Here is a 72,089-nt window from a genome sequence, read left to right as displayed (position 1 = left end):
TTCAAAACTTTCATAACACCTAAATATACTGATTCGATTGATCAACCTATATGACCAACTTTGTACAGAATTTGGGGTAGCCCTAACATTACTTTGGGAATACTGATGATAAATCAGTATCAGATCATGGGCACATTACCTTACTTGCCTATACATTCATCAAATGTATCTCTTGTTAGTCTTTTTATAATAGAAATTGGCTTATTTTTACTAATAGATTTATGATATCTGGCTCTATCATTTCAGTTACTGTCATTTAGGCATTAATTCATCAAGTAATCAATTCAAAACGTCATAGAAAATGATAATTGTAATGTATTTATGCTACACTGATCAGCCATTATATTACAATACAAAACATTATTTCCAGTATTGTGTAGGGTGAGGCAGCCAGTAGCATAGTGTTTAGCACCTTCAGGGTTGAGGGTTTAATTCCCGCCTCTAATCTATGTCCATGTAGTTTGCATGTTCTCCCTGTGCTTAGTGGGTTTCCTCTGGGAATTCTTGTTTCCTTTCAGAGTCCTAAGACATTAGAATAGGTTCACTGGTGTTTCCAAATTGTCTGTAGTGTGTATGTGTGCGTGTGTGTGTGTGTGTGTGCGCGCATGCGCACACTCAGTTTGATGGACTAGCACATCTCGTGCCCAGCAACCCTGTACACAGGATAAAGGGGTATAAAAAATGAATTAATGTACTGAGTACGTTTATCTTGTGCCTCCTGAGTAGCTATGGCCTCTTGGTGTCTGGCACCAGAAGTGAGTGCCATGCCTCTGTGTGCCTCCTTTGGGTGCTTGTTTGCATTGGGATCTGGGGAGTTTAATGGCTCTTTGCCTGCCGTGCCCTGTGTGTGGCAGGTTGTGTTTCACTAGGTGTTCTGGTGCCTTCCTATAGTGGCCAGCATTTAGTGTTTTTTGGCGATTTGTGTAGCATTGAATTTTCTGTGAGATCAGTCCAGATAGGCTGGCCATTGGTCCCTTGTAGGCATGGGTGAGCCTGTGAGTCTCATAATCCTGTCACCACTACTGGTATATAATTTGATAATCAGTGTTAATGTTATGGCTGATCATTGTATGTCTTGCATTGGTTGCATACAACATGTGGCATTTTTAAAATAGTGATTTGAAGGTTTGAATTTACTCATCTATATTTCTAAACATTTTTCACCAGCATTAGTTAATCTTAAAATTTCTTTGTAGTGAATTAATTTCAAAAGGTTCCTCTCAGTATATATTTATTTCATAATCATTATTGTTATAGAATAATAACAAATCTTATAGATTGCATATTCTCTCAACATTATTTATAGTATAATCTTATATTTAAGATTTAGATTAAACTCTTTTAATTAAGGTGACTAGTCTTGAACTGGTTAGTAAATAACTTAGTAAATATAATCATTTGTAACTAATGTAACTAAATTCACACATCATTCATCTTCTATACTTATGCTTATCCTGAAACAGGGTTGCGGGGGGCCTAGAGCCTTAAGGAGACTTAGGGTATAGGGCGAGGTACACCCTGTATGTTTTAAGTGTATTTTCTTTCGTAACTTTTATAAATGACTAAACACAAGGGGTGATAACACAATATATGATTAATGAGCTACTGGCACAACCCATTAAACCAGGACAGTCTGTGTGGTTCGCTTACCAGAGAGGGCAGCACATACTCACCAGTGTCCACAGTTCCTGGAAAACTGTGACTCATGTACATTGCCAGTTGTACTCATAATTCAGCTACTTGTGTTATGTTAGCAAAAAGATAAAAAGCCATTATATTAAACTGCGTCTGCTGGCATAACTATATGTTTCAGTTTTCTTTGATCACAACGGAGAAATGTGCATTTACAATCAGGGTTTGTTATTAGAGCCTGTTCAATAAGAAATAAAACGGGACAGAACATGCTGTTATAGGAAAACAATTAGTGATGGAGTTCTGTGATGTGGCCAGGCATGAAACATTGGTTCTTGGTCCCTCCCCGAAGTGTATTATTTTGCAAGTTCCTCATGTCCTGAAGTGTTTTATTTCGTGTTATACCACAAAAATTTGCCAAATACAATGCTTTGTTTATTAATAAATGCTTTTGCATGCTTTTCATCCTTACATAGTTGCTTTTAATATTGCAGAACATTCACAAGGCAAGTTAGTTCCTGTTTGAAGTTTTAGCACAAGCCTCTCATTTGTTCTTTTTTTTTTTTTTTTAATAAAAGAGGGTCATTTTGTCATTTTACTGAAAAACAGGAAAGAGCAAACTCCTCTCCTGAAACTCCTTTAGTGAAAAAGTCACTGATTCAGAAGTCACTTCTCAGTTACACCCGGGATTCCTTTGACAAATGTTCAATGTCTCCTTACAGAAAGCTTCACCACATTAATTATAGTTTTGCTTCTATACCTGCGAGTCAAAGCAGTCATTACTATTGTCAAACTTGTGGTGATAAACAAATTAGGCATCTTTTCACTCCGGCGAATGAAGAAGTCCACAGCTCTGTGGTATTTTCTTATGAAGTCCTCATATGTAAATATTAGAATTTTTTAAACCAATGAAAAACACCACACATGTTCTGTACAAATTGAAGTTTAATTGAAATGCTCTTGTATAAAAATAGGATTTCCACTGGGTTTCATACAACTTTTACTATAGAGAGAATATCTAACACAAGGCTGTGCAGCCAGTGATAGGTAAACCCCATCCCATCGCAATTTCGCCAAACACTTTCATCTGTTTTAGGGAGATTACACAGACCCAAAAAAACAACATTAATGGACTTTTGATTTAAAATGACAACAGCCAGGAGAAGTTAAATAACATTCATTGCTCTTTCAATTTAAGTAAACCTTGTTTTTATTCCTTTTTACATTGACAACAGCTTCAGTGCATCCACCATCTCTTGTCAAAATGTAAAAAATGACAACAGGAATGCAAACAAAAGGCCATAAAAAGATATGCAAATTTTGGGATTTTAAGCATGAAAATAAATAAAAAATAAATAGCCACAGAGTGTGGAATGTCTACACGTTACAAATAAATTAAATGCAAAGAAGAAAACTGTACAAAAAAACTGTACAAGTTTAACTTTTAAAAAAGAAGAGGGAAAAAAAGGATTTATGAATATTGCATTGATTGTGCATTTTCACACCCAGGTCCCCCAAAACCCAGGAGACAGACTAATGTAGTTTCAGCAGTGGGATGAGGAGCAGAAGAGTAAGCTGAGGGGAAGGAGCGTTCCAGCCCCTCAGAAGGTACAGCGGTTATACCAAATCTCTATACACATTCAGAGAAAGAAAAACAGTTTTTTTTTCTAGACAACCCATATAGGCTAAAATCTGACTGAGCAGCGTTAGAAAGAGACGCAGTGAGTGTGTGCGTTTCAAGTATTTCTATCGATCAACCCCTTGTCCCCACTGTCAAACCCTTCAGCTGGCTGAAGGTTTATGTGCAATGGTCTTTCACCAAACACCACGTAACCTGTGAACCAGCTCAAGGGAAACTTTCAAACAAAATAAAAGCAACAATGAAAGCCCCAAAACAGCAGCTTTCAAAAAGGCACTCCAAATCAAAAATTAAAACATTTAAATAAAAAGTTGTCCAAGCTCTATGAGAGCAGCCACATCTGTGTAGGAGGCTTGCCAGATGCATAAACCAGCTTTGTAACAATAAAATAATAATAATAATAATAATAATAATAATAATAATAATAAGTGCTGGTAAGTCCACCCAAACAGCAAATGTTCCCCTTTTAGGAAACAAAGTTTATGAATTGTAAAAAATAATAATAACAATAAAAAGGTTGAAAGGAAGAGCACACTGTAATAAATTATGATTCCCTACAAAAGAAAAAAAAATCTGCAAGCTTGACAATGTAAGGATGCAGATTAAGAGTCTGTTGAGTCCCAGCTCTTTTTTTTTTTTTTTTTTTAAAGCAACATGTATTTTATCTTTCAGAGGCTCTCTTTGCTGGAGCTCATGCTGGAATTGTCCGCACTGATGGTACGTAGCCGGATGTCACCCTCTTCCGTCTTTGATGCTTCAGCGTGACGCATCCATGGATGTTCAAAGATCTGCTCCAGAGTTGGTCTGTCTGAAGGCCTCAGGGACAAACACCACTTAATCAACTGCTGGCACTCTGTTGGAACACAATGCAAGTGATGAATTAGCATCTTGCTACCATCAGCTCAAAACTAGACGACCACACCCTATTTACTACATCGTGCACTATTGTGCCAAGTCATAAAAACTGAATAGACTCTCCAGGGTACTCCACTTACAATGTTCTCCAGCCTAGGGCACGCTAGGCATGCAATATGAACTTTGCATTTTATAAAAAAATAAAAAAATAAATAAAAAAAAAGAGTACAGCACTATATTGGACACACATTATGTGTGTGACCCATTATCATTAATAGTATTAATACACTAAATAAATACTGTACAGACCTGCTGAGATTCTCCGTCTGAAATAAAGCCGTCCTCTGAGGATCTCCTCGTCCTGCTCAAAGGGAATGTCTCCACACACCATGTCATACAGCAGCACCCCTAGTGACCAAATGGTGGCTGAGCGGCCGTGGTATCTATGGAAACGTATCCACTCCGGAGGGCTGTACACTCTCGTACCTGTGACACACATTGAGAAATAAATAACATGTTAGCTATAAAGACAACACACAAAAAACAAATACACATCGGTGGCTATGTTCACTCCTCCCTCCCTCAGACTATGTGTCAGCTTTGCTGTTGACTCAGTGCTCTATTGAGATTCTAGAGCGCCCTTGGAATAGAAAAGAGGTGGTTTAATAAAAAAAAAAATAATAAAAAAAAAAAAAAAGTGCTTGAGGGGGAGTATGAAGGCCACATCACTCATAACGTAGCTGTCTGGTGCTCCAAAGAGCCAACAGTCCCGCCCTCCCCCAAAGGGCAGGAGTGTCTTGGAGACAAAACGAAGACAGAAATAGCAACGTGAGCCGTCACGGGACCTGCACACTCAGGTTTCACAACACACATCTGTTACGTGGCAGCCGATCTGTTTACACTCAGAGATGAAGCAAAATGCTTCATCTAAAGCTTTAAAAATGTTGGCAATCTTCATTTAAGGATCAGATTTCATGTTTACTTAGAGAGCAGAGGAGAGACATGCCAAATCATTTCATAGCAACAGAAAACGTCATGAAATATAATGAGCTGAAACACTGATCTGTTTTTGTAACATAGCATGGGAAAACCCCACACTTCTTACAAATACAAAACAAATCAATGTAAAAAAAGAAATCCCCTAACAGTCATTCTTATGACCCCAAAAAAAAAAAAGCACAAAATACACAAATCAACTGCACAAATTTGTACGTACCATCAAAATCAGTGTACACCGTGTCCTTGAGGATGGCCCCAGAGCCAAAGTCGATCAGCTTGAGCTCTCCGGTGCGCAGGTCCACCAACAGGTTCTCATCTTTGATGTCTCTGTGCACGACGCCGCAGCTGTAGCAGTGCCGAACAGCCTCCAATACTTGCCGGAAAAAGCCCCGGGCCGTGCTCTCGTCCAAGGCACCCTTCTCTGTGATGAAATCAAACAAGTCTTTGACAAGCTCCGGTCTCTCCATGATGATCAGCCATCCGTCCGGTCTCTCGTACCAGTCCAGCAGCTTTATGACTCCTCTGAAGTTGGAGCCTACCTTTTTCAGCAGCACGATTTCCAGAGGCACCATCACACCATTCTGCAAGAACATAGTTTATTTATATATATTTCGTTCTTTCAGATAGCATGCTGATGCAAGAACAGCTTTATGGCTTAAAATAAAATAAACATATAAATATACTTACAATGGATCCCCATTCTGTAACTCTGTCCTTTGCAACATGTTTAACTGCGACCTGAAAAACGAGAGAAGTGTAAATATAAATACAGCTCACGTGTATTATAGCTCAAATTTGCAGCAAAGGTAAATTAGTGCAGTGTGTGTATGCGTGCATGAGTGCGTGCGTGCGTGCGCGCGCGCGCGCTCCCGTGCGTGCGTTGCTCACCGGTAAACTGTCAGAAATTCGACTGCCAGCGTAGACGGTCCCAAATCCCCCGCTTCCCAACACGGAGCCCACCTGATAGACCTTCTCAAACGGCTCTGGCTCCACTTTCACTGAAAGATATAAACATAAAACGCATATAATCAGTCATTTAAGTGAGAAACCCTGCAATGGAGAAAGAGGGAATGGACGTCGTGACTGTTAGCTATGCGTGTACTCCGCTTACAGTGAATGAAACTAGATTACCGTAACGTTACTATCTGCTGAGGCACTCATGATGCCAAGAACAAAAATAAACCAAAACAAAGCTACTATCTATACAAGAGTTAATGCAGTTATACTCATTGCACGTGAATTATAAGGTAGTAACGCGAGTTAAAAAAAAAAACAAAAAAAAAAAACACACACACATTTGGTTAGCACACCGAGCTAACTCACCTGGCTGAAGCTGAATTTTCACCGGTAAATGGTCCACACTGTTCGGGCTGCAGATGTGGGAAAAAGAACCAAACTTTGATAGCAGCATATTTTGAGGTTAAAACTGAAAAGGACTCCTGTGATTTTTATTTTCGCAAAAGAAGAACAAAACGCTGAGAGGAGACGGGTTGTGCTGCCAACCGAAGGCACACAGAGATGAGACGAAGCTTAACGGTAGTAGATCCGTTAAATCCGATGCAGCGCAGCGTCTCCAACAACAAAAAAATAAAATCAATCCAGGGTTTTAAATAAATACAATCCTCAGTTGGGTAAATCTTGGTTGACGCTCGTCCCCCTGATAAACATCAAGGAGAGACGAGTTGGCGTTACATTAACGCAAATACCGCTCAGTTTTGGTCGTATCTGACTCTGCATCTGCTCTCAGGAGCCACTCTCCGCTGCGTCTGAGCCGTGCCGCGGAATAATCCTACTCCTATAACGGCAATATTTTGGTGTGCGTGCCGACTAATATCCCTCCGCCGTCCCGGATCATTCTTTATCCTTACCAAACAGTCTTTTTTATCCTGATTATTTTAGGCCAGACGTTTATATAAAAATGCGACAAGCGACATATACTTTAATTTAAACACGATATGCGTTTATTTTAGATTTGAAATGATGCACTCGCAGGACCTACTTCGACGCTCAAGGATCACACTGTCTGGATGGTGCGTGATGCGGCTCATTTGCATCCCCAGAGTTCCTCAGCTAATGAAATTGCGTATATTAATACAGTTTTCTGGAGAAATACACACAAACAGAAATTGTTTTCACATACACACACAAACTATTGTAGTTATTTCCTAAACGAGCCACGGCATCTAATTTATAATAATAATAATAATAATAATAATAATAATAATAATTATTATTATTATTATTATAGCCAATAATTACTGAAGGAAAAAACACTCAAAGGATGAAAACATAAATGAAATGAAATGTTTATCTCAAATTCAGATAATTATAATATGACTTCTACTATGACTACCAATAATAATTAACTTATTTATTCATCTTCTGTAAAGGGTTGCAGGGGCCTGAAGCCTATCCTAGGAGACTTAGGGTACACCCTGGACAAGGTGCCAATCCATCGCGCGTGCGCACGCACGCACACACACGCGCGCGCGCGCACACACACAGACACACACACACACACACACACAAAACAGCATTTTGGGAACACCAATTAATCTAGTCTGCATGTTTTGGGACTGTGAGAGAAAATCCACCCAGCATGTGGAGAACCACTACCAACTACTACTACTACTACTACTACTACTACTAATAATAATAATAATAAAAAAATCCAAAAAGACTACAGCCTCAGAAGTGAAGATAAATGTAATATTAAAGTACATTGTATAACATATGCTTAATGGAATACATAAGGGGAATGATTGAGCTACATCTTAAAGTCTTTAGAGGGGGCTAATTTGACAGAGTGCAAGTACTGCCAGCTGAGACACAGGACTAATATCAACAATGTAATTAAGTAAAGTCTGGTTAGTCTGTTTTTACCTGTTGTCTTTATTTTACCTGTTGTTTTCTTTTCCATATTTGTACAGCTAAGTTTTCTTATATTTTTCTTATAATCCTAGCTAAATTTATTTTCATCTTATTTATATTTACTTCCTATTCATAATCTTTTATTTTTAAGGTCTTTTATTTTTTATTGGCTGTCGTACTGCATATCGTATTGTGTATGTGACAAATACATTTTGAATTTAAATTTTTGCCTTAATAAGCATAAAGAAACTTTTATGTTTCTTCATGGCTTGTCCATAATTTTCATTTTAAATAAAAAAATCACATTTGTTTACTAGGTACCATGATTGTATAGTGAATAGCACCATGGCCTTGCACCTCCAGGGTCAAGTTGGGTCTGTGCACATCTGGAGTTTGCGTGTTCTTCCTGTACTTGGTGGGTCCCCCGGATATGTCGACGGTCCAAAGACAAGTTGTCTAAATGGTACTTACAAATTGCCTTAGTGTGTGAAGTAGTGTGTGTGTGTGTATGTGTGTGTGTGTGTGTGTGTGTGTGTGTGTGTGTGTGTGTGTGTGTGTGTGTGCCCTATGATGGATTGGCACACTGTCCAGGATGTATCCTGCCTTGTGCATGAAGTCTCATGGGATAGTCTCTAGGCTTCTGGTAGCCCTGTGCAGAATAAGCAGTATAATGAATGAATGAACATTTACCAAGTCAAGCCATGTATAAATAAACTTGTAGTTTATTATCATGCATACAGTAGAGTTGGAAGACTGTGTTGACGTGGGTGCAGTATGCTACAAGGATCATCAAATTACAACTTGAATTATGGATGATAAATATTGCTTGACATCTTACTCATGCAACTCAGGTTAAAACAAAAACATTTTTTAATGAGTTTGAAAGAACCAAAGACAAAAATCATTTAACTTGTCCAAAATGTTTAAGCAGAATATGTTTGGTTGCAGTGACCTTGTGTTGTACTTGTAAAGTGTGCACATGGCCTCACTTTTATCATCCATTTTACGATAAGCAGTGTATACAGTGAAGGGCAAAGGAACACAGAGAACAAGATCAGAGGCTGTGTGTGAGCCTTATCTTCCCATTCAGTAGAATTATGTAAATGTTAAACAAGCTCTTGAGTACACCTAACTCTTGATGTTTTGGCTTTAAAGACCCAACTAATAAATAGATATGGACTAATATGCCTTCTTATTTCAGATGTCATGTGGGAAACACTTTGTTTCTTGTTTAACCAAAGCAGGGAGTTAAAAAAATATTTTTTTTAACTTTATTATTATTATTATTATTATTATTATTATTATTATTAATAAACATGTCTTCTTTTTTTATTTATTTTTTATTTATTTTAGATATTAAAACCAGCAAAACTCATCTGGAATGTATGCTTAAAATCTGTAGCATATACAGCTGGTCCAGCTCGACATTTGGACATGAATAATGTGGGTTGTTCACTCATGGCACTGGTCAATTTTTTTATTTATATAGCCAAGGCTCTTGATCCGGTTTAAGAAAAGTTTGCGGGAAGCTCCTAGCTGTCCACCATCTATTCTTTAGGATTCTTGGGATGCTTGATATTTTCTTTTCGCTCTAATTACTGCTTTATGAAATGGCCCAATTGAGCTGAAATGGTTTGATAAGGGTCTAGCAGCACATTACCTCTGTAATTACTTGTACCCTTTTTATGGGTAAGTTCAAAAACCATGAAACCACACAAATCGAGCACTGTGGCCACATCAAAGTCAGTGTATGCAGCTCTCTTTTTAGCCTTCACAGCCACATCATTTGGGTGAGTACAGGACCTCCTCCAAGTTCGTCCTCCAGGAACCAATGAACCAGTTTCTGCTAGGAATTGCTCTCAAGTGGCTTTTAGGATAGAAAACACTGAGTCATCTTTTAAGATGGCATTGTAATATAATGCTACTCATGCATACACTTAGCATGTCCTGACAGCTGAGCAAGTTCAAATAACATAAATTTAACATACATTGTAAAATATATTTAAAAGAAAATTCACGGTTTAAAAGATTCAGCAATGTTCTTGTTACAATATGCATTACTAGGTTTATCTGTACCTGGCTATGTGTATAAGAGGGTCAGGTCCAGGTCAAACTTAAACCCTTTGGATTATAGTTGGAACCTAATGTCACATGGTGCTGTCAGGTCTGCTCACGGATAATCCAGACATGTTTCGTAACTGTTCATTAGAACATTTCCTCCCTTTTTAAAAGCACATGTCCTTTGGCTACATGCATGTAATTTTTTAAAAAAGACATTGTAAATATTGACCATCTGATAAATATACAGGAAATGCATAATGCCTTTGCTGAGGTCACTACTATCATACCTGGATCTTGACATTAGTATCTTCAGTAATACTGAATACTAATTCATCAAAAACATTCCATATTTACAATACCAAATTTAACTCTGGGCTGTTAAAGCTTGCCATATTATTTTATTTATATGGAATATTTGTGCTGGTTCACCACCTACAACTATGTTCCTTTGCTCTTTTTCCAACAGTATATTATCAGCACTGCTTAACACTTCAGGGGTGCTAAGCTATGTACTCATCCCTATTAACATGGCTTAAGGTTATCGGAAAGTTGCCCCCAGTAATTGTTCTTACAAACAGAATTTTGCTAAAGCTCATCGGCCAACTCAGCACACTAACTGCCACGTATGACCTGACAGAGCCCCTGTAGTGTTATAGGACACCCGTCGATTCAGCTGCAGTGTTGCACATTTCACATGACACCCTCCTCTTGGATTCCTTTCATCTTCCTTGCTGAGAAGCAAACTTTCCACTAACTCCATTTTACAGGGCTTCCACTTCTAAATGAAAACAGTTGGGCCAACCCTGCACATTTGCTAGATTGTCCTTTGCTCCGTCTGCTTTAGATCAGTGTTGCAGGAAGGGACAGAACATGCAAGTAGAGCTTGTGTTACAAAATGAATACACTTAAAACAAAGAAAATCCAATTGTACTTAGTTAAGCCACTCTCTGCTTCTGTTACTTCGATAGAGTGCATGGTAAGCCAGTCTGATATAGAACATAACAGTACTCATCAGGAACATTTTAAAGCATACCTGCTAGTAGGGGGAGTAAGCTGGATGTCTATTAGTTAGCTTACCTTACATCTGTTACAGTTTATTTTGTGTTGTTTAAAATTAGAATAACAGTGTGTCTTGATAGGAAAGAACAAGCCCTCACTCAAATTTTTCCAAAACGATACAACAGGTATTGCTGTATTGTTACACAATCAGCATACAACAGCCTATACCTCTTTAGACTGTGAGGGAAACTGGAGTATTCTGAGAAAACCCATCAAGCACAACAGTGTGAACATGCAAACTCTATGCATAGACTGTGGAGGTGCAAGTGTCAGTGTGACATTGACAGTGAGAACTGCTGAGTCATTGTGTCGCCGACATTGAAAAGAAACCAATTTTAATATAATGGAAATATACACCCTAATGGCCACTTACGATCCCTTTGGGTCATTTCATTAATTATTAACATTAAGGCAATTCAATATGAAATTCTTGTTTTATTGGTATTTTACTGTATTTTTCTCACACTTCTGTGGTAAAAGAATATATGCCCTTTTCATGTTCCAAAGTTACGATTCTAATATTTAAAATAGTGAGTAGGCACTAAGTCTAAAAGATAAGTGTGAAAGTTTCTAACTTTATAAATATGCAAACCTGACAGTTGTTAGTAAGGCTTTAACACAACAAACACAACAAAAGACAAGTCTCGTGTCATCAGAAATTGTAATGTAACTGAGTCATTTGTACTAAGGTCCAAGTCCAGTACCAACTCATTAATGATTAAATCCAAGCTTGAGTCATTTATAATCTGGTCTGAGTCATCAACGGCAAGAAGAGAGTTTTAGCCATAGCCATCCAGTAATAGCAGAAATAATTTTAAGCTCTAAGAAGAAAACAAAGCTACATTTTCCCTTATGCAATCAACACATGGATTTTTTACCCCAGTGTAAGATGTTGCCTGTCCTTAACCATTATACTGGTCTCATCACACAGTAGCTACTTTTGACATCTAGCAGCCATCACATTTTTATGAGCTTCCAAAAACACAAGGTCAAAATTCAGTATAAGAGACAATAAATATGTAACATGTAATGCCAACAAATTAGTGCTGTAATACAGTGCCACAATCTGATATGTATATGTTTTTAAACACAGACATTTTATTGAAATTAAATAAATAATTAAATAAATAAATAAACGAATAAAGAGGTGAAAAAGGCAGCACTGTCCGCATGGTCTATACAGTTATAATTTTTTTGTACCTGCCCACCATATTTGAACATTTGGTCAACATATTTTCTTAAGTGTTTAATAAACTAAACTACTTACTTACTCACTCATTTTCTATACCACTTTATCCTGTATTCAGGGTCGTGGGGGGCCTGGAGCCTATCCCAGGAGACTTAGGGCCCAAGGCAGGGTACACCCTGGACAGGGTGCCAATCCATCGCAGAGCACACACACATACACACACTCACACACTCGTTCACACACTATGGGTAATTTGGGAACGTCAATTAACTGCATGGGTCATACGTCAATGTCTTTGGGACAATGTGGAAGGAAACCAGAGTACCCAGAGGAAACCCACCAACCATGGGGAAAACATGCAAACTCCATGCACACAGAGACAGGAATCAAGCTTGGCCGGGTATCAAACCCAGACCCTGGGGGTGCAAGGCGACAGTGCTAACCACTACACCACCGTGCCGCCTAAACTAAACTAAACTAAGTTAAAAAAAATTTTTCATTCTGAATAATTTGCATTCAGTTATATCCCTGCATACTCTACACACAAACTATACATAATATATATAGTTGGTATACATACATAGTATGTGTTATTTATAAAGAAGCTAACCAACCTAGATTTTATATTTTTAAACTAATTTGGGGTCATCATCATCATCATCATCATCATCATCATTATCAAATATTTCATCATTAAATCCCTTCTCATTTTTTATTATAAATTTAAAATGTGTACATGCTTTTAACTGCATTTGTCAGTCACTAACACTGTGAGCTCTAGTTGAACATGGTCAGCACGGCCATCTGGAAAGGTATTGATCTCTGCATGATTATTGAATCTCAGGTGTCACTCACTGGGAAAATCCAAATTGCTATTGATTCAGTTCGGCTCTGTTGGCTTACCTTAAATTTCACACAAATTGATGATCCATTATATTATGGCAAATGAGTTATAGTTCACCTGCAATAAGATATACCTATTAAATATGGCAAAGTAATTCATTTACAGTCACATACCCCAACTGCCATCTATACTCATAAATCAGGTACTAATGTGGATATTAGGTGGCTGTACATTTAGTATCATCACCACCTAGATGTTATAGCAAGGGTTAGTAAGTAAGGGAAAAAAAATTCAACTGCTTTACATAATTAGAGGACCATAGCGGTGCTTGCTGACTTGTGATCTCAACTTGAGTGATTTATAATTGCACAGATATTATTGCAATCTGAAAAAAAAAAAAAAAAAAAAAAAAGCTTATGAGTCATTTCACTTTAGGTAAACTAACGATTTTAGAACACATAGGTCATGATAAATGCTTGGGTCCAGATAATAATTTCAGATTTTAAACTAATTTCAGAATAAGCGTTCACTGATTAAAAGTATAGTCAGTGATTCTAAACTCCAAACAAATACAGTCCTTCCTTGATTACCTCATTGTTGTCTCTCAAAGCCATGCCCAGGTCTAAACGCAGAAATGGTAGGATTATAGACAGGGAGCTTTCTGAATTAGCAAATGATATGTTTTGGAACCAAGTAGAACAACCTATTTATTTTTCATCAGTTGGAAGTTGCCCATGTACAAAGCATCTTCAGAGCAAATGTTATTGAAAGAGGGCACCCACATCACCTTTAAAACTCTTTCTCTCTCTCTCTCTCTCTCTGGATAGGCTCATAAACCCACAACCTGTGTTGAGAACTGCACATTCCTGTTGGCTAAGAGCAAAGACTTCTTCCACTGTTCTGCTTGGCACTGAGAGAACACAAAATGTCACATTATAAAAGTAGTGTACTATTTAGTGTTTTATGATGTGAAAATAGCTGACCTTAAAGACAAAATAGATCAGCAATCCATTATCCCCTTAAAATGGATATTCATTATGGTTCACATAAATCCAATTATTTCACACATTGACTGTAATGTTACACTTGGCATGTAGGATGTACTATATCTACATACTTTATGTAAAATATTTGGTAATTTTTCCATGGTTGTACTTGTACAGTACATGTTTATAAGGTTTATAATGACCTTGGCTAGCTGTAAACCATAAAAATAGTAATTGGTGTAGCTTTCCCATATTTCAAGTCTAGAGTATCTTGAATAACTTGCTGCCTTTTCTATTGATGTCAGGGCAAAAAGGTAAGTGAAGAAAAAAGCAAATCTTTGTGCTGAAATGAGAAAAGCCACATAAGCTCAGCATCACTTTTTGTTTTAACAGGTTACTGTAAATTTTTTGATGCAAGGACTCGTGGACTCATATTCACTACGTGATGTCTAACCTTTTATGTTTCATCTCATATCGTTTCACAGAATATGGAGATGCATGCTGTGTGTGCTTGCTGCGGCGTATGGAGGGCAGATGAACCGTGTGCTCGGTAATTACTGTGGCTCAGAACCGGGCTAATTATGTCGTGAAACATTCCGACTGGCAGGTTGGCATGGTAACCACTGAGGTGTTAATTATCTTCTCTCTTTAGAAGGATGGGATCCCCTCTTCAAAAAACACCTGGTAAACCCTCATGCTCTCTCTTTCTCTCTCTCTCTCATCTTTGCTTTTTTTTCAGCAATGTTTTATTTTTAGTACTGATCAGGATAGAATTCTGAAAACACACATTTCAACATACAGTACACATTCTGACATACACATCAGCCATAACATTAACACCACTACCTGCCAACAAACTGGCGACAGGCTCACTGGTTCCCAAGGCTCATCTGTGCGTGCAGGGATTAAAGGCCACCCCATCCAGGCCAATCTCACAGAAAAGCAGCACAAATAGTCAACACACTGGACAGACTAGCAAGACACCAAAACGCACGGTATACCATTGACCACCACACATGGGGCCCAGCAGGCAAAGAGCCCAAGACTGTCAACCAAACCTCCACACTCCCCAGATCCTAATCTGATGAAGCCCCCATGGAATGCACCTGACAAACAAATCCAATCCACGAAGACCCCACCCCTCAATCTATCCGCATCCCCAGAGGCACAGAGCCACACTTGAGGGGCCAGAACTGCCCCGGTGGCATACAGGAAACCTAAAACCAACAGGTGGTATTAATGCTAATGATTTTGATGCTATGGTTGATCAGTATATATTTAAAAAGCACATTGCTGAATAAACTATATTTTTGGTTTGATTTAAGATATTAACATACATTTAGATATTTTAGTACAAAATAATTGCATACACATAACACACTTTCATAAATATTTGCATATATTCTTAAAAATATAGTTAAAATGCTAGAGTATATTGTGAGACATTCATTTGTCTATGACAGTGTTACAGTTATATACTGTAGCATTGTAGCTTAATATGTACATTAAGCATTATTTAAAAATAAAATAAAATTACTGTATGCAATAAATACATCACATACAAGAAGTCCCACAAAGACAGAGACAACTAAGTAAAGTTTAATATTATTATGTGTTTTCTAGATAACACTTATACTCGTAACATATCCCAAAATTTTGGGCTGGATTTTGGTGTGTTAACTTTAATGTTCTCTGATTCTTCTTTATCTAGTCTGGGGTGAAGTATAATATTAACCATACAAAAAATGTTGACAGTTGCATATTCCTTCATTTGGCACTAAACACACACAATACACAAACAGACTTGCCTCATTTCCCCACAGTAGCCTAAAAATAATGGCACTATCGATGGACATGCGTCCCTCCTCCTATTTGGCAGAGTGTAATTGGTTTGCTGAGCTCTACGCTCTGTTTAGACACAACCCCCTCAGTAAGGGGCCTTGACCTGACTAGTTTAACCCACAGCATTTTCCATCTAAACCAATCCCTTTTTTTTTATATACTTTACCACTTTGGAAAAAAATACAAAAATAACAAAAAACATGATTGCACTTATCAGAGGTTTATGTTTCCAGCTGGGAACACCTTGACATTCAGAGCTCTGGTTATCAGTCTATGATTGTGTGCATATATCTTATGTACCAGTTGGGAAGGCAGAGTTTTCCATAAACCACATTTGGTGTGTCGCTACCAACATTCAAAGATGGATTTATTTGAAATGCATAGTATATCTGTATCTGAAAGTATTTCAAGGACATGCTATTTATATTGCTAATTTTTATAATGTTTCTATTTATGATAATAGATTATATTTAGCTGTATCTGCATTTCTATTTATAACAAAACCTATCAAATAAAAAGTATATTTATTTCAGCAGTATAATTGAGGTACTCTGAAATAATCGTTTACAGTGATTACAGATTCCTATTTATTTTTTATTTATTTCTGAGTGAAATAATCAGAGTTCATTTTTTATCCTGAAATTCTGAGTTTTAAAAAATACAACATGGCCCAAAAAAATCCCAGTATCAATGCTTAAACAAGCTGTTCTAAACTCCCTGATAGCACTGAGTCTTCTGACTGTGAATAAATAATAGTTCTGTCTCTGAAGAAATAATACTTGGCTTGTAGTGACATTTACACTATATTACAACTATCACGACCTTAGTAAAAGGTTCTATTTTGAATTCCAGCTTCGCAACTTTTATCAAACTAAGTCGAGATATCATGTATTTTTATTGCTGTTAGTGCTACCATGCAGAATCTGTTGATAATTTAAGGTGATATTCTGAATTATGTAAATGACAAGGTTGTATAATGCATTCGTTGAAAGCCCACTAGTTTCTGTGATCATATTACCTTTGCACAAAAGCCCACTCTCTATTTCTCAAGGGTACACCGTCTGGTAGACAAAGACGCATTGTGGAAAAGAAGTTCCTGTGAGTTTTATTCCACAAATATATACTACAGCATTATGAAGTGTCTGATATTGCAGAGTACACACTTTGCACTGAGGTTAGTGCTATCAGGAGTGACCTTAAAATACCAGTCACTTGCAAGCACACACACACACACACACACACACACACACACACACACACACACACACACACACACACACACACTATTGCTTTTCCTTTGGGAATGGAGTCATGTGTGACTTTGTTTAGCAACTTTATAGTAAGCGCAGGTGATTTTTGCTTTGAAGTCGTTGCGTATATGAAAGCGCATTTGGCGTAAAGACCTCCAGTCACACCTGCTGAATGAGTCAACCAGGCATGCCACACACCCACTTCCAGACCATTGTGAGACACGTTTTTTTTTTACAAGCCTGGCATCAAAGACTTTCTTTTCTTTTTCTCTCCTTTTCTTTCATCATTTAGATGCTCTTCTTTCAGCGGTGCGATCAAAGCACCTGTACTGACCCTTTTGATCCATGTGCGCAGATACTGTTGCGGTTTCAATTCTCTCCTGGGGGCTTATCAAGAAACAGTCAAAGAGGTTAGTGAGGTTAGTAGCGTTACAGACAGAACTGGGCAGTAAAATGGCCTACAATTATTGCAGTATTTATGGTGTTTCCATTAATCCATCTAGGAACCTCTGTAGTCCAACTAGGGACCATGGCCAATGGTGACCATTGTATCTATTCCCATCTTCATGACCATAGTGGAACCTCCAGTCAAAATTCACACACTACGAGCAATTAGCGAACACAAATCAGCCTAATTTGCATGTCTTTGGACTGTGGGAGGAAACTGGAGTACCCGGAGGAAACCCACCAACCATGAAGAGAACATGCAAACTCCATGCACACAGACCCCGAGAGGGGTATCAAACACGGAGCCCGAAGGTGCAAGGTGACTGTGCTGACCACTAAGCCACCTTTCTGCCATATAGGGACTTCAGGGAAGGTAGTATTAGCCTGGCCAAGTGGGTTGAAATGCTTGGTCAAATCACTTCAGCTCTTTTCCTTCTATCAACCTCAGCATGTAAAATTTACGTAAAATGACATGATGAGTATATTTTTTCTTATAATTCTGTTAGTGTTTTATGTAAATCCCCCTGCAGGCATAACTACAGCTGCCAGACCAATTCCAAGTACAGCAACAAAGAAGTCTTTTAAGACTCACTGGATTTACTGTTTTAGGTTTGGCTACCGTTTATCTGCCTCAAATATTCTACCGCCAAGGTAATAATGCCTAAGTGTTTAAGAGTGATTTTTCCATTAAATAGTGTCAGTAACTTAATGAAGCAGAGAAAAAGCTGTGAATAGAGATCTGAGACCCATGGCTTTTCCATGCTGTGACAGTGGTGACAGATAACTTTATAATTAATGAAAGTTTGTTTCTATTGCAAATTTTTTTGTTGTATCCAGTTTAAATAATGGTGCTGGTAGCTGGTGTGCTGTGAGCCAGTGCTTCTCAGCAATAGAGGTAATGACTGCGGGAAAACAGAAGTTTCTGGACTCTCCTGGTTCTGGTTCTCTGGACTCTGGACATTTCATCATGTCTCCCAGGATCCGTATGAGATGTCCGACTCTTGATATCAGATGAACACCTTGAGATCACATGAACACCTCTTTTTCTGTCCTCATGTTCAGTTATAGTGTAATGGATATGATGAAGTGTCAGAAATAGAACTTCCTAATTTAAAACTGCTTGCATGTCAGACACATGCTTTTAACAGCACGATTCATGACAGATAAATTTACGTATCCATACTGAAATGTCTAACTCTTCACTCAGCCATGGGGTCAACATACAAGAAAGAACTCTTTCTTGATGGTTTATTAAGTTTCCATAAGATTCCTTATTACTGGCTTGTGGTGTAGGTTGTATAAAGTTATGAGTGTTAGCGCTATAATTTAGTTGTCCAATCTAATGTCCAACATTATTCAAACTTATGGAAGTCTATGGGCCAGGACTTTGTGTCCATCCGAATAATATGTTCTGCAATCATTGGTGGTATTTGTACAATTTGTGTATTGTCTAGACTCTGCCTCAGAGTGTACTTTAGTACACTTACAGTAGCTGGCAACAAGCTTCATAATCTTGAATGTTCCAATCTAATTGGCTGTCTGCACGTTTGTCTCCAAAATAAACTTTGGAAGTCTGTGACACAATAAGCTTTTTGAAGCAATATGGTCTGTGGTAGTCAGCAGTGCAAGTCAAATGGCCTCTTCCTGTGAAATGAAGTAGTTGTTGGGCAAGTTTTTCAACACAATCTGCCTCATAGGCTGGTTTGTATGTCCACCCAAGCCAAAATCTATACAAACTCTTGCACTAATCTAGAGTTAGACCTCCTTAGCTCACGTTACGTCAACGCTATTCATCTTCACAAAGTCCTCTCTTCAGTCAGATGACTGCAGCCCTTACAACTGTGTCAAATGTAAATAGAGTCTCGTGTCTTACATGACAACAAATGCAAACGTAGCAATACGTCAACATTATTCATGCTGGTACTGCCCTCCGTACTCACACATAAACATAGTAGAATAAACAATACTGAAAGATTTCCTCCTCTAATCAGGTTACATGTCAACATCAATTTGTGAAAACAGAGCAGCAGAGCAGAGTGATAACCAAACAAGTAAGCAAAGTGTTTACATTTGCATCAAAGAAAAGCGAAGGTCTAGAAAGTGGAGATCAGTTAATATAAAGAAGTGGCTTTTGTCATGAGCTTAATAGCACTTGGTTGCCGCTCAGTCTCATATAGTGTAGTATCTGTGGTTTTCACACAGTGCATCCCAAACATTCCAACCCATACCCCTACCTTTTATGTTCTCTGTGTACTTGTAAATGAGAGGCAGCATGTTCTCTTTAATGTGGTGCCAGATTGATGAGGTCAGGGTGGTGATGTGTTTTTCAGGCAGGCAGTTTTATGGACCAATATGTGCTCTGTGTTTCTGCATTTTAGCATTCTCACCTGGTAAGAAAGCAATTGTGCTGCCGTATTAATAATGTTGACATATTGCTACGTTTGCAATTGTGCTGCAACATAAGACGCAGGCAGGTCCTGACAAGGGTTTGAGTGTCATTTAAATTGCATCATGCTCAGGGTATGCAATCCATTAGTCCAGAACAATGTGTACATTTAGTCAGCTCATTTGCTGCCAACGTTACGCTCTTGTAATGTGCAAATGACAGAAATTAAAAACAAATTTATAAATGTGATTTATAACCAAACTATAAAATTAATAGATACTTAAGTATCTATTACATAGTGGTTAGCACTGTCGCCATGCACCATCAGGAACCAGGTTCGATTTCCAGGAAGGGTTTCATTCCCGCCTCTGTGTGCATGGAGTTTGCGTGTTCTCCCTGTGCTTGGTGGGTTTCCTCCGGGTTCTTTGGTTTCCTTTCACAGTCCATAGACATGCAGATAAGGCTAATTGGCGTCCTTAAATTCAATTCAATTCAATTCAATTCAATTTTATTTATATAGCGCTTTTAACAATGGTCATTGTCCCAAAGCAGCTTCACAAAAAAAACATTTTTTTTAAGAAAAGAAAATATTTGGAAGTGTGTATGTGTGAGAAAAATGTGTCTAGATAATAATTAAATGAATGAATGATGAATGAAATGTCTCTGATGAGCAAGCCAAGGGTGACGGCGACAGTGGCAAGGAAAAACTCCCTGAGATGGCAATAGGAAGAAACCTTGAGAGGAACCAGACTCAACAGGGAACCCATCCTCATCTGGGTGATAACAGACAGAAATAACATCAAGTGTGTTGTGCAGGTGAAAGTTCAATATATCAGAAGTTGTGTAGATTCAGTTCAGCAGGAGGTGCAGAGGGCAGATGGGGTCAGATCACTGGAAGCACAGGAGCAGGATGTGTAGCTCCAGCCATCATAAAGCAGAATCTAGCTGGAGCAGGTCCTTCTCAAGATGCCTTAGAAACCTTGCAGGGTTGGCCTTTGTCTACTGAAGCTGGCACAATCTCCAGATGTCTCAGGATGGGTAGAAAAATACAGAAAAGATGGAGAGAATTAGCGTAGTTGCCATTCAGGATAGGTGTACTGGAGTATGAGGTTATGGGATGAGTTACGTGTATGCCAGATTAAAGAGATGCGTCTTGAGTCTACTTTTGAATTGGGAAACCGTGTCTGATCCCCGAACAGTGTCTGGAAGGCTATTCCAAAGCTTTGGAGCCAAATATGAAAATGCCCTGCCCCCTTTTGTAGATTTTAAAATTCTGGGAATTACCAGAAGTCCGGAGTTTTGTGATCTTAAGGGACGTGGTGGATTATAGCGTATCAAAAGACTGGTTAGGTATGAGGGAGCTAAACCATTTAAAGCCTTGTATGTAAGTAGTACTATTTTGTAATTAATTCTAAATTGAACAGGTAGCCAGTGCAGGGATGATAATATAGGTGTTATATGATCATATTTTCTGGATCTAAATTGCCCAAAGTGTGTAAATGAGTGTACCATGCCTTATGCCCTAAGTGTCTTACCTGTCATATAAGTTTTCTTATATTTGTTTGATTGTTTCATTACGTCCTAATCAGTGGCGGCCAGTCAATAAGGGGGCTGGGACACCGCCCCCTTAAAGTTAAGCAGAGACGAATGCATTTAACATAATAATTATTTATTTTAATAATGAAAAAGTAATTTAGTCACAATATTCCGCTGTATTTCTTAATATCATTTTCAATGATCATTGATAAATATCATTTCAAATATCATCAATTTAAGTAAGAAATAAAGTTAAAGAGCTTGGACCAGATCTACCTGATCTTCTAATTAAGCAGCAGTCAAGTGATCGCGGCCAAGCTTACCCTTGGTGCTTTTCCAGCACTTTTATGGCTATTTACAGGTGATTATTAAAAGTTAACTTTCATTTTGTTTGCGCCCACCCAAAAATTTTTTGCACCAGCCGCCTCTGGTCCTAATGCATCTTTATCTTCCTGTTCTTAACCATATCTTTTTAAGTTAAGCCTTTATTTGTCACATATACATTACAGCACAGTGAATTCTTTCTTTGCATTTACCAGTGTAACTGGGGTCAGAGTGCAGGGTCAGCCAAGATACAGCGTTTCTGGGGCAGATAGGGTTAATGACCTTGCTCAAGAGCCCAACAATGCCAACTTGGTTGAACTGGAGTTTGAACCGCTGACCTTCTGATCAGTAAGTCAGTAACTAACTTGTAGTGTTCATAATAAGGAGTTTAATTTGTTGCTTATTTAAAGTCTGTCATGATATAAATCTGTCATGATACCTTATAACCCAACATTAAGACGAGTTTCCAGGGTAAAAAGATGAGGTGCTGATCAAAGCAATTCCAAAGAGCAACTTGTTTAGCACTGTGCATGCATCCTACCGGTGATATCTTGTTTGCCTCAACTAGACGGTGCCTGGGTTTAAAACATATAAATGGGTTACTGTGTCAGTTCTACTGTCTTGGAGGATAATAAGCAGTTACAAATAATGGACCAGGGCAGCATGTAAAGCTCCTGTCACAAAGTGTTTCCGTGTTATTCCCATCATGAAATACAGCCAAGCAACTAGGGGCAATAAAATGGCCACAGTGTATTCTCTGATATGAAAGAAAACATCCCTGTGCTATATATTTACCACAAAAGTGCAGTTTTCCCATGTGAACCGATAGCTGGAAAAGGGGTCTTTATGAGATCACAGGTTTTATGACTGCTGTGTCGTGTTTATACAGCAGTATACCTGTCACTGCCAATATGTGTGTGTCTCATAAACAGGCTTCTACGGGACATACACCATGCTGAAATTACTCACACATTGAGCATAATGGCTGATTTCAGATTAGCCCTTAGTGAGTGTATTGAATGTGATTATTTTTAGTGCCTCCCAATATATACATCCTATATGCGTAAAGATAATTTTGTGTGATGTATGCCAGGTCAGTCGTTGTTAAACGACAGGCAGTATGTGTCATTTTGTTAAGATGACAGCATGTCTTCAGGGATATTATGATAGCTATGATATTAGCTTTACTGGAGTCCTCCCTTGCTGTGACATTTGCTATTTAGGCTTGCCTTAGAAAGGTCAACAAAGGCTGAATGATTATAAATTTTAAATGTTTGGCTAATAATGTTTGTTACTATAAGCAAGATAAATAAGGGATCTATAATAGGTATAGACAAATATTTCTGTGTGTGTGTGTGTGTGTGCATATCCATTTGTTCAACTGTAAATATAGTGTCAACACAGTGAAGGCCACACTGGCAGATTTGTAGAGGAGGTTGGAGAACGAGACAGTGTTTTCACTCGAGCTTTTAGGCTGAAATGAAAAAGGAAACCGCACTCCCCAAGCAATCTTTAAGTGCTATAATATGAAATTATAAAGGATGATATAATGCTCAAAAGTGATATTCAACTACAAGCCATTACTTTGATTAGATAAAAACCCACAGTATCACATAACAAAATGACTTGCAAAGCTATTTAAAAGATACCTGCACTGTATTCTCTGCAATGTTTGGTTAAAAAGGGCAGTTAGGCATGCTTCCTTATTGTCATAATACTGATAAATTTGGTTTATGTCTATTTCTGCATGGTGCATTAGAACATACTCTCACTTACTTTTAGTTATTTGTCCTGGTCATGGTTATGGTGGATCCAGATCCTATTATTAAAATGCGATAATTTAAGTTAAACCTATTTGTATTGCAGTTCTTTATACTGCCTATTTCATTAGCGCAAAGGAGTTCCAAATAAAAATATAAAAAAGTGCCATGGGATCTGTAGTCATTTGGATTCTTAGTTTAAAATACTTTATCTAATTGCTTTTTGCACTCTTCTTTTACTGGAACGTCATCATTCTGCATCCTTTACATTACTCAGCCTTTATTCATACATCTGGTATTTATATATTTAAATATAATTAGTGTAAGTACCCACCGATGACAGCAAAAAAAAATAGTTTTACGGTTAAATAGTTAGACGGTTAAAGTTAAACGATTTATATGTAATCAGTAATATTATTTCAGGCTAAAGCACATGAACATGTCTGCCTGTCTTTCTGTATGGCAGAACCTATTATAAAATTTTTGTCTTAAAAATGACCACAGCATGTTAAACTTCATTTGTACCATTTCCACTGTAAAAATATTAACTAACCCCCGGAAAAACATTAGGCTAATTGGCATTCCCAAATTGCCCATAGTTTATACATGCATGTGTACTACCACGGGTGTACAAATGGGAATATAATGGTCTCCATTGGCCTTCTCTGTCCCCAGTTGTACTACATTTCTGGATGGATGGATGGATGGATGGATGGATGGATGGATGGATGGAAGAATGCCGTCTAACATATTGCTAATAATATAATACATTATTAATCCTATTACTTAATGGGAAGTTCTAGTGTTAAAGCTGGAGACAAAAGACACTATTGCAAATAACTAAAAATTTATTCATACAAATGCATGCAATGTATAAAACTATAGATGTATCCACAAAACAAGGAAATAATCTGACTCTTTCACCTCATGTAACCCTTTTCATTCAGTCTTACTGTATAAACACCACTGACCGAATATTCCACAACTTGTTTTGATGTTCCTAGATGTTTGTGATGTTTATTACGTAACTAAAAGCTTAACACCTGAGGCATTATTACCGTGCCTTTAGTTGGCTTGCAGGTTTTATAAGCAGTCTTACTACCTTGCACGCTTTCGTATTTGTTGTGGAAGCAATGAGCCCTCACATTATGTGTGTTCAGATCTTTTTTTTTTTTTTTTTTTTTTTTTGGGAATACAAAGCAGACTATTGTGTCAGAAAACCTAAACACCAATAATGTATTTTTCTTGTTAGCTTTTGGTAAAAACTGGCTAAATTCTAAAACTACAGCTAAAATGTTATCTACAAATTGTGAAAAGGCACACAGGTAATTTCCAGGCTTACTAACCAGTTAGAATTAGATTGCCTACTCTGGTCCAACAGGTAATGTAGAAAGGCATTATTTATTCATTCAGAGCCTTTTTCCAAAGTGATTTGGACTGCAACCAGAGGATTCCCGTCAGTACATGTTGTGTCTGTGGCAGGCTTCGTAACAGAAAAGAAGCTTCTCAGTTCAGTCCGGGACTGATTTCTAAGAGAGAAACCTGATCCATGTGTGCATGGCCTTTAACCCAGCCTGCTAAATAACTGGTGTCATTCAGACAGCTACTGCAAACCAATTTCCATGTAGACAAGCTTATAAAATGGGGATGAAAATATTTAAGAAATTACAATGGGTGATTTTTTGCTTTTTATTACATTGTATTTTTTCCCTGACAGGCAAAAAGAGACAACTGCAAAAACCATGTGAACTTTGCATGTCAATATCAGTTTAAGAAATTTACATGTTTGTAAATTTTGAACCTGTTTAACGGACAGTATGAACTTGTATGTAGCATATGAATTATTTAATTCAAAACCTTTTAATATAGTAAGTGATTGCTGTATGCAGTTTGTTTGGTCAGAGATTATTGTTATCCGATCCGACATTTTTAAACATTTTTAACTTCTTACTTTTGACAGTTTTAAGATGGTTTTAGAGGAAGCCCCACAAGTGATTTTGAAATTCTTTTGGTCAATGAAAGAGCTTAGCTAACGGTCAGTGGCACATTTATTTTCTTATACAGTCACATTAACAACACATTGTGCACATTAACAAAGAAACACCACAAACCACAACAACAAAAACATCCAACAAAACCACCATTTTCATTACCTCAAAATGCCTGGACAGGTTCTCATTAAACATCAGACGCCCACTACTGATTGACTACAGCACACATTAGGTCTGATAGATGGTCTGACAGTTTAAAAGAAGAAATTTTAACTTGAATTTATTGGCACGTTTTTCCCCCTCTGCTTATTCTTGTCAAGGACTTGCAAATGTTTTGTCAACTTTGCATGTAATTAATATACAAGTATAATAAATTAAATAAATAATAACTCCTCACCATAACTACATAAGTAGGTTGCACTACTAGTAGGCTAACTTGATCATTTCATTACAGCGCATGGAAAATTTAGCAAGCATTGTCTGGTCTGGTTTGTTTTTGGTTTTACTGTCGCATATTATAATTTCCTGTTTGATATGTTAATGTGTTTTGATCCACCATGGTCAGATCACTTGTTTGTCCATAGTCCATAATTATACTGATAAATATAATTAATTATTTAATTTGGTAATTTTTTAACCCCTGTCTTTTGTCCTTTTTTTTCTTTTTAAATCCCCCTTAAATGGAAGGTCACAAGTGGGGGATGAGGATGCGATGTGCATTTCGTGACAAGGTGGTGGGAGGAAAAGGTTGTCAATATTAGCAAGGCCAGAATAAACTTTATGCTAATGATGGACAAAGAAATAAGAGATGGCAATGTGTCACAGTGTAGCGTCACAATAGAGACGTCATTTTTACTGGAAGAGTTCTCTTCACCAGAAATGTACTTAAGTGATAATAATGAGTTGGATGAACAAACTGTCAGCTCAGTGTCTTATCATTTTAAACTTCTGGCTGAGGGAGCACATATGAGACTTAAACTGAATAGAGATAGATGGGAGGGTCATAATAGCTACAAATTTTTGTATATGGTACAATCCCAGCTCATAAGCAGTCATAACACCCAAGGCAAAAATATTATTGGTATGATAATAGATACACTTTATTTCTGGGTTGTCTGTTAATAAGAACCATTGTTGCATGTGTTGCATATTACTTTAAGAGTTCATACAGACTTATTATGTTTTTCCTTAATCTTATTTATTTCTAAAATGTATCATTTTCCTTTATACAACAAAAATGTGTACAGCTTAATAGTATGTACAAGATCGCGTTTGCCAATGTTATAATTTTGTCTAATACTTTTGAACTCAAGGACTTTTTACTGACCATATTTAATTGCGTAACACTTATTAAAGGAAAGGAATAAACAGATTTTAGAGTATACTAATCTCGATCCTGCATAATGCTAGCTTAAAAAGTAGTGATTAGTGAACACAACACAGAACCATCTTTTCACTTTGTGCATATGTTTTGTGTTTGAAATGACCTTTCTGATTAGTTAAAGTGATGGGGTCGTAAGTTCAAGCTAGGATGCTCCATCGCCTTCATCAATGCAAACCGGTCTGGGCAGATTTAAGGCGAGGAAGTAGACAGCAGTATATAGGCCACAGCTGTATGTATTTTTGTGGGACAGCAGGATTTTCCTTTTTCTGTTCTCCTCCTGTTCTCTTCAACCTGGTATTTCACAGCTTAAGCAGAGCCTGCTGTGTGTGGATGGTGTGGGAAATGCCAAACCATATGGACAAAGTGGGGAGCAAAAATTTAAAGAGGATTCCATGTAGGGAATTAACAGTTTGATTACTGACATGTCTGTCATTACTTAAAATGCATTATTAAAATTACTCCACATGTCTAAAACTGCAGAATTCAAACTGAGTTTTGTGGTAGGACATTCTTAATGAATTACGAATTTGACTGAAGAACACATGCTAGTGTTTCCTTCTAAGCAAGCGTCATAAATGTTCAGTTCAAAGAGGCACTTTAAGTAGTCAGAGCAAGGCTGTTCATTTCAATCTGGTTTAAAAAATATTATAGATGTACCTAAAATGAAAGATAATTTGAAGTAAACAGATAATGTGCTCTATAAATTTACAAATAAAGATATGCATAAGAGGAGCACTGTTCATATACATTAACTGCCTGGTCGGGGTTCAGAAGTATAAATCTCCTGCTCAGATTTTTAAAAAATTAGTTTTCCTCTACAGCATCTCTGATCTGATGTTTTGTGGATCTTCCTGGCAAACCTTTTAGGTCACACCCACTTTAGGTTTGAATCTGAATACAGCTTTACATCTGAATATATATTTTGCACACCAAACAGATAAATAGAATTCAAGAGTATTCAATTCCGCATTATACATATATTTTGCCTTTGACAGATAGAATCAGTTGAAATACTGCCATTTGAAACACAATAAAACCTGCGCTTCAACCTAATAGAACTTGTCATTTACCACCCTGATTCTTCATTTGATGGACAGGAGAGAGAGATAGCTAGAATCTTGTACTGTTCTAAAATAATACACTTTCAAGAATTTAAGTAATTTTCTTCAGCCAGCTTTCAAAAGCTTTTCTGACCAAAAAGACTCCAGGCCTAACAAAAGTTTGTTAATTGTTATGAGCATTATCACGCATGCCCATAACAAGAACAGTGGTCATTTTTTACATAGGTAGACATTTTCAGAAAGCAGCAAGTTATTTGCAGGTTGTAATTACCAAACGGAAAGTGCTATGTGCTATATTTACACAGTGCAACAATATGCACTCAGCAATTACCCATGCAGACATTTAGTAAACACTAGCTGGGCACATGAGCTCTCTTCTGCTGAGCTGGGCTTTACAACCAAGCAAACACTTACTAACATGACTTCACCTGTCTGCACAATCTGGCTAACTGTTGTAACTTAAAATATTTATAAGGAATGATTTGTTTAAACATAATTATATGTTTAGTGAGTGTTCGGTGAACATAAGCATGTGTGGCATGTTTAAAGATGTGTAAGGATGGTTGCTCTTAACAGATTTCTCTTTGTATGTGTGCCAGAGGGACTGGAGTGTCACAGCAGTTCCTCAGTGAGTTATTGGGGAACCAAAAATCTAGTTCAAGCTAGAGATCAAAAGGGAGACATTAAACACCTGCAATACAAAAATGTGATTCTGATTGCATTATTTAAAGGGCATCTTAGAATAATTACTGTACTGTTTATCCTGTGGAGTAAGTAGGTTAAGAAATGAATATAGATATGTCTGATATGAACATATTAGTTTATTCATTTATTCATTCATTCATCTTTAGTAACCTCTTAATCCTGGTCAGGGGTATAGTGGATCCAGAGCCTATCCCAGGAAACCTGAGCATGAGAAATGAATACACTCTAGATGGGATGCCAGTCTGTCACAGTTCAGCATGCACAGGAACATTCCCATGGTCATTCACACCTCTGGTGTAGCCCTCCCTTCAACTTTTGAGATCTGGAACTGATACGGATTCATTTACTGATATTATGCCATTACTCCACACAAAAGTCCAAAATACCCAAATGTTTCTGGATGTGTGTATAGGAAATGGGAGGGATGCAGTAAGAAAGGCATGCAGCATAAAAACAGTGTCAAATCTTGCGTATACATAAACACGCTCACACAATTGTGAAATGCCACTTTTATATGCATGGCTTTGTACACTAACTCACTCACTCATCATCTATACTGCTTAATCCTGTGTACAGGGTCTAGGGGTGCTTGGAGCCTATTCCAGGAGACTTAGGGCACAAGGCGAGGTACACCCTGGACAGGGTGCCAATCCATTGCAGGGAACACACACATACACACATCACAAACTCATCTAAACACTACGGGCAATTTGGGAACGCCACATAATCTGCATGTCTTTGGACTGTGGGAGGAAACTGGAAGAAACCAACAAGCATGGGGAGAACATGCAAACTTCACAAATAGAGTCCCACGGACAGGACTCGAACACTTCACCATGCAGATGTGAGGCCACAATGCTTAGTCCTATGCCACCATGTCTTTTTAAAAATAAATACATGTTATATGTTTTTCCATATTTCATATGTGTGGTAGAGTGAACTGCAAAATACAAATCGCATATATCGGTATATTGGTTTTGCATAAATGTTATTCGGTTTACTTTATAATTTATCTACATACTAAATCACTAAAACAGCCACCAGCCACAAAAAGGTCACACTGGTCATTCCCCCACCCCCACCCATCCCATGTTGGAGTATCCCATGCTCTCTGTCAGCGGCAGGGCCCCCTCAGATACTATTTAAAAAGATGGTGAGGGGTGGAAACCCAACACTAAACCCAGGTTTGAAACATACATTTGCAAAATGACTGGTGTTCTTTTTCAGATGACCGCACACATATTCCTCCAGTTTCACTTACACCTGTCCTAACGGTGCTGAAGGATCACCACTGGATTGGCCAGAGGTCTGGGTGGCTGTTAAGGGGAACAGAATAGGAGGAGTTCCCTCCTGTAGGATTTTTTCCTGTAGACACGTGGCGAGGAAGGTCAAACACAAACGCCCACACACCCAGAGAAAGAGATTATACACTGGGGAAAAGCGACAGTGAAGTCACGAAGCCAAGACCGTATTTACTGCCTGCTCATTTACCTCCAGAAATGCAGGCTTGCTATCTGTTATTCAAAATGTCTGCAGCATCTGTGTATTGACTAAATAACGGCCTCTCCCTGGTGTCTCGTGTAAATTTATACTCTTCAATAAAATGCAAAATATGGACGGTTAACAAACTTGTCAGGATGTATGATAAAGAAATACAGTAATATTCACTCGAGACAGGTATATTAAGTTATATTCTGTCAAAGGATGTAAAAATCTTGGTAAACATTGCACATTTGTTGGCATCATAAATAAAAGACACCATTGGAAGTGTTATACAGTATTTTTAGCTTTTCACAGGTTTGTGACACATTCTTCACGTAGCCATAAATAGATTTATAAGCACTGTTCATTTCGCCCGAACCCAGTATGGTGTAGTTGTATCACATTATTTGAGAAGGTGTCACTGTGTGTCCATTGCAAGGCGGGAAGAAAACAAATGAGAACCAATCTCTCTCTCTCTCTCTCTCTCTCCTCACACTATCAACACCTCCTTTTCCACTGTCAAGCACCCAGAGTAATTAAAAAGGCTCTGGCCCCTGATGGCCTAAACCCTCTCACCTTATTGTCTGTTTCTTTGAACAGGAGGTTGTCAGATTCCTCTCCTGCATGTCAAATGTGAAAAGGAGTGATGTGGCGTGTGCGTCAGAAATCACACAGTACCCCTAGCTGCACACTACTAACAATTCATCGGAAATTTGCAATGCAGGATCAATTAGTGTAAACCTGAAGAGAATGTGTTGCTTGTGAAAATATAATGCTTTTAATTATGTATTAAATTATAAAAATTATAGATTAAAATGTGTTTTTAATGATGTTATGGCAATGATTAGGGCAGCTAGTGGTGGTTGGATCAAATAGCTGTATGATTTAATACATATATTGAGGATTATATTTCCTGTACACCCCATCATGGTTTATATACTATGTATTTCAATAAAAGGCAAATGTAATCAGATTTCAATATTAAACTGATCTAACAGCAATATACAGCGACACTGTATATTGATATTTGCTGCAAAACTTATTCTAATGTACTGTATGGTTAGAGAAAATATGCATAATGTTCCATATGAGGTAATGACACTGTTGTAAGTGTTCATAAAATCTTATAAGCAGAACTAAGAAACTCAATTCAATTAAGCATTATAGAAAATGATCAGAACACTTACTCTAATCAATTTTACACCCTAGACAGATTGCCAAACTATCACCGGGCACAAGGCAGGAATCAAACCCTAACCCTGGAGGTGCAATGCCACAGTGCAAACCACTACATCACTTGCTGGCCATATTCACAACAATGTTACTGATTTTTAACAGTGCATGTTTTTTCCATCTACAGGGCTAAGCCAAAGCAAAGACATTTAACCATTTACCCTACAATCCACCCTACACATAAATCATTATCATTATGTATCACAGAGAATTATGTCAATCTATCTTAATGCTACACAAGGTGACTTTCACCTGAATTCTGACCACTTTTCCCCTGTCCAAACACAACACATAACTGCAGGTCACTTATCTTGTTAATTCACTGACTTCAAAGTCTACAAGTCAAAGTTTACCTTTCTGACCTCATGTGCTTGCTAGATTTTTGGAACATCAAAAACAGTTTTGTCCTAGTGCTTGTACAAAAAGAGGTCCTGCCTGATGGTAACGCAAACACAATTTCAGACCAAAGTGATTACTACTAAACTGGCAAATTGTAAATAATACATCACTTTTGCAAACTTTATTCACAGCAGTACAGATACATTCATTTATGGCAAAAATTCTTCGACAATGGGAAAAAAATCGCATTGACAACTAAATTAAGTGGTTTAATGTTGCTACACCTCCTTTCCTGAACAAAACTATTGACTTTTACTGTATAAGCTACAATTTACTCACAGATATTCAATACTAATTGCACTTATGAGTGCTTGACTGCATTTTTTTTATGTCATTGACCACTCTGGAGTTATTGAAGTAGTTTTTATTTCTGCTGTCTCATTTTACATCAATTCTAAACCCATGAAACAGAGAACCACAGACTAAAAAAGTGACATTTATGTGCCAATTATCTCTCTGCACATGACAAAAAAAGGTTATTATAGGCATTCAGTATCCATGCAGAGGAACTGCACTTTGCATTTTCTAACTACATGACTGTCCCTTTTTGGCTGGGAGAAGATCCCAATGGTGCAAGCTGGACTAAGTCCCAAACCAGTCGCCCTCCCACATCTCAGATCCTCGGGTTCATATCAAGCATAGACAGTACCATCTAAATAGAGTCACTGCTCTTGACTTCAGGAAAGAATATAAAAAAAATCCAGGAACAGTTAAAAAAAGTAAAAAAGAAAAAAGATAAATACACCTACTACACTAGAAAATGGAGGGGAAAAACGAATTGTCCGGTAGAAGCTTAATCTAAATTCTCAATAGGTTGACCTAGTGGAATAAAGATAAATAAATACATTTTAAATTCACTCTTTATCTATAAAAATATCTTTGAATTCATACTCTCACTGCCTAAATTTAACAACTGCCTTTCTAATATTTCAAGGGAATTTTATCTTCTATTTTCTCTTTATTATTTTATAGGTGTTTTCCATGAAATGACAAAGCATTTGCTGAAACATAGAAGACCTCAATCTTTTCAAAAACCAGACTATATTGTGGTATGTCTGGGATTCGACATATTTTCCTTTCTAACTAGTAGACAGGGTAACTGATGTACTTGGTGGCACTAAGCAACAGATTAGGGCATAAGATAAAATATAGTCTGGATTTGGAGATGTACTTGTTGTCTGTCATCTCTTTTGAGAAGCTGTTTGGGCTGCCAGCTGCAGACAACAATCTTCTGGCTAAGGATATGCTGTTCAGATATTTACTCTTCCACTCTACATCAAGGTTGCAAGTTGCATAGTATTACCTGATATGAAATAAACGATATTAAATAAAATCAGTTCTTGGACTTAACAAAATAAATGTTGAATTAATAAACGGCTGATAAACTGATGCTCTTATGGTGGCATAGTAGTGTGACAACAGCACACTGTAAAATTTAGAAATTTAATGTAAAAATTATGGTCTGGTCAAATTATTTCTATTTTTATATGAATGTAGCTCTGTAGTGTGTTTTCATGTTGCAGTCTGGATGAATGCCAGACAGTGTACTGTATTACTACATGTGACAGCCATTTATCAGACTTAAACTGCAGGGAGAGAAAGAGAGAGGATAAGACAGGCAACAGACAAAACAGTTAAGACTGTCCTCATAAGGAATGCTAAACAAATACCACTTGAACTTTGAGGTCTTTCAAGAACTATGACACTTACTTTCTTTCTCTCTCTCTCCCTCTCTCTCTCTCTCTCCCTCTCTCCCTCTCTCTCCATCTCTCTTCCTCTCACACGTTCTCTCTCTCTCTTTGTCTCTTACACACACACACACACACACACACACACACACACACACACACGCACAAACACACACATTGTACAGGTGTAGAGGGTTTCATTGTTCATAAGGTGTTGATTATTTTCTCATCATACTGCCTATAATTAAAATCACAGGATTACTGGTAAAATATATTCTCACTCACTCATTCATCATCTATACCGCTTTATCCTGTATTCAGGGTCGCGGGGGCCTAAAGCCTATCCCAGTAAACTTAGGGCATGAAGCGGGGTAAACCCAGGACTGGGTGCCAATTCATTGCAGGGCACACACACATACAGGTATACACACTATGGGCAATTTGGGAATGCCACTTAGCCTAATCTGCATGTTTTTAGACTGTGGGAGGAAGCCCATTGAGCAACGGGAGAACATGCAAAGCCATGCACACTGAGATGGGACTCTGAACAAATTGACAAAATGCTTTACGCCACAAATGTTAACTATTCGAGTGACGCACGTGCACTGAAACTAAGCATGGGAGACAATTCCCCACAGTCTCGCAGTGTGCAAGGGAGAAAAGAACCATTGGCATAGCTGTGATCACGTGATGCTCGGCAGACAAAGTGTATATGTACTACAGTACTCATACATCAAGACCTTGCTTGGTTATCAAGTCAAAATTGATTAAATACTTTTCCTCATCATGCAAAACACTCATAGACCAAGTAACTCGCAATCCAAGGTTCCACTGTAGTTACATTTTTGTGTCATCAGACCAGAATTTTTTTCCTCTTGGTTTGGAGTTCTTCAGGGATTTTCATGTTCCTTTTAGTCAGAAAGTTCTTCTGTCTGACCGTTCTACTATATAGGCCTGATTGTTGAAGTGCTGGAGTGATGGTTGTTCTACAATCCATCTGCACAAGGGAACTTAGGATTTATAATAGTATATAACCTTTATAATAACCCTTGGGTTCTTGCTTGCCTGTCTTGCCAAGGAACATCACCTCTGATTACTTACTTTGGCTGGGTGGCCAGATCTGGGAAGACTTCTGATTGTTCCAAATCTCTTTAATTTGAGAATGATGGAGACTACTATGCTCTTGGGCACATTCAATGCTGCAGAAAGTTTCCTTCCCCATATCTGTGTCTTGACACAATTCTGTTTCCAGGTCTACAGATAATTCTCTCAACCTCATGGCTTTGTTTTCACACCGACAAAATCTACTGCGGAACCCTAAATAAACATGTGTGCACCTTTCCCGGTTATGTTGCATGAATTCACTCAGGTACAGATTGACCCCAGTCAAGTTATAGAATGATCTCAAAAACATTTGGTACGAATAGAATGCATCAAAGCTCAATTGCAAGTATTATAACAAAGTGTCTGGATACTTATAGAAAGTAATTTTTTTGAGTATAAAATGTTTTAAAATAATGTAAAAAGTGTATTTATTCTATTTCACTAAATTCTTATTCAATTAGATGCAACAGCCAAATAATCAATAATCTTAGTATAGAAATAGAGTGAAAATTCACCCTGGTATGGTCTTTCAAATGACAGCTGAGACAAAGTAGAAATGCAATAAAATGGTTTGTGGTAAATTTCTGATTCACATCAATAAATTATGCAATTATATTGAAAATGTATAATTAATTCGGAATAATGTGATTTTTAACACATTACGGCTAAAAACGGGTTCTATTTTAGGATGTGGTGGTTTGAGATCATTTGATTCAGGATTGCATCTATCTGTGTGTCTGGTGCACTGTTTTCGTCAGGCAGACCCCAGCTGTGTGTTCTCCATGTACTGTTCGCCCTCAGAAAAATGCAGACTGACAGTCTCAGCTTGCTGCTGTAATTTACAGAGAGCTCAGCGCTGTTGGAAGCCCGCTACCCCGTCTCACCCATGGCATGCTCTACGCTTTCTGCCTGAGAAATATCCACAAATAGAGATTCTTCTTTCTGACAGCATCAATTGTGTCTGTTTACACATTATACTAAGCAGAGACCAGAATTGTGTGTCGCTAGAGGTTTCAAAGCATAAGAGTTTTTTTTTCCTCCCTCCCTCCCTCCCTCACTCTCTTTCTCTCTTTCTCTCTCTCTCCAGTTAACCAATGCTAAAAACTACCCATGGAAACTAAAAGAATTATTGTAACATGATTTTCTTTTTTTTTTTATCACTGTACTTACATTTAAAGTAATGGTTTAGGAGTTTTGTTTTGTTTAAAGATGCGTTTTCGGTCATTGTACCATGGTGACCTGGCACTGTGGTGATCTTTCAACATTTGGCAGTCTGTCAAGTCTGTTTCCACCAACTGTCAATCAAAGCACTCTTTATAGATAAGCAATTAATCATGTCTGACACTTCTATGTGTCAACAAAAAGAATGAGGATAAAAAACCCATAGTCTTTACTTTTAATTAAGGCTGAGCTGCAATGATAATTTGTCCTCTGTTTACTGCAGCACTCAAGACAATAATAATATCTTTTAGGCTATCAAGGGGGATTATGGAAATCGAAAACCACTAGTGATCATACTGGGAAACAATAGCACAAAATCTTCGATAAGATAGATAAGATAAGGTAAAATAATCTTGCTATTTAAAAGCAAGCCATTGATTTTGTAATGTTGGTCCCATTTATTTTTATAAAATATTAGTATGTGTGGCATCCTGGGAATACTGGGCACATGCAGATTTTTTTTTTTACATTTCAATGAAAGTTTGCATGCAAAACACTATAAATCCACCTCCCACCATTTTATCAAAATTAGTAAATTAACTTGCAATGCTTGTGGCAATGTAAATGAGCAATTTAATATCAATAATATGTTGTTTGATTTTTTTTTTATTTAAATAATAATAGAAACTCATGCCTTGTGTATTTGTAGATTGCAACTGCACACTCATAAACAGGTATTAAAAATGAACAACATCATCTTTTTCATTTTGAGATTTTTCATGGTCAATTTTTTTTATGATATAAGAGCGTTTTCCAGTTAAAATTCAAAGTAGCATATCTTCTCCTCCTATGGGACGATTGCAATAAAACAAAGCCTATATGTTACCTTAAACTCGACCAAATACATCTGTGTAAACCCCATTAAAATTTGTTCAGTAGTTTTTATATGATGCGTGCACAAACGAATAGACAAACAGACAGATATTTCAAAAACAATTTTGATGTGTTTAATTATTCACCTTACATTTCCCAAATTCTTTTTTTTGTACAGAACTGCCAACTTTAAAGTTTTATTATATTTATAGATAAAATGCGAAATTGTCTTTTATGTAAGCCTGTGCCTTTGGAGTTCATAAACATTTTTGCATCCCTCTGCATCTCCTTATTCCCTCTCTTGCTAATGACTTGTGCATGCTTGGTTTGTCTTTGCTCCTTAAATTTCTAACATAACTCAAGAGATTTTCTAACCCTGAAGATAAATGATCTCAATTTCACACATTGTGGCTTAATCCATGTTCCCCACTGCTAGTGTGTGAAGCTGGTACTTTGATCAATTGCATTCATGGCCCCAAAGGCCTTGTGCAAAGTCTGTAGTCATAGCTATAACATTGTGCATGGTCGTGAGGTTAATTGGAGGTCAGAGGTATGATGGATACAACAACCTGAACCAATATTAATAACATACATCTATACCCTCATGGGGATGGCAGCATGTTTATATTGCTTGCTTTTTCGTGCCTCCCACTATGATGATGGATTTAAAGCAATGAGTTAATGTGATTTAGAAGTGGTAGGATGTGATGTGTGTGTGTGTGTGTGTGTGTGTGTGTGTGTGTGTGTGTGTGTGTGTGTATGAATATGTGCGTGCACGTGCGTGCATGTGTGTGTTGGCAGCACTCGCTGCATTCATACAGCTCCACTTCATGTTCTCAGGCAGGTCGAAGTTAAATGTGATGCCCTTTGTGCCGTCTGTTTATTACTTTGACACTTCTTTCACACCTCCTTGGCCAAAAACGCAGAGCACAGCTTTCACTCACACATGTACACCTTTCAACACATCAATTGCTGATGGGTTGCCAAAGACAACCAAAAATAGTACAGCACCATTGCATTTGAGTTTGCCTGACCTAAGAAAGCATGTACTAATGTTTATTTTTAGTCTATCTCAAAGGTATATATTTATATATAAATTACAGCCAGTGATGTAGGTATATTAAAAGAGTAGGCTAAAGCCTGATATATATCACTAACTTAATAACAAAACTTTGAGGATAAACATGAAAACCACAAATGTTTTCCATTTGTTCAAGGAAGAAAAATAATGCACTTATTGTTGCTATTTGTCATTTTATGTCATTTATAGATTGACTGAACAATATTTAATATGTTTGCTTTTGGTATTCTTTTAAAAACTATTTGAAGGATGAAAGCAGCAACAACGTTTTTTTCCGGGGATGGCTGATATTAAAATTGACAGCTTTAAATCACAATTGACAATAATGTCTATAGGCTCCTGTTTAGTGAGTAAACCTGTAATTAGCAGCTAGGACATGACGCCTTACAGCATACAGTCCAGCAGCTCTTTTTTAATGTCTAATCACATGTTTGATCAGTTGTGTTTGATGCAGCACAACTGCTTCCCATGTGAAAGACCAAAACATTAGATTAAACAGGCATGCCAAGTTTTAGCAAAATTATCATCTAACTATATCAAATTTTTTGTTTAATTTTTTGAAAGTGCTGAGTTTCTAAGATGTATAGACTATTTTCTACATTACTCCACACAAACTTGTTTATGATTCAAGTGTGTGTGTGTGTGTGTGTGTGTGTGTGTGTGTGTGTGTGTGTGTGTGTGTGATTATTTGTTATAAAACATGAGTTTGTTCACGGGGAAGTATTTTTTATACAAACCCAATCTGGCAACCCATTAAAACTTCTTCTCTGACCATGAGGCAACACCAAATGCGCCTATTTTGGCATGTATAAGAGTATTAGATTTTGTCTAATATAACCGATATTACCAATACTGAACAAATAGTTTCAGCTAGAAAGAAATCAGCCCTAGTGTTGCTTCTTCTTTCCAAAGTTTCTTACAGGAGGGCCTTTTTTTTTTTTTTAGTCAAACCCTCTCAAATTTGGGAATACAATATCTATCTAGACACCAACCTCCAGGATTCAGGCTCTAGACCAGGTGGTAGAATTGTCACTCAAAAATTAAAAAAATGGAAATCTAATTTCATGTAAAACCTCATTTTATGTATTTTAGCTACAGCAAGATAAGCTTAAGGCATTTCAAGGCATAGATCTTATTAGGTCAATTATGTCTAAGATATAAGGTTCCAGTGCAATAGATAGCCCTCATGATAGTAGCTGACTCTTCTAACAGAAGAAGCTTGTACTGTCAGATATATTGTAACATGACCGATGGACATTTAGTGTATAGCTGAATAGTGTAGTTTTGGTTGTTAAAATGAGTATATTGCTATTTGGTATGTATATACCCTCTTCCACCTCTTTGTGTTAACATATTGAACGCCTTCTTTAGAAATTAGATTTGAATGTAATAATGTGCATATCTGATTTTTCATGTATGTGTGTGTGGGTTGAACATATTTAAAACAGGAACAAAGGCATCATCTTTCATTTCCTTGTGTGTGCCTGTGTGCACTCACCCTTTCTGTCTATGATAAGAGTGCTGCTGATTTTTCAATCCTCAGCCGCCTCTCTCTGATATCCAGAACACTCTGTCCTCATGGGGAAATGTCACACTAGCCTGGCAGCCCCCCCCCCCCCCCTCTTTCTCTCTCTCTCTCCATCACTCACACTCAATCATGGAAAATGAGCTGCCGAATTGACAGGAACATGTCGCTCCCAATTTCCAAAGTTAACTAATGCAAACTTTTCTTTATACAGACACATTATGAGAGATTCTTTTGACCTTTCTCTACTTAACTTAAGGTATGATACCATATAAACCTACTAGAGTGGTTTAATAGTGGTTTAACAGTGTGAGATATGAGACTGTTCCTGGTATGGTTCCTGTTATGTAACCTGGCATGAAACTGGCAGCTGTAATGCCTTGGCTACATATGTGTGATTCAGAGGAGCAAGACGTTCAAAAGATTAGCTGATCCTCTGCCTGTAATTCAGTATTTCTAACATATTTAATTCAATTCAATTCAATTTTATTTGTATAGCACTTTTAACAATTGACATTGTTGCAAAGCAGCTTTACACAATCAAAAGAATTATTATAAGTCTGTATAAAATGTGAATGTGTATGAATCAAAATGATAAGATTGTCCCTGATGAGCAAGCCGAGGGCGACAGTGGCAAGGAAAAACTCCTGGCGATGGTAATAGAAAAAAATCTTGAGAGGAACCAGACTCAACAGGGAACCCATCCTAATTTTGATGAAAATTCATAGCAGGGATTGATCTGCATAAAACTATGTGAGACTGGAAGTTAAGTATAACAGGAGATGTGTTAAATTAAATTAAATGGAGTCCAGTTTGTTTCTGGAGGCTCAGGTAGACTGTAGGAAATTCCAGTCCTGAACTATTGAGCGACTGAAGTCACAAGTCCTCAGAGAACATCTGTCTGCATCAGTCGAGGACAGGACCGTCTTCGTGGAAAAGTGGAACCATCTCCAGTCACCACACGCATCCCAGGCAGACCACACAGTGTATTGATGCGACGAGATTTCCAACCAGAAGCAGGACTCCAGGACGAGTTAGACAGGTCCAAAGGGCAGAGAAGGTCTGGATCACTGGCAGCTTAGGAGAGACATGTGTACCTCGACAGAGAGACAGGTAGAGGGAAAGAGAAAGAGGGAGAGAGAGAGAAGAGAGCAGAAGAAGAGAGGGCAAAAGAGATGGGGCAGTTAGGTATGGTCACAGACAAACAATGTATAAGGTGAATGTATATTAAGTGCAGAGTGCAAGCAGGGACTCTGGCAGGACTTACTATGACAGCATAACTAAAAGGGAGAGCCAGAAGGAAACACAGACATGAGGGCTTCCTGAGATGTAAAGCAACCAATCACCTCACCGTCAACAAACCTGAGTGATCAATGAGAGTGGGGAGGACAGCATCTAAACATACCAGTTCACCATAATACTCTATGTCCATGAGTCCCCCAGATCTGCTTCTTTACCTAAGGCAAATCAGTTTACAAAAATGCTTGGCTAAATAAATAGGTTTCTAGCCTGGACTTAAACACTGAGACTGTGTCTGAGTCCTGAACACTATTTGAAAGACTATTCCATAACTTTGGGGCTTCGTGAAAAAAAAGCTCTGCCACCTGCTGTAGTTTTAATAATACGTGGTACTGACAAGCAGCCTGCATCCTTTGATCGAAGTAGGCATGGTAAGACACTAGCAGTTCATACTGCGGTGCAAGACCATTTAATGCTTTATACATTAATAGTAGTATTTTAAAAACGATGCGAAATTTCACAGGAAGCCAATGAAATGTGGATAAGATAGGGGTGATGTGGTCGTATCTTCTGGTTCGAACGAGGACTCTCGCTGCTGCATTCTGGACTAACTGAATCTTGTTTATGCACCTTGTTGAACAACTAGACAGTAAGGTGTTACAATAATCCAACCTAGAGGTGATAAAAGCATGAAATTTTTCTGCATCAGTTGGTGACAATATATTCCTTATTTTGGTTTCTGACCAAGAGATGAGGTGAAAGAATGCTATCCTGGTAATATTATCTACATGTGCTTCAAATAAAAGGCTGGGTTCTATAATTACATCAAGGTCTATTGCTATTGCACTTGATGGAACAGAAAGGCTATTTAAAATCACAGTGTGATCAGAAAGCTTACTTCTAGCTGCTTGTGGTCCTATGACTAGAAACTCTGTCTTATCAGGATTAAGCAGAAGGAAATTAATTAACACCCAATCTCTTATGTTCTGCATACATTGCTCAACTTTAGTTAACTGTTTTTTCTTGTCTGGTTTTGCTGAAACGTATAATTGTGTGTCATCAGCATAACAATGAAAACTAATACCATGTTTACAAATTATGTTGCCCAGAGGAAGCATGTAAAGGGAAAAAAGCAGTGGGCCTAAAACTGAACCCTGTGGAACACCAAACTCCACTTGAGAACTGAGGAATGGTTACCATCTAAATCTACAAACTGATAACGATAAGTCAAATAGGATCTGAGCCACAAGAGGGCCGTTCCCTTAATTCCTACTACATCTGTGAAGGAGAATACTATGATCAATAGTGTCAAAAGCAAAGTATAGTGACGCACTATATCAGAGGCCAATAGGAAGTCATTTACTTTTCCAGAATTTTAGACATAAAGGAGAGGTTTGATATCGGCCTGTAATTGGAAAGCTGACAGGGGTCGAGGTCAGGTTTCTTGATTAGTGGTTTAATAACTGCTAATTTAAGGGATTCAGGAACATACCCACTGCTGAGTGAACAGTTAATTAGTTTCAACAGGGGTTCTGTTATTGCTGGAACTATCTGCTTAAGAAAATGTGTCGGTATAGGATCTAATTCACAGATTGACGATTTTGAAGAGGAGATGAGTGAAACTAGTTCTCTCGCTTCAAGAGGAGTAAATTATTCTAGGTTTTTATGTGATTTGATTAGTTTATCATCTGTATTACTTAAATTGTCTGGTTTCAAAACCAAAATTTTTTGCCTAATATTTATGATTTGTTATTGAAAAAGTTCATGAAATCCTCACTACTCTATGTTGTTGTTGTTGTGGAGATTTCTGCAGTGGTATTGTTTTTAGTTAATTTAGCTATGGTATTACATAAAAATCTAGGATTTTTTTTGTTATTTTCTATAAGAGTGGAGAGATACGTTGATCTAGCAGCACTGAGAGCTTTTCTATAGTTCAGGATGCTCTCCTTCCATGATATTTGGAATACTAACAATTTAGTTGGACACCATTTGCATTCTAATTTTCAAGCGGTTTGTTTTAGTGGTTTTGTGTGTGGTCATTATACCAAGGAGCGAGTCTTTTATCTCCAATCATTTTCCTTTTAACTGGAGCTACATTATCTAAGCTATAATGAAGTGTTGACTCTAAATATTTGGTCGCATGAACGAGTTCTCTGGAGTCAGATGGCGATCCAATCAAAGTTGGTAACTTTGGGAGATTATTGATAAAGCTCTGTGTGGTATTTGATGTGAACGTACGTTTAAAGCGGTAGTGCGGTGCTGTGCGTACATTATTACTATGACTACTATGACTACTATTTTGTTCTCTCTCTCACTCTCTGCTACTGTATGTCTCATTTCTCTCTGTGTGTCTGCCATTCTGTTCTTTTCAGGTCTGTTCAATTTCTTTGGAAATTTGGAAGTTTATACTTTCACTTACACTATAGCATTTCTACAGCAAAAAAAGGTTCATATTGATACAGACAGCTTCTCATAGGGTGATAGTTGGGTAAAAAAATCTAAGTAGTAAATTGTAAAAGTTAATACTGGGTAAATTAAGCGCAAGTTACACAGCACAAACACACTTCAAGCTGTGCTACACCAAATAATATTGCAGCTTGCCCCTTGCCAATCCCTGGACCAGAGGCCCATGGAAAAAACACTGCTTGAGTTCTTGATACTGAGTGTGCCATTACTTCGTGACATGGTAAAGGTCTATACATCCATCAACCCCCTGCACCTGCTGTACACTTGCTGTCATGGCTGCAGAGTCATATGCGTCACTCATTTACCCAGGTCCTTACATGAGCAACCCTAGCTGCATGGCTATAAACAAACTTACACATGGCCATAAACTTACACATATACGTCATACACACCATCAGTCATGTGAGCCCTGGATTCTAATCCCGCAACTGCTTCATAGCCTTGGAAGGAAATGCTCTCATATATATATATATATATATATATATATATATATATATATATATATATATGCCGTTCAAATGTTTTAGAACACTTGCAAATTTCTTTGTTTTTGTTTAGTAATTTATTTTCTACATTCTACAACAATACTGGGGATTTCAAAACTATAAAATAACACATATGGAATTAGGTAATTATGTAACAACAAGAAAAACAACAGTTATTTGTTATTTTAAGACACAGAGGTCGGCCTTTCTGTAATAGTTCTTGCAAGAACAGTATTGGCAAGTGGATTTGCAAAATCCGTCAAGCACCATAATGAAACTCGCTCTCATAAAGACCATCCCAGGAGGGCGAGACCAAATCCTACCTCTGGCTCAGACGAGAAGTTCAATTAGAGTTATCAGCCTGAAAAATGACCAATTAACAGCACTGTTAAATATAGAGGCGCTATGAAGTCTTTACAGAGCATAAGTAGCAGAAACATCTCAATATCAACTGTTTAAAGGAGATTAATGCATTTTTTGGACGCCTTCAGCATTCCTTTACAATGTAGAAAGAAATAAAAATCAGGAACCATCATGGAGTTAGAAAGTGTTCTAAAACTTTTGAACGGTAGTGTATATATATCTCATAGTGTCATATTATATTGCCATTTTATATATAACATATATAATAATGATATGAATCTATTTTTGATTTTGAATTTACTATTTACTGGCACTGAAGTCAGTGAGTCATGTTAACTCGAGCTCTGTGTACACACCCACTGGCATGCTGGCCCTGCATGGAAAGACTGAAGGTTGTAACATTGGATTAATGATACATAAAATTCTCTCGGCTGGTTATAGTAGGGAAACCGGTTACAAGCATGTGTGTGTGTGTGTCTGTGTGTGGTTTTGGAGAGTAGCGGCAAGGTCACTGCTTTAATGAAAGCAGCTGATCAGTGGTTGCATGTGATGAAAACACAGGTCACATGGCCTTATTTGGCACCTCTCCCTATCATGACTCAGGTGTTACTTGCATCCCTGGAAATCTCTTAAAGATTGCTTTTTTATAAGGTAGTCACGTGATCAGACAAAGGTCTCTGGCATTTCCTCAGGCGGCCTAGAGCTCTAGTCCTCTCTCACCAACCCCAACTGACATTTCAGATGTCCTTTCCACATAGCCATCCCACGGGACTGCCGTTCCTCAAATGGGCACCATATAAATGGAGCCACAGCAAGGTTAAGTGGTGGCTGTGCCAGAGTAGCTTTGCTGGCATGAACAATGAGAAGCAAGAAAGTGGCGCTGGTGTGAATGTCATGTGTCTTGAATGAAAAAGCAGTTTTTCAGAGAGCATTTAAATATTTCAGCAATCCGAAGTGGAGTGCTCTCTCACTACTGTGACTGCTCTCAGAGCTACTCCTTTCAGAGAAAGGGAGACACTCGCAATTCTGAAACAAATCAGGCATTCTATGAAGGTCAGAATCTCCCTATCTGAAAGAAAAGGCACTCAAGTCTGGGAACCTTGAAAGTTCCAGGCTGTCGCACTGATCGTGGTTTCCATGGTAACTCACACTCTCTCTGACCGCGGTCTGGATGTCTGGGACTGATTGATTCTGATATGTTTGGCTTCTTGCCAACAACAAAAAAAAGCGCCATGGCTTACAGCATGGAACAAAGTGTGCAACCTTTCACCTGTCATTGCTGCAATAGGCGTAGTGTCAGTGAATTTGTTTGACTATTTACAATGCTTTCCAGTAATAGCTATAGTTAGGTGGTCCCAGTTGGCTATCCAGCATTGCACCAGTCAGCAGTGGCAGACACACCACAGCTGCCAGTTGTCCAGTCAACATTTAGGTTAAAACTGAAAATGAAATGTAAATACAGAGGGTTCAGGAGGCAGAATAACTGCACCTGTGTCCAGACAGCTGTTTGCTTTAATGCAACACAACATGACTGAACCAGAGACTAATGGCTTGTTTGATTGCGCTGTTTAGAAACCTGAATTGTGTTGCTGCTCCGGCTGATGTGAAGCTTCTTATAACCACTATAAACAGTGTTCAATAGTAAATGTATCTTAGTTTAATTAAGCTAGATAGCTTCAGTCTTGAGCGGTTCACATCCCTTATATTTAATTTCCAACACATAATACAAATTTTCTGTAATATGTATGTGTCATTATTTATATGATGATAATCTGTAAATGAACACATAAATACTTAGCACTTTAAGGACCAAGTGTAGTTTCTTATAGCATTCAAACCTTTTGACCTAGCTTAACAAAACACCTGATACTGGCAACTTGCTTTGCTCTAATTTGTATGCACAGGGCTTTGTTTTATCCAGAAACAGACCATTCATGCCTATTACACGGTCTCTGCCACTAGCTGACGAGTTTCATAACTAAAGTCTCTGATCTCACTCAAAAATGGGCTTTCCCTAAATTGGCTAAATGTAACAGACCGGGCTCCATGTGCATCTGACAAGGCTTATAGCATGAGACACGCACATGAGACTTCTTTTCCCTGCTGTGCTGACCATGGATATCAGTTACCCTCCTTCATGCTGTCATCAATTGTTAGATATAACAATTTTTGCCCCATGCCAAGAAAGATAGTGCCTCTTCCAAGAAGGCAATCAATAGTTGAGAACACCTTGCAGGGCCAGATTGGGTGGCTATCATTCTCAGAGGAGTATAAAACATTGGCATTGCTCTATGGTGTTCCCTGGAATCATTGTAGTTGTTGTATGTGAAACATCTTATCACTCAGAGCCACGTGCTGAATGCTAACATAGGCTCTTACTCTGGCTGTTATAAATAATAGTACACACGAGTGCTGATCTAAATGTGCTTGGCAGAGAACATGCATTTATATATAAAATATGCAGTGCTAGCAAATGTTCTTTTATCTTTGATGCCATTTTTATTTCATATATGAAATGAGAGGAAAAGATCAATTGCACCCACTGGAAATATGTAACTTCAATTTCAATATACCCTATAATGGTCCAGTGCTTTAATGCAATTTGTTTTGATGACCATAATTTGGCATTTTGATTAGTGAAGGACAGAATTATTTAAATATTAATGCAGCTTTTTATCGCATTTATTCTTTGAAATGATGGGTGGCTCAAGACTTTTGCACTACTATAGATATTTGAACATGCATTCCCAAATGACATGACATCACCATCACCATTATCATCAAAACACCAACAGAAAGAATATATTGAGAAGAATGCTGATCATCTTTATGCCAGTATAGCTATAGATACCGTAGACTAAAGGAGCACCCGCGTGTGCTTTGACCGTAATATAAATGCTTTTAAACCACTCTAAGTTACAGTAAGTGCTGATTTCGGTGACTGACCCTGACCCACTTCTACTACTGTGGCTCCTCTTAGCCTCATGACTGATGCTCTAATTTTTATATGGAGCTGCATTTGTAAAATAACATTTGGTACTATGGATTGGTCCCACATGGACCTTGTAAAACATAAAACTTCTCAATGGTAAAACATAATACTGCTTAATGGTTATGCCCAAGTCTAACCATTGCTTCAATTGATAATCTACCATTGAAATTGTAGATTTGGATTAAGGAACTTCCCCAGTAATCATAAAAAAACTTCCTGTGCCCATCTCAGGACTTATTAATAATATGCTCATACTGAACATCCTTGAAGCTCACTTTATGCGAATCTAATTTACTCTTCCACAGCTGTGTACTATTATAAACCTACAATTTTGTGTCACTCAGAAGTGGATGGGTTCCCTTTTAAGTCTGGTTTCTCTCAAGATTTCTTCCTAACATCATCTCCAGGAGTTTTTCCTTTCCATTGCTCATTAGGGATAAATATACATCTGGATTTCTAAATTGTTTTTGTAAGAATGTCTACTGTTAAAAGCAATTTTCCTTATTTTCTAATTAAGCTTTAAGTGTTAAAAGAACATTGCACATTAATATACTCTGTGCAACAGCAGAACTAATGACTGGTTTCGGAGGTAAATATTTCCTTCAGAACTCACACACTGTTCCAAATTAGTATACCAAGATACTAAATCAGTAATAATTAATTAAGCTTTCTAAGAAATGTGTAAATGTCCCAGAACTTCAAAGGATTTTTCTGCCCCCATGGCTCTGGACTTTGTCTTGCTGTTGAAGGCCATACTTCGTAGTTTTATTATACCAATATAAAACACGAAGGCTCAAATAGACTGTTGACTGTAGTAAAATTAGCCAACTCAGTCATAGACAGGTGGACGGAAGGAAGACAGAAAGACACTTTTATTGTCCTGCAGCCACATGAAGCTGTGACAATGCTGCAAAGATCATTTAAAGGTTGTTCCGGTCGTGCTTAGGAAAGCACTGGAGTGGAACAGCACAAGCTGGTGGAAAAAATTACTAATCTTAAAAAGAGCAGCACAGTTCACTTCTCTGTTACAGCATATGCTCACAAATATTCATACAGCTTCTTTATAAAGACTCCACTATGCAGTTTACACTGGAAAGCAGGCTGGTCCTGTAAAAAATGCACTTTAATTCTAGAATGACTTGAAGGTCAGCCAATAAAAAAAAGGTCTGTTCTTTAAAAGGACTCTTTGGTCTGCAAGCATTTTGCAAGTTGATTATGAAATTTAATTTTGATTAACGAGCAAGGTCTTGAAATACAAGTATTTCTGATGTGTCTGCTGAGCGTCACATGATCATAATCATGATGGTTCTTACAGTATCTTATCAGTCTCAGCGGCATGGAACACTTGTATAGTCAACATCTGTGTGCGCGTGTACTGTTAACTATACCATTGTGACCATTTATTTGATTTTGTGTCCAAGTGTAGTAACTGTACTGCAACAAATTATTTTTTTATTTTGTCGAACTAAAGCATAAATAAACAATTAATAACTACTTTATTTATACATGACTGTATTTCAGGACCTCTCCAGAAATTCCTACTTACTCACTCATCATCTATATTACCTCATCCTGTCTAGAGAGTTAGGAGTGCCTGCCGAGGCACAAGGCTGGGTACACACTGGACTGGGTGCCTATCCATCGCAGGGCACACATTCAAACAGACACTTATTTACAGACTACACGCAATTTTGGGAAGGCCAAATAGAATCACCTGCATGTCTGTGCACGGTGGAAGGAAACCCACCAAGCATGGGGAGAACATGCAAACTCCATACGCACAGACCCGTGCAGGAATCAAGCCCAGACACTGGAGATGCAAGACAAAAGTGCTAACTACCCTAAGTACAGAAATTCGTTGATGACTAAAATATTGACATTGTCACATGGACCACAAACAGTCACAGCTCAGCTGATTCCAATTTATTTATGCAACAAATGTCATCTGAATCATAGTGTACACGTGCAGGCCAAAGCACAGTACCATGAATCACGCACTGAAATGAAAGTCTTCACTCTCACTTAAATAGTTTGGCAATCCAAAAAAAAAAAAAAACAGCAATACCAAAAAATAAAAAAAATATTTAGATTAAATGTATGAGGTATTACATTACTCATATTTTATCCTTGAAGCCTCTATGGTTTCAAGTGTTTAAAAGACTTGTCATTGACTTTGCATTTAAGCTTTACATAAGCATCCATTAAAGTTGCATATGGTCAGATCTGATTATAAAACTATTAAATTTGGTTTAATTCAGTTGTTTATATAGCACTTTTACCAATGTTGATAGCTGCAAGTAAACTTTACAGAATGAAATGTGTCAGAAAATATTTATAAATCAAAATGATCATATTGTTCCTGATGACCAAACTGAGAGCAAAGGCAGCAAGGAGAAGCTTCCTGAGAAGTCAATAGTAAGAAACCATGAGAGAAACCAGACTCAACAGGGAACCCATCCTCAATTTGGCAATACCAGATTCCAGGGATTAATCACCTAATGTACTGTGTGTTAGAAGGCTAGATGTTGATGAAGTATACTGAAACAGGAGACGTATTTAAGTTAATATGAAGTCGACTTTTGTTATAGGTGGCTCAGGTACAACACTGTTGTGGGAATTTCAGTCCTGAAAAGTCCGTTGAGTGACTGCAGTCACAAGTCCGCAGAGAACAGCTGCCTGCATCTACCATCTCTACAGTCCACAGTCATCACATGCATCCCAAACCGACCACATGGGTCCTTCATGTGACATCTCCAATTTTATTAATTCTTTCTTTCTTTTGATCATTCTTTTATTCTTCTATTTGTTCATTCATTCATTTATTTATTTGTTCATTCCTATTCAAAACTGTTTTTATCCTAACCATTACCCAGTGGGTCCTAGGAATAGTGTGCGTAAGGCTGGAATACAATGCATATGAAAAAACAGTTTGCAGAAAGCATTTATAGACACATTCATGCACTCATTCACACCTTGGGACAAATTTGCATAGCTTTTCCATATAGTTTTTCTTCTTCTGATATCGATAACAGTTACTGGCAATTCATTTTGTACTTGCAACTTAATGAATACAGATTCGGGGACTTTGAGAAAATATATTGTGTTTTTGCCTGTTTCTGGCCATAAAGATATTTTATCTCCCAATTTTAATGCAGTACTGCAATTCCATTTAATTTTTTTCTTCCATGAGTTGGAGTCCAGCTGGCATTTGGCTGTACAGCATGGTACTGGCACTTGTCAATTCTGCCTACAAACACCCCTCCACCATCTTTCCTTTTCCAGCATGGTAGGTCCCGCCTTTCTCCTGCTGGCAATGAGTTAATGAGCAGGAGCAGGAGCACAGTGGGCAGAGCTGGTAACAGTGGGCGCCTGAGCAGGTGCCAACAACACTGCAGCTAAATACTATATATCCATTCTGGGCAGACTGAAATAGCAGTGACAGGTCAGTCTAGGACAGCCCGAGTTCTTGTTCACCCTCTTGCTGTATTTTTATTAGTTTGCTTCTCCCTAGCTCTGTGGATGCCACAGGCCAATGGGGGTATGTGTTTGTAAATGTCTCACCACCCCAGCGCTGGCACAGGCACCATGAAGGAAATCAGGTATTAAATATAATTCAAATATAAAGTCAAAGTGACCTTATTGTGTCAGGATCAGGATGGTGTTTGGTTAAGTACAAGACATTTAGAAGCGCATTTTACTCACTAGGCACTGTCACTTTTCCTGTACACACTTTCTGTTCTGTTCTCAGCTATGATCATGGTGATGCAGCTTTATAGTACAGTAACTTTTTGAAAATACCTTTTTAGGAGTCCTTGCAGCTGGTTCCTGAACATTAAAAAAAATGTGTCAACATGGGAAAAAAGCAGTGAACAGTAAACATACTCTTTAAATTTATTTTTATGTTGAACCATGCTAACAAACCGTAGATCAAAGCATATCTAAAATAATTTTACCACCGAGCCACTCCACAACCTATTCTTTTTTCTTAGCTGCTTTGTCACAATGTCTATTGTTAAAAACACTATGCAAACAAAATTGATTCGAATCGAACAAGTACCAACCAAATGCTACAAAACCAAATTCCCATGCGCACTGATGGTAAATACACTCTTGCGTAATTTGTGGCACTGATCTGTTACAGAGCGGTGCTTTAACCACATGCCTTTCCCCGCTGGCAACTGCATACAAATTATTACTAAAGTGAGGTCAGCATGCTGTGTTCTATCTGATGAAAGCTGCAACAGAAAGCACTACTTATGTTGAAACCACTTGACTATAAAGTGTAGATATGTTGTTGCCACACAAAGCTGAGCACCTACAAAGATCTGCGCATAGTTTCCCAACATCAAAGCGTATTGACCTATTTACCCTGCACTGACATGCAAACATATTGGCTGAAATGTTTACACTTTGTAAATATTGTGCAGAGCTTTTGAAATTCTTCCAGTAAATCAGCATCTGTCATTTAAGGCCCTAGATGATCTCTTACCCTTTGAGTAAAAGATTATCTAAATCGCCATGCTGGCACTGGCGTTGCAAGCTATTATTCTGTTGTTGTTTCTTGTTGTTTTGGTGTAAAAGAAAGAAAGGTGAAGAATAAATAAGTTAATTTGTAATCTTTTTTCAGGCCTACAAAGCTGTCTTCATTAAAATAAATAAATAAAAATAATAAATCATCATCATCAATTATGATTCCCTTTTTTCAAGGTTAGATATACAAAACCTACTGTATATAATTTATATATAATATAGAAAATAAATGATATCGTCCACTAGAAGGATATTAATGTCGCAGGTAGTGTTGGTGCCTCAGCTGTCAGGGTGTCCTCTGGGTATTTGCTGCTTGATGTCTCTAAATTACCCCTAGGTGTGTGTGTGTGTGTGTGTGTGTGTGTGTGTGTGTGTGTGTGTGTGTGTACTTGTTTATCTAGTATCTGTGTGTGCCAGTTACCCAGAGTTCTTGGGATAGGCTCCAGATCCACTGCAGATGATCTTCACCAATTAAAAATAAACTGTTATTACAAGTTAATGATGACACAGTGACATGATGGAGCAGCAGGTACTGTAGCTTTGTTCTTTTTAGCGATGAGATTTTGCTTCAGTTCTAAAGCCTGAGGTAATGTTTGTGCTGGCTTTTATGGTGTTTCATTTTTGTGTTCTTTCCAAGTTTTTCAGTTTCCTCCAAAACATATTCTAGTTGGTGGATTGGCTACATTAAGGACATTAGGACCTACCTATGGTAAGTTTGCTTGGTGAGTCTCTAATGGCCCAGCACCCAATGTAAAATAAAATTCTTTCTGTAAATGCACTGAAATATCATGAATAAATATTTGAAAAGTGTATTGTGTAATTTAATCTCCATATAGTTACAGCTGTTCTGTGAAGCCCTCAGAGGTTTGTTAGAGAACATTAATGAACAAGCAGCATATTAAAACCCAAGGAACACACCAGCCCAAGGAAAACATCTCACGGAGAACTGTTCAATCCATTATCCAAAAATGAAAAGAGCACAGCACAACTGCAACCCTGACAGGCAAGGATTATTTGGCCTTATCCATCATACCATCAACTCTGACCAGCTCAGCTATAGAAAACCATTTTCCCAAAATAATGCTGTCACCACCGTCTTTCATGGTGCGGATGGTGTGTTCAGCATGATGTGCACTGTTACTTGCATTTAAGCCAAAAATCTCAATTTTGGACTCATCTGACCAGAGCCCTATTTCCACATATTAATGAGTCCCACACATGGCTTGTCAGAAACTGCAAACAGGACTTTTGTATTAACAATGGCTTTCCTCTTGCCACTTCTCCATAAAGGCCAGATTTATGGAGTGCATGACTAATAGCTGTCCTGTGCACATATTCTCCCATCTGAGCTGTTGATCTCTGCAGCTCCTCTAGAGTTACCATGGACTTTTCGCTGCCTCTCTGATTATTGCTCTCATTGCCCGGCCTGTCAGTTTCAGGTGGACAGCCATGTCTTGGTAGGTTTGCAGCTGTGCCATACTCTTTTAGTTTTTGGATAATGGATTAAACAGTGCTGCATGAGATATTCCTTCAGGTTCATGATGCTGTTTGTTCACTAATGCTCTCTAACAAACCTCAGAGTGTTTTACAGAACAGTTGTAATTATCATGTGATTAAATCGCGACAATTGACTTCTAAAGGCATTTGGTTCCACTGGATTTTAATTAGGGGTATCAGAAGAAAAGGGAGGCAGCACAGTGGTATAGTGGGTAGCACTGTTGCCTTGCACCTTCAGGGTTCGGGTTTGCTTCCCGGCCAGGCTCAATTGCCGTCTCTGTTTGCATGAAGTTTGCATGTTCTTCCCGTGTTTGGGGGGTTTCATCTGGGTATTGTTTTTTTCCCACAGTCCAAAGACCTGCAGATTACGCTAATTGGCATTCCCAAATTGCCCTGTGTTGATGAGAGTGTGTGTGCCATGCGATGGATTGGCACCCTGTCCAGGGTGCACCCTGCCTCGTGCCCTAGGTCTCCTGGGATAGGCTCCAGACCCCCTGCAATCCTGAATACAGGATAAAGCCGTATAGACGATGAGTTGAGTGAGTGACTGAGAGTAAAGGGGGCTGAATACATGTATGCCACGCTTTGCAGATTTTTAGTTTAAAACAAGAAAATGATCATTTTCCATCCACTTTATAATTCTGTGCCACTTAGTGTTGGTCTGTCACATAAAGCTTAATAAAATACATTTACAATTGTGGTTGTAACATGACAAAAATGTGGATAAGTTCATGGGATATGAATACTTTGCAAGGCATTGTAACTGTAGTTAGGTTGCAAGGTCATCTACCTAAAACATAACATTGAGACGATGTTGCTTTTGAAAGTTTGAAAGTTAAAGTTATAATGTTTTGTGCAAATCGGATTTGTACAGTTGTGTAGTTTAAAAGTTTAAAGGTTCAATAGTACTAATAAAAAGAGACAGTGAGGCTGTTTAGTTATGGACTGGGAATGTTAGAGGGAGAATCTAGTGTGCGATGCCTACCGTTTATGCCCTAACATTAGAGTCTATACTATGGTTGGTCCTACAATTGTAGAGACTTTCAGACCTAGCAGGGTTGTGTGTGTCATTCTAGAAGCCTATATGGACAGCATTCATGTATCTACTTACTCTGTGTGTCTGGCCTGTGGGTCAGAATGTCAGCTGATTCTGGGGATGGCTTTGTTATCTCTGACTGCACTGGTTCCATTTTCCTGTCCTCTGTTCTTCTAAGCACTGCCTGATGGCCTTTTGAATGACATGAGTATGTGAGGTCAGACACACTGTCAATTGTTTGTGAAGAAGAATAAAACAAGGTTTTCAAAAACAGAATGTCAGTGTTTGTAACCCCAACAAAGAGGTCAAAGGCATTTGCATGAGCTTTGGAAGTCAATCTTTTATTTCTATGCTGGAAAGAAAACCAGGTGCTGCAAAGTACAAAAACAGATAAGGCTTCTTTGTTTCGATTTTTATATGAACAAATAATATATGTTTCCTAAACAGACACTGTCTACCTGTGTTATACCAAAAACATCTAATTTCTGCATGGTTGGTAAAACATCCCTTAATATTAAGATTTTTCTTACATAATAAAAAAAAAAACATTCTGCTTCCAGAGGATATAGGTCAAGTCATGTTAGTAGGATTATTCAACTGTTCTAACTTTATTATGATACCGGTCACAACCCTAAAGCACTGCCAGGGTTTTAGAGTATACTCAGTGTTCAACAGGAAGAAGGAATTTTCAGTGTGGAGGTCAAAAATAGTCTGTCTAAAGATGTGTGTTTCCTTTACTCCATGTCCCGTTTGCATAAGAAAAACATCACAGAACTTTCCAATGGACTTTAAAAACAGGAAACGTACATAGAGTCAAGGAGTCCATAGGGGGCCCCATCATAAAAAGCTGGATAGGCAGATCATCAGTGGTATTTGTCTCAAGTCCACAGCTCTGTCTGACGCCTTCAACTAAAACACTGTACATCATGTTGACATTATAGCAGCCAATCACAGTCCTCAAATTCAAACGCATACAACAGAACGGAACCTGATAACCCCAACCCATCCGGTTCAAAATCAGTAGCCGAATTTGGTCGCAATCTACTATAAGCTTGTCCTCCTTCTAGTCTCTCGTCTACATATTGAATAAATCCTGGTGTTGGACTAGCTGGGGAGTTTTGCTGACGAATGCAATGTGTGTGCTGACACGACCTGTCTCTGTGCAGTAGAGTGGAGCATGCTGGAAGGTCAGAACACACCGTTAATCCCGAAAGGTGTCAAAAATGTCCTTACTGTCACCCTGGAGTAAACAACAGAGACGTTCACAAAAGGGCAGAACATAAACACACAGTCGCAATATTTGGATTTAATTTGCTATTAGGAGGGAATAACTACAGCGTAGAGCCGTCATAAGGGCAAAAAACCTATTTCGCCGTAGCAGCACGTCTCCTGTAATGAGTGCTAGTAAATCAAAAAGAGAATTTTCTGAGCTAAATTAAGAATTAAATTGCTTCCAAAAATACTGCCGAAGGTCTGTCTTATTAGATAAACATAGCAGTGAAGTCTTCCTGTGCTGGAACAGAACATTTGTTTTTATTTGTGTTTATCAGTGACAAATAATAACTAAATTCATTATGTATTAGTAATCCACATTAACATGTGCATTTGGGAATTGAAACGTATTTTTGTTTATCCTTTTCAAATACAGCAATACACTGTCATCTCTATTTCCAAATATGGTTGTATATTAGTCACCTCTGTTTCATAGGAATTCACCTTAAGAATCCCCCATACAGTGCAAACACTACTACCACATTTCCCATCTAGAACAGATCCGCTGACCAAAATAAACTGAGCAGGGAGGAGTTGAAAACAGGAAGACGGGAAGGCCTTGGAATCGGTTAGGAAAGGGTGATGTGTGTTTTCAAGCCAGACCGTGGGGGTTCGGGACCTGCGCTACAACAGGAAGAGCATAGGAAGCCGCCTACATGGACAGAACTGATTGTTTGTCAGGTTCAGAGGGTTCAGCTGAGCCTAGGCTTTTCCAAAACAATACCTATGGAGACATAAAAAAAAATGAAAAAGAAAAACAGAATTGTTGTTTACCATGCTGAACACTGTTTGCTCTCCCAGTGGCTGTTCCGTGTGTTTGCAGCCTGTACTGGTATCTAGATTAGTCAGAAGTCTGAGGTCAGATGTGAAATATCTGACCTCAGATATCCATGGTGAAACATTGGATAGAACAACTATGGAAGTTAAGAAAAGACCAGTGCATTACAGGCACAACATAGACGCAATCCAGGTGGGCACAGAAAAAGCATGTAAAATCCAATGATGACAATAACCTGAGACAATCTGGGGACCCTCAAGCTGTGAGATGATGAAACAAACACCCACTGCATAAGTAATCCACATCCACTTTGTGTCAAAATGATAAGTTTTTCAAATATAAGTTAGAATTATTTTTATTTTATTGCACTTTCACTAGCTGAATATGATATTCTAAACCTCTTAACGTTATCTTACCTTTACAGGACATGAAATCTTATGTATGTTTAACTGTTGCATTTTGCCTTTTAGATTTTGTTTTGTTTGTTTTTCCAGAGATAAAAGTGTACACCTTGCATCTTACGTCATGAGAAAATAATAGTCAACAGTCTTGTTTTGATGCTCTGAACTATACTCAGCCAAAACATGTGCAGGAAAGACCATAATTAGCCTTGCACAATCAAATGATGCACACATAAGAGGTGAGGTAACCAAATCCATTAAAAGTGTCGAAACAATTGTTGGAGGGCCGGAAGCTCCAAGAAGGGTGAGAGGGGCTTTGCACTCACTACAGGTCAGCTGTTTTTTTGTTTTTTGTTTTCTTGTGCAAGATGTTTGAATGGAAACAATCAAGATGTTCAGGTCTATGTTCACCTCTGCCTCCTTTCCGGAAGCTGCAGACCTCTTCGCAGCTCTCTCCAAGGCAAGTAAACAAGGGGCTCAAACATCTGGTGCATGTGTACCTCCTCTTACACACTCTGGTGCTCACAAGGAAGGATGCCAAAAAAACAAATCGGGAGAAATCGACTAAACAAAAGACCACTTCTGCACGTGTGAGGATATCCCCTTCTGCGGCATGCTGTAGTAGCCCACTCTGAGAGCCAAACATGCGGAAGAAAATGGGCCTCATCCTGTTTCCCAGGTTGTCTAAACTAAAGGTGTGTGGGACTTTTAGATTTGAATTCTACGCCCACCTGCTTCAATTATTTTTGTTTTTGTCTAACAAACATAGTTGGTTCTGTTTTCCATTCATTTAAATCACAGGGCGCCAACTACTACTACAACATCAGCCTTAGTAAACACCTCTAACAAAGCCATGAAATATCCAATAGATGGGATCCCAGTCACCTCTACACACCTGTAGACTAGACCAGTGCTCGTTGGCGAGACCACTCCCTACAGAAGATCCTATGGTTAGTGTATATATTTTTCTAATGTATATATATATATATTTTTATGTACTATGTCTTAGTTAACCAAGCTCACAATTCCCCCCAAGGAATAAGATTAAGTGCTGTCATTTTGCCCACTGCTGAAGGAGGTGACTTCTGCTGAAGAATTAATCAGAAGATATGTTGCTTGGAAATTCTCAAGAACTAGACTTCATTTGTCAGTGAAGTTACATTTCTTTTCCACTGTCACATGACTGTTGCTTTAGGCCTTGTTAAAAAGCCACCTTATCACATATTTAGGCCATTGTGTAATTAGATGCAGGACTGTTTGAAAAATAAATTGTGAAAATGATAATAACTGTAAAGGGTTTTACATGGTTTAGGTCTGAATTTGATAACTGTTGAGTTACAAAGAACTATGGACAGCAGTTAGTTCTGAGTGAGTAGCATTTTTTCTAAATGTTAGCTGTGCCATACTGCTAGGTAAAACTACACTAAAAGACGCCAATGCAATAACCAGTTCTTGATTCTATATTGTCAAATTGTAAAATAATAATAATAATAATAATAATAATAATAATAATAATAATTCATACTTATGTGTTCTGAGTCCAATGGAAGAAAATGGGTTTTCTAGAACATCTGGTTCCTATCAAAGTTTCCTCCTTATGTCGGCTAAGATAGAATTTCCCCAGGCTAGTTTTTTATAAGACAATTGACTTGAAATGAATCGTTTGTTGTAATACCACTATTTACACAAATTTGTATAATTTTTTTAAAGGTAGTAAATCTTTATTTGCTTAATGTGTTTTTATTGTGACAAAAAAAATGCCATTTCCAAACTTCTGATGTCACCAGTTTTATCTCCCAACCATCATTTTGGCTCAGAAACAATGCTATCATCCAGGAACTACCTTTTTTATATGATATCTGCACAACACAGCCATTAATGAGCTCCAATCTAATGTCTTCATATAGTGAATGTGTGGGGGTGGGTGACTTTCTATATATGTGGCAGCTGGTGGTGATTAGGAACCTCCTCCAATTTGTGTCAGTTATGATATCTTCATTAAAGGTCATGCTTGAGCGTGATGATGCTATAGTATGACACAGACCCAACATTAACGAAGACATCTGCACATATGTGAGGATTTCACATCTTGTCTGTTTTTGTACACTAGGCCTATTCACCATCATGTTTTATGGACAGTTTTACACTGCATGTACTTATTGATCGAGGTGACATGTGGCGGTGGCCTGTCACCCACAGAGAATGTTTGTCCATCCATGAGTGTGTGTATGTGTATAAGGTAACTGTGTGTTTGTGTTGGGGGTAGGAATAAGTACACTTCCCAGCAGCAGGATGACTAAGATCAATACAGCATTAGAGCACATCACAGCTGCCTTTTTCTGCATCAGACAGAACAGCTAATACGATCTTTAAACCTGCCAGTCCTTGCTAAGAGAGAAACAGAGTAGGACTGAAGTCGAAGATCCTGACTATAAAGGCTAATGGAATATGCAATGCGTGGGGCAAATTTGACTGAATTCAGAAATCATAAGTAACATACTGTAGTAATAGTTAAAATATAAGCAGGCAGACATGTTTTAACTCAGGGCAGCACATAATCAGAAAAATGGGGAAATGGAAAATAGGCAATGGTCAAAATCAAACAGTAGAAACAAAGCAAAGAAATAAGGTGAAATACCAAGACAAAAACGGGAAATAGGGAGACACAGGCATTAACAAACCTATGACAGTGACCAAACTAAAATAAAAACAAAAACATGTTATAACTTCATGAGCAGTTTAAATAACAGTAATGCACTGGGTAACTGTATAACAACCATCATAAAGCATGTCAATATTTTTTTATACCCATAAACCAATGACTTTGCACTAGTGCCATATAGATGTTGGCATTTCCATCCCGTAAGAGACCACTCCCATCACAATAGAAATGTTTAGTTACGGCACAAAGGTCATTAATCAGAATAAATTTGAATCAAGTGAGCGAGTCTTTTTTTTAATGGGAACAAGTGGAGCCAAACCACCCAGCAGAATCCTGCAGCATAACAGAGTCACCATTTTATTTTCCTCAAGCTGTCTTCAAAATGCAGGCATGAGAAATGACTCCCCAGAGACCCTGGACTCTTAAAGGTAATGTGGGAACTAAAAGAAACAGAGTTGCCCCAAGGCATTGACTATAAGTCTTTTTTTTTTTTTTAAACGTATCTCCATTTCACTTACTGCATACAACACCATCTGTAAGTCTCAGCTAATGAGGGCTTAATTGAGTTCTTGCTTATGAATTTTGGCTGAGAGTCTGCTGTTTATCTGATAGAGGCCCTATTCAAAAATAATGTTTAATATGCGGACAATCTGCAAGCCAGAGAAACAAATACTAGCTACTGTTTTATATCTGGTTAAAATGTAACTAATATAAATCTAATATGTGACCTGATCAAATCAGGTATTAAGTCACATTTAGGGTGAATTAAGCTGGTTCAATACCCTCTGTGCAAAACTAACCAGGCCAAATTAATACCTGACATGTTATGATGGGTCACATATTTCATATTGTAAAGTTTACATCAAGTTATATTGTATATTTTATACTTTAATTCATAATTAAATAATTTAATAATAAAACTGCATTTTCATAACATTATATGTGTGAATTTAGTTTAATATCAGAGCAATTATTGAGTAATCAATTCAAACACAATGTCACAAATTCCCACAATCGTGCTTTTCCATCATCACCAGTTAAAAGCCATCATCATTTAATCTAAATTAACAACATACTGTGCTAAACATAATCTCAATAATGCTCCCATTGCCTAGACCTAGATTACCCATTTAAGACCAGATGTCATGTTTTTCTCCTGCCCTGTGGATATTGTAGTTCTTGCTTAGAATATGCAGAGACTCAGCACGACAGCAGGCATCAAGTAGTGACTGCACTCTGTCTCAATCACTAGAATAATGGGGACCATTTATAATCAAGGGCTTAGCTGTAAGCAGTGCTGAGATTCATTGAGCAGGGGAGGCATGCTGATTTAAGATCAGATTGCACATCATCTATGTGCAAATCAGACTCACAGATGCACAGATAAATTATGAGTTCTCATATAGGAACCACAAGTAATATGATACAGTATGTTGAAGTTATGGATTAATTCACAACGATCCATGTTTGTTTTTAAATCCCTTTGATGACTGTGGCTATATGATATTCAAATGATTATAATCAGCACTGGCTCATGACCATAGATTTTGGTTAGGGCAGGATGATGTTAATAAGAACATAGCCGCAAACTAAATTATATCAAGAGTTTATCATACTTGACTTGTGCTGTAGAGTATTACCTCATTTTTCTTTTTTAATAGCCCCACTAAATATATATAAATATATATATATATATATATATATATATATATATATATATATATATATATATATATATATATATATGTATATATAAGAAATAAACAAAAAGGGGAAAAGTGTTGAGCTTAATCTTTTAAATTACAAAGATTTTTAAACATCAAAGCAAACATTAAAAACAATACAAAACGTTTGATTTACAATCTGTCACCCACAATTATCAGCAACGCATCAGTTCCTCCACCACTTTGGTAGATAACAACAGTGCCTCATCATAGACGTAAATCAATGCTGGAGTATAAAAACATTTTTACCAACAGTAAACTGTTTTTCTTGGCTTCACCATTGTCCCAAAAGTCCAATAATTGCATTTTGTTTATTCACTGCAGCCAATATTTTGCCCAGCCAGTAGTTGTTTTTCTGACCGTGTAATTGGCCTTTTCTTTATCTGTTTGTTGCATTTTGTTAAGAAACTCATTAATGGTCACATTTTGCCGAAAAAGAATGTAAGTTGAAAGCTTTTAAAAGAAGTTTATATTATGATTTGGAATAAATAAATAAATAAATAAATAAATAAATAAATCGTTTTTTAAAAAACTTGTAAATCTAAGGAAATTCATTTGCCAGATTTGCTAAAAAACCCTTTCAGATGCAAGAAGAAACCACCAATTAATTTTAGCCTGAAAATGAATCTGATAAAGTATGTGGACTTTCTATCATCTAATAATTTTTTGTTTATTACACTGGCATATTTGTGTTTCCAATATTTGTTTGATTGCCAGGGTTTTTATTACTGGTAAGCTACTTATCACTGTTTTTGTTTTTTTTTATCAATGTGTTTTAAAACACCAATTCCTGTCCATGTCTTTTGGGCATATAATTTAGTTTATTTAATATTAAATCTTTGGTTCTTTGACTGGTATACTGTATGTGCACATTAGATCTTTGTTCTTTTCAAAATATGGTCAGTGTTTTATGTATGTTTTATGAGCACGAAAGTTTTTTTTAACACTGTCATCAATGAGTTGCCAGACCTTCTCTTTATATGGCAATTTCTTTCTTTTGCATTATTTACCACTACTGTACTGAAAATCTGAGACCTTCATTTGTTTGCCAAATTATAAATAATGATTATTAACACCCCTAAAATAGGGCAGGGTCTCATGTGAAACAGCTTAATGAGTTAACAGCAACAATTAGCAGCTGCTCTGTAATTTCCTCATCAGAAAACCCATTTGGAGTCATTGAATTAATTAAATTAATTGTGCCGTTTTCTGTAGATAAGCACGGGTTCCCCCTTATTTTCAACAATGGCAAAGTAGTAGGGGTCAAAATATTATCCTTTAGTGAATCTATCAAAACATTGTACAGGTGCTGGCTAGCTTGATATGTGTAAGGTTGTGCTGATAAAGAATGGCAGCCATGACCAGAGGGAGGAAGAGGGAGTGGGAGAGAGAGAAAAAAGAGTTGGGGGATTGTCTGACTGCTCCTTCAGGAGCCATTCACACATGTAAAATGCCAGGAGACAAATTGACAGAGGAAGTCCCAGCATTTTAGAAGTCCTTGGGGGGAGCTGATGGCTGAATAAATTGTTGCAGCATTACTGAGTCTAACATTACTTACACATCTCGGGAGTCGCTTGTGTCCACTGAGGCCTTCCTTTCTGCAAAGACAAAAGGCATCATTGGGTCTGTCAGGAAACACAGATTTAGAAAAGTGATGTGACCTATAACATTAAAGCACTTAGGCTGAGTAGTGCACTCAGTGGTGTCATTTCACTAAAATGCAATACAAATGCAGAGCTTAAATATGCAACGCATTTCCATATGGTTGTTGTGGCAGTAACTTAACATCATACCTTGGTAATATGGCTTATTTCCTATTTCTTTCTAAACTGTATTTGTTTAAAAAATCTGATGTTTATGACTCAGATCAGATTCGACTCAGTTCAGACTGGCAGGACAAATCCAACACATTGTTGACCTGTCTGCGATGGTTGCTGTGGTAATTGTGGTAATGGCTGTCAGAAACAATACATCATCATATATCTCCCCATTTCTGTACATTCCCTCTGGGTTTGACTGCTCTGATGCATCTCCCCCCAAACTGCTATCAGACATTTTACTTCACCTCTCGTTCACAGTCTATTCTCTCTATTTTCATTTCTTTCCGCTCATTTTTCAACCATAAGTCATGACACAACGTTTGTGTCACATTCCAAGTTGATATTATGGACAGTCTGAAATCTAATTTGAATTGGTAGAGCATTCAGACTGAGACACATTTTTAGGAATCTGATGTGAAACTGATTTCAAACAACCTCTGAATGTGGTTCAAATTGGATTTCTAAAAACATTGAACAGTAAAAAAAAAAAAAAAACGACTACATGAAAGCTATTATGCCTGTCTAAGTCCAACACTGAGGAAATGTATTAATGAACATTGTTCTTTTGTCTCTTATGGCTAATTAGTATATATTGTACATGTGGCACCTTAAGGGTCGAGGGTTCAATTCCTGCCTTGGGTTTGCATGCATGGAGTTTGCCTGTTCTCTCTATGCTTAAAGGGTTTCCTTCGGGTATTCTGGTTTCCTCCCACAGTCCAAAAACATGCAGATTAGGATTATTGGTGTTCCCAAAAATTGTCCCCATAATGTGTGAGTGTGTGTTGTGTGCATCTGTGCCCTGCGATGGATTGGCACTTTGTCCAGCGTGTACCCCACTCATACCCAAGTTTCCTGAGATAGGCTCCAGGCTTCCTGCGACCCTGCATTGGATGAATGTACTTTCTTTAGTGAAACTATTTTTAAAAACTTGCCATTGTCATGCACACTCGGTCCACGACCGGCACTAGGACCTGGAAGTAATACGGTCGCGAATTAGGAAGCATAAAAGGAGACAAGATGGCGCGGCACATTGCTCAGTCATTGAGTTCGCCCATGTCATTTCTGGCGCTTTGCCAGCCTGTTTGTGAGCACTCACTTTCTTGGGTTTACTTCCAGATTGAGTGTGTGTCAATAGAACGCGGGTTAAATTGTGTTTTTCCCCCTGCTCCCCTTTTGAGAGAGTCCTTAGAATAACTTGCGTGGTTATCCTGCCTACTCGCGTTGCTTCCGCGTTTGGGTTTACCATCCATGCTACAAAGGGCTAACCACTAACCGTCTTCTGGTTAACCCAGGTTAGTTCCTGTCAGAATGACTGAGCAGCAAGCGGTAAATCCAGTGGATCACTCACACCTCTACGATGTGGTGAACCGGCATGCCGAGCTAATCGATAAGCTAACCGGACAGATCGTGACACTTCGCCGGAGCGTTCAAGACGTCGCAGCCTTGCGCCGTGAGGTGGCGGAGCTTCGGCAGAAGAACGTCGTTAGCGCGGCTAGCCGCCCCACCTTCTGACGTTTTCCTTTCCTTACCTGATAAATGGGATGGCATGAATGGGAAGTGTAGTGTCTTTCTAACTGCATTAGATCTGGTGTTTGAGTTTAATTCCACCAAATACTCCACTGATCAGTTGCGCATTGCTCTCCTCATTTCATTGCTATCCGGGCAGGCAGCTGAATGGGCCACAGCAGTTCTTCATTCCGATTTAGATACCGCCCATTCATATAATAAATTCACCCGCCAGTTAAAACACACCTTTAAACACCCTGCGGGCGAGGTGCAAACCATCACAAAACTTTACCACCTGCGGCAGGGAGGATCGTCCGTGATCTGCTGTACAGCTGACTTCCGCACTCTCGCTGACGCCGCGCTCCGGACCTTCTACTACAAAGGACTGGCTTCTTGTATTAAGGATGAACTTGTCGGACGAGAGCTCCCCGCCACACTGGAAGGGCTGATCCAACTCGCCGGATCGATCAGCGCCTACTCTCTCGTCCGAAGCCAGTCCCGAGAACCCTGCCGTCAACGCCACATTTTTCTACGCAACACCTCAACCACCGACCTCCTTCACCATCGCCACCACTGGACATGTCGGATCTCCACCTCCTGCCGAAATCCACTTTGAATTATGTGCATATAAATCTTGCCAAATTAAAATATGAGGAAAGATGTGTGATGTGTGTGTGTGTGTGTGTGTGTGTGTGTATATATACTGTATATATTTATGCATGTATGTTTATATGTATGCATGTATTGTACAAACACTTTGTGAATTGCTGAAAAAATAGGTTGTTTTTAACTGTTCTTTGACACCAAGTGCCGAAATGTATCACCTAGTATAAGCAACATAAGACAAAATCATAGGCAATGGAGCTGCAAGGGGCTGAGGATATCGAGTATTTTTAAAGGTAACCCATGTGATTTTTAAATTTACAGCTACAACTTAAAGAAAAAAAATTGTGCAAATGTTCTGGACTTAAACCCAGTGGTAAATTGCCTTTTTTCCCTCAATTCCTTCTTCAGTCTCTAGCATTTGGTGACTGGCTGGTGCCATGTCATATTGCAGTGCTGGGTGTGTCTGCACCTTTTTTTTTTTCTCACTCCGGCATTTTCATGCGTTGATCAACGTCTGGGGATTGTTCATAAATCCCACTATGCTGACACAAAAGCAAAGTGCGTCTGTCTACTACTGTACAAGTACAGCTTTGTAACCTTAAATCAATGGACCAAATATTAAAGGCACTGAGGACTTTCCTCCAAGCTGCGAAAGTAAGCCTTGCATGCATGTAGTGTGTTTGTGCATGTGTTTGTATGTGTGTTTGCAAAGGGTGTAGATGGAGACAGCCCTTACTATTACCTTTGGAATTTGTTGGATTACTCATAAGTGAGATTTGTATGTGTTGACACTCTTACCGCTCCTAGCCAACACCTAGTCCCCTGCAGCACATCATCACTCTTTCTGCTCACTCCGTGTTACCACTATGTATGTGTGTTTACGTACATGAACTGTAATATTCCACTATTAATCAGGATAATGATCCATTCAGAATTACAATGCATCATGTAAACACCTCAGTCAGAACAGTCTGACCTGATCCGGCCTCTCTTTAATGAAAGGGGTGGTGTAAACCTTTGATAATCTATTGACTGGGTAAATATTAGCCATGTAAACACTTGATTTGATCATTTCTCTTTTTTCGGAATATTCTTTCTGCGCATGTTTGACCCATGTGGGAGTAACATTAAGTGATGTTATGAGTGTTTCATAAAGGAACATTTGCTTCCATTCCTCTAATCACTCATTCATCCACTGGGTATCTGGCTGAGGAAGAGGCACTAATTGTCATTCATGTGAAGGTAATAATGCATCTAACCAATCATAGATGAGACTGACCGTTTGCCTCTGTTAACTTTAGAAAGAGTGTCTGAAATGTTCTGTTTTAAGATAAGTTAAAAGAAGAAGATTGATTGCTTGCGGTGTCAGCAACATTTCTTTACAGGGGACAGGGGCACCTCAGTGGTTAAGGCATTGGACTATAGTTCGAAATGTATCAGGTTCAAACCCCAGGACCATCAAGTTGCTACTATTTGGCTCTTGACCAAGGCCCTTAACTCTAAACTGCTCAAATGTAAAAGGAAATAAAAAAGTAAGTTTCTCTGGATAAGGGGATCTGCCAAAAGCCTAAAAGTATACACTTACTGTACCACACATGGTGTCTGAAGATCTCTGTTCATTATAAGACAAGAGCCTTTCAGCCAGGTGCTCTGTGTCATGTACAGCTAAAGAACCAGTCTTAAATATGTACTGTACAGTAAGTCATAGTGATACCTGGGGATAAACAGACAACAGGAAGTACCATAGCATTTAAAACAAAAGGGTTCTAGCAAAACTATTTGTTTTAGCAGAAGCTATTTGCATGTATGTTCGTCTGGATATGGGCTATAGGACTTTTTTAATGCACAATGAGGGAGGCACAGAGTCATGGGAAAGTTTGCTTATTATAAAACCTTACAGCATCATAATGCAGAAGGCAGGATTTATATATATAAAAAAAGAATAAATGAACCTAACATAACCTCAAAGATGTATGAAGTAGGCATTACAGTATGCAAAGCCACTTTATGCATGTTAAAAAAAGTTATATTCTGATTAAATTCTTTGAGCATGTTAATGCTGATCTTATGAGCACCCAAGTAACCAATTGGAAAAGCTTTACTGTGCTGGCATCAGGGTCAATGGGCATTACGTCTGAATACTTTCAATATATGGTATGGCAGACCCTTGCAGAGAAGAATGCATACACTCACAGCTAGGAATAATTCAGCTTTGCCAGTCTACTCATTGGCATGTTTTTGGGATGTAGGTAAAAACTGGAGGACCTGGATCAAACCCACCTGGATATAGGTGGAAATGAACTCACCTATAATTTTGCATGCATTTTGCGGCATGCATTGAAAATAAGAATTCATTGTCCATATGGGAACTGTTACACTCAAACGTATGTGAGTATATTTCAACTAGCACAGTGTGGTGATTGGAACATCATATTAAAGTCATATATGTTATCTCCTTCACCTTTGATAAACACAAATGTATCTTTCAGTTTAAAATGAGTTTTTCCCTGGTGGTGTGAATTAAATGCATCAATAGAAGGGCTAATTCATCCCAATATAGCCTCTGTTATAGCTGCATAGTTTTGCATCCTGGTGTAAGTGTTAGTGTTTGATTGTGTCTGTGGCTGTGATGCTATGAACCCATTCCACTTTCTCTCTCTCTCTCTCTCTCTCTCTCTCTCCCTACTTCCTTTGTTCATCCATCTTGTCTTCACCTCAAGTCCTCTTCTCTTCCTCTCCTACACAACAAAATGACCTCATGCCGGAAACTCAGCTTTCTTCTTTATGAGAGAGGGCTCTTTGTCTTGGGAACAGAGCAGCTCTTCACAGCCTGGAAGCTCACCTCACCCACTACCCAGTGTCAAAATCAGAAAGGGGGAAAAAAAAAAAGAAGAGGAAATTACCGGCGTCACAGTGCAGATTGTGTTGAAAATATGCTATAATTTTAAGTGGATTGAAACTGGGCTTCTCTCATGGCAGGATTATGACATCACTGCGTTCGCAAAGCTGTTTCACATTAATTTTCTGGTCATGGTGTTTTCTTACAAAAACAGAAGCCCAGTTGCCCAGTGCCAGGCCTAAAAGTCATCTGTCTGGTGCCTAGATGTCTAGCGTGGCGCGAAAGGAACAAGACGCAATTCTCAGCCGTCGGGTACCGTCTGACTTGAGAAATAAGGCCCCTTACATACACACACACACACTCACACATACACACACAGCCACGGGGGCCTTGGGACAGGACCAGGGTTGTTCAGGCCACAGTAACTGCCCTGTTTTTCCTTTTTTTAATACTCTTCTGCTTTCACTTCACAGTAACCCTATTTATAGAGCCACAACTGAGCTAATAGAAAATGTGAAGTAGAAAACCAAATGTTTCGCTGTACCTGCTGGGGTGGCCTTAAATTGCTTGATGTCTCTCAGACCTTCCCAAAATGAAAAAGCGGGAACCTGCCAAATGGCACAATGCAGAAGTCTAAGCATAGCTTGTGCTAAACCGTTGCTTTTGCACTTAATGCTCTTTAACCTGCAAAAGAAGAGATTTGATTACATGTTTTGTTTTGTTTTACCTATGCAGCTGGTAAAACAGATTTGTTTGTGGACAGATTTGTCTGCTACCACAATCACTCATACACGTTTTACAGTCCACGTACTGTACTGTGTCGTTACACATGTTAGCAAGACCATGTAAAATTGCTTAAGACCTGGATGCAGTCTGAGGCAGATATTTATAGTAAGTGAGTATGAATTTATAGAAGAGTTTTTGGAAGAGACTTAGTTCTGTAGCTCAAGTACAAAATTAGAATGCATATGTTGGATATGGCAGAATGGTGGCCTAGAGGGTATTGTGGCTAGCTGACAGCTCCATGATTCCCAGTTTGATCCTGAACTTGGCATGTTGTCTCAGTTTCGTCTATGTATTTCTTCTGGGTTCTCTGGTTTCCTCTGGTGACAGCTGATTGAAGTGTGAATGAGTGTTCGAATGTAGTATGTGTGCTTGGTGCTCTGCACTCAACTCAAGTCCCATCCAGGATATATCATCACATCTTACCCAGTATTCCTGCACCTAGGATCCAATACCACACAGGAGACAGGAGTCAATGATGGATAAATGGATGAAATGCCATACATGTTTGTGCTGATCGAATATGATTAAGGAAAGAGAAAATTCTGTTTATTGTTTTCTGACCCATTCCCTTAACGTTTAAATCTTGTTTACCTTATTAAAAGCATTGCTTTCAGGCTGTATTATCCGATGTCGATTTTTAAATATGACACATGCATAGCTTTACATTTCCTGCTACAGATTTAAAACATATGCTGAGGGTAACTAGAGCACCTGATTATAATTTCTTAGTATGATTCAGACTTGCTTTGATCTCTACTGTATGTGGTATTTCATGACCTCCTTAAAAGTGGGACATAGTGCTTCACACACACACACAATACTGCACATGCACACATACTGCGAAACAACACAAAAAGGGTTTCCTGACTCTTTAGCAATGCAGTTACTCAGTGGTGTAGTACAGTAATGGTGGTCAGGGTGACCGTAACTCCCTCACATCTGGAGAGCGATTCTCTTTATGGAGCCTAAACCCTTCATCTGGGCACAATTTCCACCTCACACAACAGCTGGCCAATGGCTTTTATGTGCAGCAGGCTTGAACTACGGAATTCAGAGGACCCCGTCCTTTTCAAAACCTATGGCTGTCTAATTACAGACATGGGATGCAGTTGTACCTCAGGAGAAAATGTGTGCAGCCTTTCTATTTGCAAGTTGTGGCGAACATCTGCATTACACTCCTCCTTTTCCACCCTCAGTTTCTGGAAAGTTAAAAACCCATCATTAGTATGTCAACGATATACATATAGCTGAACACACACACACACACACACACACACACACACACACACACACACACACACACAAACACACACACACACACAGGCACACACAAATGTACTATTCATCAAATACGTGCGTCTCCACACGTGCAGACAAAAGAAAGAATAATGTAAACTGTTTGTGTGTAGAGCTGAATAGAAGGGTTTTATGCGTGTAATTTCAACTGAACTGCCTGTTAATCTCAGCAATGACTAGAAGCTTCTGAAAACATCAACACTGTGTTTGTCAAAGCTGCTGAAGTATGATTGATTTTTTTATTTTTCACTTGTGTTTTAAACTGTAGGTTCCTCCTGTAATTATTATAAGACATTTATGTGTTGTATATCCCAATTTGCTGATCATAGCACAAGCAAAAAATCATGTCCAAATAGTCATAGTCATAGCATTTTTTTTAGCATAGGGAATTTTGTGAATGAATATAGCATTTGCAGCATTTGTGACCAGGTGCTGGTAATACTTTAGTTCAGAATACAATTATTGGTGGGAAAGTCTTAGATTCATTAATTGTCTATATCGCTTATCATTCATTCATTGTCTATGTTCTTTACACGGTCGCAGGAGGCCTGGAGTCTATCCCAGAACACTCAGGCGTGAGGCAGGGGACACCCTGAATAGAGTACCAATCCAACGCAGGACACAAGCACACACAATGATGCACACTACAATCAATTTGGAAACAACAAGTAACTTACTCTGTATGTGTTTGGACTGTGGGAGGAAACCAGAGTGCATGGAGGGAACCCAACAAGCATGCGGAAAACAGCCAACTTTACAACAACCACGGAACCAAGGCAGGACTCAAACCCTCAAGCTTGGAAGTGCAAGGCCAGAGTGCTAACCACAATACCACCAGGGAAGTATCAATCAAAAAAAATTGTTATGGTTCAAATTAATAGGTTATCAAGAGGTATCGTTAAAAAGCTTAGAATTTTTAGTTGTCAATAAATTGGCAGTGCTATGGAATACTCGAACTCCGTATGAAACACAATATGGACTGCATGGCTTTGGGATAACAGGAAATAATGGCAACACGACTAAGTTGCAAATACGAAAACAAAACAACCTTTATTTCCAATTCTCACTGTGCTTCTAACACCCACTGCCAATGATAGGATTACAGGATATAGGATTATATTATTTTCCCCACACCCGGGGTAACAACAGTGAGAGCACTGGATGCTACATTGTGTTGACATGGTTCGTTCAACATTACCCCAGCATTATCTTTCAAAGTAATTTTCAAAAGCTGCGTTTTGGGTGGCGATGTCACACCCTCATGACAACTATTTGACAATGTCATTCAGGGTTCTGCTGCAGTGGTACATTAATGAGCTTACTTGTTGGCTCTTAAAGCTAAGTATGTTGGCACTTACCATACTTACCACATATTATTATTATTATTATTATTATTATTATTATTATTATTATTATTATTGCAGTATTTTTTTTACTACTACTACTTGTATGTCTTGCATTTTTTGTACAGGTGCAATTTATTTAGGGAGGTTTTATATATAGGGATGTTTAAGGTCCTGTTGTTTACCATTCTAGCTGGTTAAAATGTAAAAGAAGTCCACTTGATTTGACCACTTGACTTGTGTCCCTCCTTACACACTGGCTCTTCCTTTCTGTAACAGCCAATATAAATTCCTGACTCGCTTTTTGTAATCAAAATTCATGACATTTTATGTAATCTGTTTAAAGTTAATCAAGGAAGAATATGTATAACAATATACAGTAACACATATATACTGTATGGGAGGGTTCAGTATTGTTCCGAATGCAGAATTTTGGCAAAATCAGTGTAATGGACCCAGACTATTTCTATACATTCAACAAATATTTTAAAAGTTTTTTTTTTTTTTTAAGTTTGTTGCCGTTATAACTGTAATGCTATCTTAATTTATGCAGTTACTGTTTTTTTTTTCTCTTGAAAACGTACACTGCAGTACCCTATGCAGGGTCTCTGCAGTGTCCTGATGAAAAGCAATAAATATTCACTGACACATAGAAACCGTGTGGAGTGGGGAGCGGTGATGGCTGATACTGTGTGAGATAGTGGTCAGTGCTAGCTAATATGCTACAGCCAGGACATGAGTTATAGTGCATTATCATATTACGGACATCATTGCAGGGGCTATGAGACCGAGGCAATGCATTGTGGATATAAATGCTCCTGTATGCAATAAACGTGTGTGCATTTGAACGTGACTGTGTGTGTAGGCATTAAATTCTGCAGCAGCACACTGGCTGGGCGGGCCTTAGTGCTGAACAGCTGCCAGCACAACCCCGTTTCACCCAGCCTCATGCTGCAGCCGAGACCAGCACAGCAAAGCTTTATTAATGTAACACAATCCCGCTTCTCCTGCCTGCTCACCTCATCTCCCCATCTCTCTCTTTCGCTCTCTATCTGTCTCACACACACACACACATAACCAC

General features: G+C 38.2%; 1 protein-coding gene and 1 long non-coding RNA gene across 4 annotated transcripts; one reads left to right on the top strand and one right to left on the bottom strand.

Moving 5' to 3' along the window:
- Positions 1-2,559: 2,559 nt before the first annotated feature.
- Positions 2,560-6,911, bottom strand: LOC128534582 (serine/threonine-protein kinase pim-3). The gene is made up of 6 exons (XM_053509044.1): positions 6,449-6,911; positions 6,014-6,123; positions 5,813-5,863; positions 5,343-5,706; positions 4,436-4,612; positions 2,560-4,124 (listed from the first exon to the last, which is right to left on the bottom strand). The coding sequence occupies exons 1-6, from the start codon at positions 6,534-6,536 to the stop codon at positions 3,940-3,942; spliced, it is 975 nt and encodes a 324-aa protein (XP_053365019.1). The 5' UTR covers positions 6,537-6,911; the 3' UTR covers positions 2,560-3,939.
- Positions 6,912-51,804: 44,893 nt separating this feature from the next.
- On the top strand, positions 51,805-70,608 carry LOC128534592 (uncharacterized). 3 transcript variants are annotated; one of them, XR_008361496.1, is made up of 6 exons: positions 51,805-51,971; positions 52,080-52,151; positions 56,522-56,665; positions 56,795-57,121; positions 57,296-57,376; positions 70,209-70,608. It is a non-coding gene; the product is annotated as an uncharacterized LOC128534592 (long non-coding RNA). The 3 variants fall into 3 exon arrangements; XR_008361494.1 differs by having other exon boundaries at positions 56,522-56,757; positions 56,858-57,121; XR_008361495.1 differs by lacking the exon at positions 70,209-70,608 and adding an exon at positions 57,463-57,793 and having other exon boundaries at positions 56,522-56,757; positions 56,858-57,121.
- Positions 70,609-72,089: the final 1,481 nt, after the last annotated feature.

This window comes from Clarias gariepinus, chromosome 12 (assembly GCF_024256425.1).
Source record: "Clarias gariepinus isolate MV-2021 ecotype Netherlands chromosome 12, CGAR_prim_01v2, whole genome shotgun sequence".
Classification (NCBI taxonomy): domain Eukaryota; kingdom Metazoa; phylum Chordata; class Actinopteri; order Siluriformes; family Clariidae; genus Clarias; species Clarias gariepinus.
Note: the sequence above shows the minus strand (reverse complement) of the source record. Positions and strands in the feature narration are given on the sequence as shown.

Coding starts and splice junctions, on each gene's coding strand:
- LOC128534582 (XM_053509044.1), bottom strand. CDS start 6,536: ATGCTGCTATCAAAGTTTGGTTCTTTTTCCCACATCTGCAGCCCGAAC. Junction 6,124..6,448: donor GAAAATTCAGCTTCAGCCAG/GTGAGTTAGCTC, acceptor TATATCTTTCAG/TGAAAGTGGAGCCAGAGCCG. Junction 5,707..5,812: donor TTACAGAATGGGGATCCATT/GTAAGTATATTT, acceptor ATGTTCTTGCAG/AATGGTGTGATGGTGCCTCT.